This window comes from Anabas testudineus, chromosome 10 (assembly GCF_900324465.2).
Source record: "Anabas testudineus chromosome 10, fAnaTes1.2, whole genome shotgun sequence".
NCBI classification, from domain to species: Eukaryota; Metazoa; Chordata; class Actinopteri; order Anabantiformes; family Anabantidae; genus Anabas; species Anabas testudineus.
In genome coordinates, this window is record NC_046619.1 from 9,297,111 (window position 1) to 9,367,096 (window position 69,986).

General features: G+C 41.5%; 7 protein-coding genes across 9 annotated transcripts; all 7 read right to left on the reverse strand.

The window, feature by feature from the left end:
• Nucleotides 1-291: 291 nt before the first annotated feature.
• kctd12b (potassium channel tetramerisation domain containing 12b) lies at nt 292-3,609 on the reverse strand. The gene has a single exon (XM_026358205.1). The coding sequence runs from the start codon at nt 2,891-2,893 to the stop codon at nt 2,042-2,044; it is 852 nt and encodes a 283-aa protein (XP_026213990.1). The 5' UTR covers nt 2,894-3,609; the 3' UTR covers nt 292-2,041.
• A 3,343-nt stretch (nt 3,610-6,952) lies between these two features.
• Nucleotides 6,953-13,566, reverse strand: znf711 (zinc finger protein 711). 2 transcript variants are annotated; one of them, XM_026358064.1, is made up of 8 exons: nt 13,313-13,566; nt 12,181-12,262; nt 11,950-12,046; nt 10,853-11,704; nt 10,606-10,749; nt 10,307-10,486; nt 9,947-10,081; nt 6,953-9,810 (listed from the first exon to the last, which is right to left on the reverse strand). In XM_026358064.1, exons 3-8 carry the CDS (start codon nt 12,026-12,028, stop codon nt 8,630-8,632), a joined length of 2,571 nt encoding a protein of 856 aa, XP_026213849.1. In that variant the 5' UTR covers nt 12,029-12,046; nt 12,181-12,262; nt 13,313-13,566; the 3' UTR covers nt 6,953-8,629. The 2 variants fall into 2 exon arrangements, with proteins under 2 accessions (XP_026213849.1, XP_026213848.1); XM_026358063.1 differs by having other exon boundaries at nt 10,606-10,752; nt 13,313-13,562.
• Nucleotides 13,567-13,909: 343 nt separating this feature from the next.
• Nucleotides 13,910-23,964, reverse strand: zgc:66447 (SLAIN motif-containing protein-like). Its single transcript, XM_026357998.1, has 9 exons — nt 23,703-23,964; nt 22,542-23,221; nt 19,873-20,009; nt 18,632-18,754; nt 16,882-17,022; nt 16,379-16,705; nt 16,124-16,267; nt 15,108-15,405; nt 13,910-14,954 (listed from the first exon to the last, which is right to left on the reverse strand). The coding sequence occupies exons 2-9, from the start codon at nt 23,210-23,212 to the stop codon at nt 14,900-14,902; spliced, it is 1,896 nt and encodes a 631-aa protein (XP_026213783.1). The 5' UTR covers nt 23,213-23,221; nt 23,703-23,964; the 3' UTR covers nt 13,910-14,899.
• Nucleotides 23,965-26,207: 2,243 nt separating this feature from the next.
• tmsb1 (thymosin beta 1) lies at nt 26,208-28,924 on the reverse strand. Its single transcript, XM_026357748.1, has 3 exons — nt 28,791-28,924; nt 27,695-27,809; nt 26,208-26,695 (listed from the first exon to the last, which is right to left on the reverse strand). The coding sequence occupies exons 2-3, from the start codon at nt 27,795-27,797 to the stop codon at nt 26,655-26,657; spliced, it is 144 nt and encodes a 47-aa protein (XP_026213533.1). The 5' UTR covers nt 27,798-27,809; nt 28,791-28,924; the 3' UTR covers nt 26,208-26,654.
• Nucleotides 28,925-29,336: 412 nt separating this feature from the next.
• On the reverse strand, nt 29,337-31,331 carry LOC113160470 (solute carrier family 25 member 53). The gene is made up of 2 exons (XM_026357747.1): nt 31,079-31,331; nt 29,337-30,935 (listed from the first exon to the last, which is right to left on the reverse strand). The coding sequence occupies exons 1-2, from the start codon at nt 31,177-31,179 to the stop codon at nt 30,047-30,049; spliced, it is 990 nt and encodes a 329-aa protein (XP_026213532.1). The 5' UTR covers nt 31,180-31,331; the 3' UTR covers nt 29,337-30,046.
• A 547-nt stretch (nt 31,332-31,878) lies between these two features.
• On the reverse strand, nt 31,879-35,875 carry prps1b (phosphoribosyl pyrophosphate synthetase 1B). 2 transcript variants are annotated; one of them, XM_026357750.1, is made up of 7 exons: nt 35,546-35,875; nt 34,932-35,121; nt 34,127-34,225; nt 33,878-34,002; nt 33,502-33,675; nt 33,241-33,400; nt 31,879-32,982 (listed from the first exon to the last, which is right to left on the reverse strand). In XM_026357750.1, exons 1-7 carry the CDS (start codon nt 35,665-35,667, stop codon nt 32,890-32,892), a joined length of 963 nt encoding a protein of 320 aa, XP_026213535.1. In that variant the 5' UTR covers nt 35,668-35,875; the 3' UTR covers nt 31,879-32,889. The 2 variants fall into 2 exon arrangements, with proteins under 2 accessions (XP_026213535.1, XP_026213536.1); XM_026357751.1 differs by having other exon boundaries at nt 34,938-35,121; nt 35,546-35,874.
• Nucleotides 35,876-41,461: 5,586 nt separating this feature from the next.
• On the reverse strand, nt 41,462-55,146 carry frmpd3 (FERM and PDZ domain containing 3). The gene is made up of 15 exons (XM_026357243.1): nt 55,091-55,146; nt 54,832-54,983; nt 54,581-54,683; nt 54,244-54,289; nt 53,534-53,638; nt 51,566-51,673; nt 49,685-49,816; nt 49,192-49,311; nt 48,699-48,835; nt 48,028-48,154; nt 47,539-47,628; nt 47,278-47,457; nt 46,926-47,061; nt 45,344-46,234; nt 41,462-44,578 (listed from the first exon to the last, which is right to left on the reverse strand). The coding sequence occupies exons 1-15, from the start codon at nt 55,129-55,131 to the stop codon at nt 41,766-41,768; spliced, it is 5,181 nt and encodes a 1,726-aa protein (XP_026213028.1). The 5' UTR covers nt 55,132-55,146; the 3' UTR covers nt 41,462-41,765.
• Nucleotides 55,147-69,986: the final 14,840 nt, after the last annotated feature.

Sequence of the window (69,986 nt, forward strand, 5' to 3'; positions counted from 1 at the left end):
TGGCTCTGTTGTCTGGTCAACCGCCTGATACAGGACCAGGCTGAGGAAAAAAAAAAGTGTGTAAAAGCAGATGGGAAGATGGGGGGAAATTGTGCCTGAAGGTATAGTGATGCACATTTAAAAAGGACATTTCTTTGAATGAGAAATGCTGAGCTGAAAATCTGCAGTGGTTTCAGTCGTGTCCCTGAAAATTAAAAAGCTTTACACTGTGGTAACATACCATTCCCCTCACAGTTTGTCTCATTCAGGACTGAGAAAACACTTTGCTTTGAATGGAAAATACAACCCAAATAGAAAGAAAATCTTTTATTTGACAAATCAGTTTTGCTTTTTGTTGAACACTTAGTTTCAGTGTAGCCTACTCCTGCAGCGACACACTGCAGCAGGTCTAACAGATTGACTCTGATGTCAACAGCACTCCGTCACACTGAAACACAACATTGTGGTTTCTAGACATTTCGGAATACATTTGTTGTCACTGTGAGACGTGCTGTCGAAACGACATCCTAACACCTCTTAGCTCAGGTGAAATCCTGCACTACACCGCCTTGCTGACTGTTCCTAGACTCGTACTACTTTTTGGTCGTCTAATTACAGCAGTTACGTTTTCTCTATTGTGCCTGAATTTTCTTCATCGTTAGCTGGATCATTCACTGGATTTAGGTGCCTTCTGTTTTTTTTTTGTGTTAGTCTGAGGTATATGATGTGCAGACCTGTCCTGAGGCTGTATCTGGAAACAACCCTCTTTTCTTAACTCCCTCCTTTATAACTTTAAGTTATACCTGCTCAGCTTTAAACTGCCCTCACAATGCCCTTGCTACAGTGGTGAGAAAACATCAGGCTGAGACTGACTACAGCACAGTCCTACACCGTTTCTCATGGGTATTCACTTACAATAAGTGGGAGCTATTATCAACATACGCAACAGCTTCAACTAATACTGAACTGAGTATTAAGAATAACAGGACACTCAAGACGTGACCCCCCTAAGGTGACTACAACAACTTTTTTTTTTTTTCTGACACAACATGTAGTCATGGTGTACAACCTGTCCCAAGAAGTGCTTTACTGTAAAAGTGCTCTTACACATCTAATTCAGCATAGAAATGTCAAAGAAGCACGGTGTGCGAAAAAAAAAAAAAAAATAGAGCAGTGGGCTGCGAGTGATGTAACACCTTCCTTCTCCTCTGCCCTCCCAGCGTGGGTGATTAAAATACTGAACAATCAATACACACACTTCATCTGGCAACCCTTTTTTTTGTCTTTCTGTCTATGAGGCTTATTATTTGAGCTTTTTGAAACTGCTGTATGGCACGTTTTCAAAACACACGGTACTGGTAACCTTTGATAGAAACTGAAGGAAATGAGATTTTTGTGTTACACATCTTCTTTGTGCCGGGTGCTTCTCATTTCCATCAAGATGTCCAATTATTTGGTAATTTAGTTCAGAGGAGCAGGAGAGAGTCCAATCTGCTCAAGTAAGCAGGCAAAGTATAGCACTGTACATCACGGCCACTCTTTGAAGCCCTTTCCCTTTTGCCCTTATGACTGGTTCAGTAGTCATACGGGGACGCCAGGGCGCTTATTTAACAAAATTAGCTCTTGGATACAGTATTGTGCTTCACCAAGGCAGATGCAATACATGGAGTACAAAAGGGAAACAGTACATAGAAGGTATCAGTCTCTGCGGGAAAAGGCTGTAGGGTTGCTGCGGTTGATGAGTGGGGGACTACAACTAGATGGAACGACGGCTTAAGCAGGGGCAAAAGGCTGAACCTGAGGATGAGGGGTGATGGATTTGGGGAGGAAGGGGGAGGGCTGCAGATTCAAACTGCAGAGAAGGTATGAAGAGTCAGAGCAGCTGCTGGATACTGTTCATAGGATAAAAGCTGGAGGCTGCAGAGAGATATGGAGGGGCACAACATCTATGGTATATCTACTGGTGCAGGAGCCATCAGAGAGAGAGAGACAGGATGGCTAGAGGCCGGAAGGGGGGCACTTGGAGACAGGGTGGGGGACCAGGGGAACAAAGCCGATAGTCTCACTCACGGTAGAACACATATTCAGTGTAGCTGGTCCAGATCTTGTCGTCTGTCTGCTCATGGGCAAAGGCGCAGGTTCCTGTGGAGTTACAGGCCACCATGTGGAAGCCCGCATCAGCCAGCTTGTCAAAAGCCTGCTCCAGAAAGGTGAACTTGAGATAGTAGCGGGATGTGTAGCGCTCAGGGGGGCGGTCGGGGTCGCGGCTCTCGTTCAGTGTCTCCCCAAACACCTCCTTCGCCAGGGAGATCTTCCCACACACCATGATCCGTGCCACCCGGCGGAATTTGGCGTCAGTGTGGCTGTCACGGCCCAGGGTGTACGAGCCACGGTAGCCGATTGTGATGAAGCCAGAGCGTTTGCCATCCATTGCACCAGGCACTAGGCTGGCACAGGCTGCAGCAGCAGCACCCAGGGAGCCGAGGTTACGGCCAGAGTCAATTCCAGGTGATGAGTCCTCCGGGTCGCTCTGACATCCCTCATCACCCAGGGAGTTCTGCTTACTGATTTTGGGTGCCAGCAGCTTGACAAGCTCCGGCAAGTTGAAGAACTCGGCCTCCCTCTGGAGACGGCCACGCTCTGGGAAGTGATCCGGAAGAACCAGCTGCTGGTCCCGCATGTAGTCCAGGATGTAACGGAACAGGAAACCATCACGGTCCACAAAGAAGCGCCCCTTGGTGTCCCTGGCCAGTCCTTTAGCTGACTTTCGACTGAACATTTCCCACAGCAGTGAGTCTGGCACACTTGTGAGGGTAGAGTAGCGGGTTATGTACACCTGGCCACCAACATTAAGCTCTATAATCTCTGGGAAGGGTACCTCCTCCCCAGATATGCCACCATCTGGTAAAGCCATGGCTTGGATACAGCTTTAAAAACACCAAGTTGTAGAGGAAGTTCAGATGGGAGATTGTAACACAATATTTTCAGTTAAAGCAGTCCCTGGTTGCTGGGGCCTGTTGCCTGTCACAGATTGCAGGTTGTGCTGCAGCAGATCTCCCGTGGGAACAAGCGGCTCAACCGTAGCGCACAACTGGTTCGCGCGTAATAATAATAATAATAATAATAATAATAAAAAGAAGCAGTCTGTCAAACTCACTTTAAAGCCCGCATAAGCAAAGCAGGCACAAGCAAACTCTCTATTCTAACTACAGCTCTGTCCCAAACTTGCTAAAACATAGCTCAGAGTGTTTCAGGCTGCGTTGAATCTAACCGTCGTGTCCAGGTCCTTTACGCGCACACAGACGCGGCATCCGACGAGCGTAACTCTGCTTTTCGCGGCAGCTCTCTGCGCAGGAAATGAACCGCTTGCACAACTGTCCATCACGGCTTCTCTCGCTCTAATTTCGGTCGGTTGTCCGGGCGCAAAGAGGATCAGGTGGCCCAACTTCAATTAAGCGATCCATAGTTGTTCAGCGCGGTAGGTTCCCAGCTGAAAAGCCACGAGACGAAGACGATGTTCCAGATGTAGTGAGAGATGATGAAGGTGTATAGAAAGACCTCGGTGTTTTCCATCCCTCTGCTGCTCCGTGCTTCTCCTCCTCTCTCGTGTCTCACTCTTCTCCGCTGCGACGTAACGGAGGATACGGCAGTGTTCAGCCCGGCTGGCCACGCCCACCCGCGGTGACGCGTCCCTGCTGCGCTCGGTCGGTTGTAGTTTTTATTGACATCCCCTGTTTCCCCCCGTCAAAAGCAACGCACAGGGACGCAGAACCCATTAAAAGCGGCCTCGTTTGAGCAGTGCTCCTCTTTTATTCATATAAACAGCTTCACCTTAAACTGAAAGGTAACTAAATGAATCCAGTCTTTTAGTGTTTTTCATTAAATGCGCTCACTTGCCAAAGTCATTCTTCGTTACTGGAGTCTCATTAAAATCTCAACCGCTGACTTGGAAACGAAATGAGCCCGCATTCAATTTGGATGCATTTATTTTTGGGAGCACTCTCTCAGACGTCAGTGAACTCAGGGACTCCTGCGAACATGTGATCACAGCGCCGCCTAGTGGAGGCTCGAGAGGTAGGCGTTTGCTCCTGTAGCACATCAACAACCTGTGATTGTGATCAGACACTCCGTGCTCACCTTACAGCTCACAACACAGGGATCTGGATCTGAAGTAAATCTGGATTCTGTATGCAGCTGACTCGTGCACGGCTCCTGTGCACAATGGACTTTGTAGTGAAAGAGGCAACTTGTGTGTAACACGTCAACTTTAGATGTATTAATAGTGCAGGTCCAGAACAAGGCATGACAATACACACATATAATAATAATAAAGCATGTGCTATAATAAACTGAGCATCAACAAACACTTCAGGTCATTTGAATCCACTTACTGGTTTTCTCCCGAGCTTTCAACTTCAGCACAGAGCTCCACACTCAACAGGCTGCCTTGTATTTATGTTCTGTGTCCCTCGTTGCCTTTTTTACCCCCCCCCCCCCCCTCTCAGTCATTCGTTGTCCACCATACAGCCCTTTCTCCGATTAATCAGCAGGCCAATTTTCCCAGTCTCCAAGCAATCTGGCGCTGATTTCCCAGAGGGCCCTGCAGTCTCCAGCTGGCGTGCAGCACCTCAGAGCCTTGTCACCCACAATCTGGAGCAGGACGACTCCGGTTATGTGGGCAACCGCACGATGTGGAGGTAATGTGGCAGCGCTTTCTGCCAGTGAGACGAGTTGATGACACGGTCCCAGCTCCATTTGCTGTTCCCCCTCACTGAAATATGCAAGAGCAATATGCTGCCTAAAAAATGTCCAAAATAATATGTTCTGGTGCAGAACCATGTCTGAATAGTTAGGATTATGGTCAACTTTTAACCCGTGCCAGATTTAAAATGATTAAATTACTGTCATTTTAGTCCATGAATCATCAATCTGCACATCAGCATTTGACCCTGGATGTTTACCGGCAGATCCATCATTCTAATCACATCCACACCACAGCCCATTGATCCTCCCCACATTTCTCATATGGAGAAATATGGACAAAGTGACTACATCAAATAAATTGGTTTGACCTTCTGCAACAGCTGGATTATCTGTGTACATCTGTCAGTTCTCATCACAGTGATGGCCTTCGCAGGCTGTTAGGTGTTCCGAGTGCGTTTGATGCTCCGCTGACTCAAAATCAGCAAAGAGGCTTGCAACCCATGGGAACGACAGCGGTGCAGCATCCTCACATAATGAGCAGAAAATGGGGAAACGTACCCACTGCTGCGTTTATTCAGAGACGAAACCAGACGTGTTGTTCAGACTGAATTCTACGGGTAAAGAAGGGCTCCGTTAGGGAGGATTTTATGGGTACGTCTGCATATTGATCTCTGTGTTCGCAGCACTTTCTGCTGACAGCTGCACCAGCAAGTGATTTATGAGTTGTTCCATGGGATCAACAAAAACGAACAGGTTGTTGCATCTATTTTCTCAGGTGTTTGCGGTACCCGCGTGAACCCATCCGCACAGCCTCATCTCCCTCACTATGAGTCATCATTCATATTTCATGACAGGGGACAAAGACGTGCAACTAGAGTTGTCTGCAACATGTCTCAGTGAGGCTGTCAGAAAAGAGTCCTGGATGTCATTAGGAAACTTTTTTTTTTTATATTATATATAATAGTTAGACTGGGTCATAGTGGGCAGGAGCCACTCTAATAGATATACAACACAGTGAACAGAGAAGAATAAAAAAGGAAACCAAGCTGCAGCAGCCTTCACACTTCACTGCTACTACTGCAAACCTCTTAATCAAAGCGCTTGACTGCACTTTCTTCCTGACTCAGTCACTGCTCTACCCCTTTCTTTCTATGGTTACACCCAAACTATTGAATCAATCCACCTGCTTCCTCCTTCTGTCTGGCCACTCCCAAACCAATCACATCCTCCCTTTCGTGTTAATCTTTGACAAATGTGCTTTCACTGTTATCGTCATCTCTTTCACTGATCTTTCCCCTCTCAAATGCTCCCAGTTAGGAAGTTTATGTTCTGAATTTGGTTAGGTACATTGCTGAAACTGGGAAAATGACTATTTACTACTACTATAGGTGTGATTTGTGTAAAAAACCCTTTTTCATAGAAGACATGTATAGTGACCACTGCGATGGTTTTCCCTGGGAAAGATCTCCTTCAGACCCAGAGCAATTGAGATCTGTACATATGTCTCAGCTGGAATTCTGTTATTTCCAACATGAAAGATTATGGCAGGTTGTTTCACTATGACTATTGTTTGAACTTTTTGCAAAGCCGGCCAGGCTCCGGTTCTCTCTGAAGCACTTGAAAGACGTTAGTCTGTACAGGATATATAGAAAAGAATCTCTAATCAACCAGCAAGCCCACAAGACATTTAACTCCAAGTGAAAAACTTTGGAAGGCTTTAGTGTCTCTGGATTTCAAATCTGGAGCTTTGAGATTATTGTATCAATTTCACTCTTTACTAGCTCAAGTGCAAAACCAGTGTCTGCACCAATAATGCCTGCAGCTCAGCTGTCTCATATACTAAATCCTACATCTATGCACAGATGTGTGGGAGGATGAGCTGGTGATCAAGTCAAACTTTGAATTCCTTTTGACTAAGCTATAAATGGCTCGCTAGACGCAGGAGCTGCAGTTACTGGAGCTTACTGACATTTCATCACTTCTCAGCACTTGTTGGTGGTTGACTAAAGTTGTACAATCACAATAAATCCCAGAACTCTTCTTCAAAAGGTCACAGTGACCACAGATCTAATACAAAATAAACAGACAATACATGGATTAGGAACCATTTAAGATGTAAGAAAGAGAGGACTGCTTTTTTTTTTTTTTATCCGAGTCAAAACTATAATCCTGCATAACATCATCGTTTAATCAGGTTCACGTATAAACCTGCAAAATTAAAGGTGCACAGATTTGATGATTTTCGCTGGACATAAAAGGACAAAAAGCATAAAAAGATAATTGTTTATTTTGGTTCTTCCCCACCAGTAGTTTATCCACAATCTGACTGAAAGAAAATATAGACTAAGTTACACGAAATGCAGGGATTTTAATATATACCACAATTAATTTTATGGAGACAGTATATGTGCATACTTTAAAGACTAATGCCAATATGATGATCACTGACTTGAGGGAGAATAATCCCATGTTTGGGATTGGGTTGGGTTATTTAGGACTGTAGGACGCAGGTCTGGGAAAGTTGTTAGTGAGCACAAACAAAACACAAAACCCAATCACTTATCCATAGAACAAAACAATAAATGGTTTCACCCACCACTTTGAATGACAGTTCAGTTTTGATGCAGCAATGGATGGTGCCCACTTGCTAGAGATAACACTCAAAACAAACTTTAACTTTACCCACTCACAAAGTTATTTTTTTGTCAAGTGTGTGTGTGTGCGCGTGCGCGTGCGCCTGTGTGTGTGGATATACACACACCCATACATGTAATTATTTAAAATACAAAAAAATAAAATAAAAATAAAAAATATTAAAGTGCTTTCTACTGACTCAAACACACAATCTCTGAGAGAAGGGTATTGATACAGCATGTTTGAGAGTTAAAAATCACTTATTTTTTTGATTAGCTGTGTTCATCAGTGCTTAAGGGAAAAAGACCAACAGATGTAAGGCATGATTGCAATCAAATAGTTAGCTGAGAGAACACATTTGTGTCACCGATATCACACATGCGCATTTTACAGTGGCAGTCAGATACGACCACTTCAGGGTTATCAAATGTGAAGTCAACCACCTGTTATGTTCATATAATAATATACCAATTCATTATCGGCACCATTATAGCAGATATAATAGATTTCTGTGTCATAAATGAGTTGTGTACACTAAAGGGATATTCTAATACACCAATTGCATCCTTCTCCTCCTTGCTATACACTGGTAATCAGGCCGGAAATTAGTTTAATCAACTTTTAAGATGTCATTAACAGCATATAGGCTATACTATGCATGATTCATTTAATGGAACTTCACGTGTTCTGGCTTGGGAGGAAAATCCAAAATATTAATTTTTAGATTTAATGAATTATCTGTTCAAGGTGCGTAATGTGTGTCTACATCACTCAAAACCATTTATGAACTCATGAATGGCCCTGCCCCTTTAAGTCCAGATGATTTGGAAAACAAATGTCAGGGTAAAAGCTGGAGGAAATAGATACTACTTGGTACAATGGAGGCTTCTCCTGTACTCATTCCAGATCATCTCAAGCATTGACATGACGTTCACAAAGCACTGCTTTCTGTTTTACAGGACACAGTCATCATCTTGCAGCATTTTAGCTGAGTGGGTATAAAAATATAGACATTTGAAACCCTGAATATATGTTCATATGTGATTTTCTGCAACAAAACAAAACAATTTACACCTGTCCCACTCAGTGTGCACACTGACTTTTTCAGACTCAACCCCCATCTAAGATGTGTTCTCTTATTACTCCTACGGGAGGAGGTTTACACCCATTACAACACAGAACGGCAAATATAAAGTCGCCTTCATCAACAGCCTAAATCCGTCAATTCTTTGTTAATACACTAAAATTACCTCTGGGTGTGTGAAACAGATTTACTCAGGAAAGAGGAGTGTGTTTGTGTGCGCGCAATCAATTACATCAACATGTCTTTGTGATGCCTGGCTATGTGCTGGCTCTTCTCCGAAGGCCGCCTAAAGCCCTTGGTGCAGTAGTCGCAGCGGTGGGGGTAGTCCTTGGTGTGAATGGAGATCACGTGACGTTTGAAGCCAGAAGCGTCCGTACTGTTATACTCACAAAACTGGCACTGATAGACTTTTCGACCACTGTGTGTCTTCATGTGCTTCTTCAGCTCAGCGGGCTGCCTGAAGCCACGCCGGCATCGCTTGCACTTGAAGGGGAGGTCCTTCGTATGTAACGACAGGATATGGCGACTCAGGGTGAAGGTGTCAGGAGCATTGAAATTACAGTGCCGACACTGATGCACTTTGTTGCCCTTGTGTGTCTCCGCATGTTTCTTCAACTCTGAGGGCCTGTGAAAGCCTTTCTCACACACATCACACTGATGGGGAAAATCCTTAGTATGAACAGAAATAATGTGTCGTTTCAGGTCACTGGAGTTGGTGCTCTTGTGCTCACAGTGCGGGCACTGGTGCGTCTTGTGGCCTTGCACCATTTCTATATGACGCTGGAGTTCCCGTGCATCTGCGTAAGCTTGGGGACAGTGGCTGCACTTGAAAGGCAGATCGGCGCCATGCTTGCTCTTGATGTGAGTCTTTAAGTTGGACTGATCTGCACAACGGAACTCGCAGTGTGGGCAGTGGTAGGGCTTCTCACCTGTGTGGGTCCGCATGTGTTTCTTCAGCTCTGACGGATGGCGGAAGCCTTTAGCGCACTCAACACACACATGTGCAAAGTTCTTACTGTGCACAGCCAACAGGTGACGGTTGAGCAAGCCCTGTTCAGCTGTCTCGTAATCACAGTACTTGCAGTGATGCAGTTTGGGCTCCCGGTCCTTGACAATCAGCTTGTCAGAGCCCAGGGGGCTGGACTCGTGGTAGCGCCGTGTGTACTCAGTGTACTCTGGAGACCGCTCACTGTTGTGGCTCAGCAGCTTGTGACTCTCTAAATGGTTGTGGAAACTGATCTTTTTGTTGGTGGTAAAGTCACAGTCTGTACACTGGTATTTCTTCTTTAACAGGTGATCAGGGTGGTTCTTCATATGGCATTTAAGGAAGCCTCTTGAACGAAACTTTTTTCCACAGATGTGACAGGGGTAGACAGTTAAGGGCATGCCATCTGGTCCAATTATAACAGCTGAAAGAGAGGATTGAAAAATGATGTGCAACTCACAAAATTATGACCAATTTTTTGTGTGACATTATGTCAGTATGAAATATCAAATTATATTATCATCTCATGGTCCAGATGAATGTATATCTGCTGATCATACCAGTCTGACACTGCCGTGTCTCTCCTTTCTTCTTTTTCTTGGCTTTGGGTTTTAGAGCACGGTTGGCACCAACCCCCTCTCGGATTTGCAGAAATTGTGAGGCTGCTCCATTTTTCACTTGATCAATGGCATTACCTGCACCAACATGACAGATAATGTTGCATTATCAATAGGACAAGCATTATTGCAACTTATCTTTTATTATGACACCTACTACTTTTTTTCCCTTTTCTTGACAGCATTGTTATGTTTTAAACATGTTATTAACTCAAGCTTTGACAGTTGCTGTACAGACTGGGAGCAACCACACTTATCTGACAACTTGTACTGAGAGCTATTTAAAAAAGAAGAAGAACATACTGATGTCATCATCGTCATCATCATCACTTTCATCATCATCATCGTCTTCTTCTTTAGGATGGTTCTTGACTGCCATGTAGACCATCTTGTCACGGCCAACTCCCAGTCTACCTGATGATGCTGCTTCCAGATCAGGATGGCCATTCTGGTAGTCATCCTCTGTTATTACCTCTGTTCCACCTGAAAATGGAAATAAACAAGCAATTTTTATCTGCTACAATCCTCAGATAAAAATCTTTGTTCTAAAAAGCAAGTGTTATAGGAAAACTAGGAAACTGATAAATCTGTAAGTCACTTGCCTAAATCGTCATCTGCTTCAGCTTTAAAGATGTACACTTTGATGACCTCTGAACCATCCTCTTCTTTGGACTCCTTGTCCTCCATTACCTCAGTGCTGATCTCAAGAGGAGTGTCTCCTATGTCCAACTTCTCTCCCACATCATCTACTTTAATAATATTAACATCACTCGTTATGCAAAAATATTCACTACATTACATAACAATTTATCAATTTAAGTTGAGTTATCATATGGGGAGAGGTCTTACAGGAGATCATGAGGTAATCCTCAGAGCTGCTCCTTGCATCATCATCCTCATCAGTCTGGAGGGGAACAGCCTCAGTTGGCAACTGTTCATGGATTATGGTCTCTGAGCTGGCTTCTGTCACCATCAAGCCTTCTGACACAAGCTGGTGATCCAGAGTGTTGTCCTGGTGCTCAGAAAGTAGCTCTGCCACAAATACCTGGTCTGGCATGTCATCGTGGTGGTGATTGGGGTCCTGGATGAGGTCTGACGTTAGGACATGGTGATGATGGGGGTCTAAAGCTTCCTCAATTGCAACCTCTGTCCCCAGGATGTTTTCAGGCATGATCACACTGTGTTCCGAGGACACCATGTGTTCGGTACTAATTTCCTGGGCTTCAACGCCTTGAGACTGCAGACTTTCCACATCTACCTCTAAACCTTCAACAACCTCAGCTTCTAAACCCTCCACTTCCACCTCTTCCTCAAGGCCCTCAACAACATGAGCTTCCAGGTCCTCGACATCTACCTCAGTTTCCAAGCCTTCTACCACTTGTGCCTCCAGACCCTCCACTTCTACCTCACCCTCCAGGCCCTCTACAACCTGAGCCTCCAGCTCTACGACCTGTGTCTGTAGCCCTTCAACCTCCAAGCCATCTACTTCTGCATGCAAGCTCTCCACCACTTCAGTCTCCAGGCCTTCAACTACCTCTGTCTCCAGCCCATGAACTACCTGGGTCTCTAAGCCTTCCACCTCAAGCCCATGCTCCAAGAGGATGCCCTCATCCGTCATCACATCAGAAAGAAGCATACCCTCAGGCACAGACACTACAATGTGCTCCCCATCAATGTGAGCCAGACCCCCCATGCCTGCAACTGTAAACACAAAAAAACACATAGGGAGAATAAGAAAGAGCTTCAAACAAGAAAATACAATTATAGCTACAACCTACAATTTTCTGTATATTCAACTACTGTGAATGTCAGTCTGTCCACATAGTATTACTTATGGATTTTGACAATTGTGGTAAATATTGGATTTATGTTTGTATTTGATTACATGATGCATGTTAAAATTAAGAGATATTTACAATAGAATTGATGTTACTTTGACCACCTACCAAAATCTTGCATGATCATAGCGTGGGGCATCTTCAGCTCCTGAGTGTGGAGCTCCAACACCCCTCCTCCTTGATCCATGTCTTTACTCAGAAAACACTGAAAATTACAGTGTGCACTTAATGTTAATTAATGTTTATTACTAAAATGTAGTACCTCACTTTAAGTCGCTTTGGATACAAGCATCTGCGGTAAAATATATGTATAAATAAAAACCTTTGTTCAATACATACCTTTACATTTGATGACAAATCTCTTAGAATAAAACCAACAGAGTATGTGAAGGGCTTCCTTCCATCAAGGCAATCAATCCCACTGAAAGTGAAACAAAAAATTGTCTTTCATAAGCAATATGTTGACAATACAAAGAGAAACAGAAAGAGGCAGTGAATTAGTCATAGTTGTTCTGTAAAATTGCTTGTAAAATAAACTTCCCCATGGGTTTAAGTTGATAGTAACGGCACAGATTACATTGCAAATACAGAAGTTAGAAACCCTCAGCTGTTACTGAACAGTAAAGGGGTTGTGTTGTTGCCCATTGGCTCCATCCATTGCCTGTTCAGAGTACTACAAGCAGCTTCAAGCTGAAGACATAACATATAGACATACACCTGAAGCCTGACACAAAAGGCTGTCCCGTTCAGTGTGCAGGGGGACGAGCCCACAGACAGAGCTCTTGGACTCTGAAGCCTGTTGGTTCTGTGAGAGGAAATGCATTTTTGTCACATGATAATTTAAGATAAGCCAAACTGTCTGCAATGGTCAGTAGTGACGCTATGGGTAGTTGGTTTCCATGGATATATCTTATGGGGGATAACATTGTCATTAGCATTATAGCTGTGATGCCACATTTTTCATTTTAAAAGAACTCTCATACGCTGGATTATTTACACAAAACTACACATGCTCAGAGTTTATGGCCGCCAATGAAAGTACTGCAGACGTTATGCAATGCATACTTGGGCGGCTACCGCCCTCCACCCACCGGAGCTAACTAGCAAACAAGCTAGGGCTGTTCCTCTGAGCGCCATTTTGTTTTAGCATAATGGCTAATTCAAGCGATTCAATAACCGATCTATGTTGACCACGGAAGCACCGGCTACACACGGCATAGCTACACTAACGAAGTCATTAACACAATGAACAATATAAGACGCCTCATGAAATGATTTTCATCACGTCGCCCTAATCTGCGCGACAACCGCCGCCCGTTCAGCTAGCTAGCTTGCTAAGCTAGGTGGACCAGCTTGTGCCGCATTATCTTCCATGTTGTTTCTCGAAAAGGCTGGAAGAGGCCCGCTACGGCCGACTGGGCCCTTGCGTCTTATTCCACGTGCCTCTCTAATCAATGCGGAATAATTTTACCTGATAGCGTCGTCTTCTGTCTCTATCGGTGTTTCTCCCCCTTCTCAGTTTTGTCTGTTATTGTTTTGGTTTATTTTTGACGGTAAGCTAAGTGCGGCCTGCAGTTTTGGATCCCCGGGCACTCTTTGCTAGGCCTCGGCCAATCAGCTTGCTTCCTGACAAGCAGAGGGAGGGCGGGGGGCAGACAATGCGTGGCCTCGTTTACCGCTGATCCCTTACTATTTGCGTCATGCATAAGAGAGCAGAGTTATACTAACACAGTCATTCGCTCGACGGGGACATATTTATGCTCAGCCTTTCAGACATGATGTCAAAACGTTTTCACACCACGAAATATATTGTTTTATGCGAATGCATATTGTGCGCTCACACCGTATGCGCAGATGAGGCCTGTAGGCCATTTTATCACAAGGGGTGGGGAGCGCGTTGACTATTCGTTTGGGAAGCATTTGGTCACGCACCCTGCAGATATCCGGGAGATGACGGCTGTGCTGCCGCTTGTGTTTGTACTGCGGACAGCCCTTAGTGTGACTGATTAGCCTATGATGCAAAGACCTTGACTTTGCATGTGTGGATTAAAAATAACCAGGAACACAATTAGAGGTTCAGGGTAGACTTTATTGTTCAGTTTCATTACAGCTCCTAATTTTCAGAGGCACTCTGCATGAGGGTGCATAGCTGTTTAAGGCACTAGGCCTTCGTGCATAAGCATTTTTTCATTTCTTACAGTGGTATCCAAAAGTAGACACTTAAATCCACATCTAATATGCAGTAAAATGTCTGGAAACACAGTACCTAAACAGTACCTTTAATAACTCAAACAGCACTTTTAGAATTAAAGAGTGTTGCAGCTGAAATGCACCTTGGCACAAACCATTTTTTTCCAATATATTATTTGTAAGGGCAGTGTGGTTTAAAGGAGTTGCATTGCTATCTAAGCAATGAGCAAAACACAACTGCAACACAAATCTAAGGATAATTTCAATATGAACCACTCAAACATTCATTAAATCACACATCTTTGTGGGACAAATTGAATTTGTCATATTGCAGTTACATAATGATGAACAAGAGATGTAGAACTGTAGGAATAGGAAACAACAAAACCAAGCATGCAACACTCTGCACCTTCATCTAGTAGGAATTCACACAGAAAATGAACAATCCACCAATATCTTCATTTAAATTGTCTTCATAGGAATTACATCAACAAAATAGTAATTACAACCCTTAATATTGCAGCAGTTTCTCACAATTACCATAGAAAAATAAGTAAAACTGACACAAACTTCCTGGAAGCTCAGAGTGGGTCCATATAACAAATGTGCATGTGTGCCTTCTTGTCTGCCTACACATCCTGTGTGTGTGTGTGTGGGTTGACAATGTTTCATGCAAGGTATAGAGATAAGTCCTATCTACTGTATGAATCCAGTGTAGCCCAGCGATCCAGTTTGAAATAGGGGACCAAAAGGTTGTTTAATACATTTGTGGACAAAGTGATTGTGGTTTTTTTTTGTACTCTGAGAGGTAATGGGGAGGTGTCAGGTGAAGGCTGCAGCAGTAAACATCCTTCATGACCGGTCAGACTTAGTAACAGCCATCTTTCCAGGACTCATCTGAGATTTTAGTCATGCCCAAACACCTGTCAATAAAATACAAAGTTACAAACAAAATACACTGAAATACTCTGGACACTGCAATAATCTCTGTTCAATATAACAGCACATTTCTAACCATAAGAACAAATGACTCAGTTTCTCTGCATTGTTAAATAGTTTTACATTAAAACCTTCACCTTCTGGAAGGCTGTGAAAGTTTACTCCTGGTGGATGGTGAGGGAACACCTTGCTCTCGACCCACACCAGGCCTCCCTGTCCCAGCTGAGGCTCTACCAGGTATGTAGGTTGCACCATTGGCAGAACTTGGACACTGGACTCTGCGGCTCCCTCCTGCTGGTGGTGCTTGGATGACAGGTAGACCTCTGGCAGGCTGACGACCAGCTGCCATGCAGCCCGCTGGAGTGACTGCTTTAACTGGAGTCCGCAGGGAAAGAGGGGACTGGCCACTGCTACGCATCCGACTACAAGCTGTACCTTAAGCGGAAGAAAGGCACAGTAATATAAATGAATCTCACATAGGCATTTTTAAAGAGAAAAATAATTTTGCTAATATATATACAAAATGAACATATATAAATATATGCTGTAGTTGAAGGCCATTTGTGGCACGTAGAAGCTGTCAGCAAGCCTGGGGGGAGCAGTACAAGATTATCATGGAGGAGTTTTGAACAAACTGGTTGAATAATCATGTAGCCAGTAAGATGAAGAGTGGGTTACGTGTACGTTGGGTATGTCAGGGAAGATAAAGAGTCAGGAAAGGAGTAGGGCAAAATCTTAAAGGTTTTATGGAACTTAGCCACAGCCATCATACGAGTTGGATATATGTGATGACTTGTGTGGTTGTCACTGTCACCTTTACCTTCATACACGTTTTTTGGGAGTGAGGGTGAGTATGTCAATATCCTTCAAAGACATACAAGTTAATAAACATAAAAGCATGCAAAATGATAAAAATAGCTTTTCACACAAACACTTTCCTTAAACAACTTTGCTCCAGTAGAAAAGTATTAGACTGTTGCCAAGAATGTGCATCTTGACAGTGACGTGGATGTACAATCTGGGCAAAGTGACGTTTACAGGAGTTAAGGTGGGAGGATAAAAGTGACAGTATACAGAGGGCTATGTGCAAGACCAGTGCAGGTTTAATTAGTTCAGAAGAGTGGTGCGGACAAGGTGAGAAGGGGAGGGTTACCTGTGGAGGGGGAGTGTGTCAGGTGGGACATGCGGTTGCCAGAGCTCTGGAGGTTAGCCTCCATGCTGCGGCTGTTTCTGACTGCCTCCAGGGAACGTAGGCTGGTGCGGGGAGCCAGATTAGGCATGCTATGCCTCAACTCCTCTGGAACCACATATATACAGAATATTTACCAAAAATACAGCATCTGTGATGATCACTCTGATCTTCTTGACCTAGGGCACAAATGCTCAGTTGTTATTGGTTATTACCTACCCTCACTCTTTGCAAATTTGAGCAACTCTGTACTGGGGCCCTGGAGAGATCGTCTGGGTGTTCTTGTACGTGGAGCCCCTAGTCTGCTGTATTCCTGACTTTGGTTGGGAGTTGAGGGAGACAGGCACCGGGGTGAGCCTGAAGGCGATGGGGTAAAGCGATGCCGTCGCTGAGGCACAGAGCAGGACTCATCCTCTTCATCTTCCAAGCTGTAGCTGTCAAATTCCTGGTCACTATACGTGCCACCACGGCGCAGGGACTGCAGAGATGCTGTGGAGCTGCGCCGTGATGCAGACGCTGAGCTGGAAGCATAATCCTGCCTCAGACCTGACACCAAAAATAAAAAGTGAAAGATTAAACTACACATACAGGGAGGTATGCAAATGCACACAGAACCATCCACTTATCTGCTTAGTTACAAGAAAATGTTTGTACTAAGGTTATCATCGTTATCATAAACAGTGTTGCATCTCTCTTCAGGATTTTGAAGTACAGTTACTCACTCTCTTCTTGTAGGCGAGCCATGATCTGGACATCAGTGAGGTCTTGAAGTTTATAGCCCATTGAGATGGAGTCATCTGATGTGCTGAGCTCACTGTCTATGGAGGACTGCGAACTTAGGGCTGATTGCATGCTTGTGACACCTGTAAGCAAAATTATATTTTCACACAAATATCAAAAGGCACAGAATCTGCCATTTACTCCTTCATTGGTAAAAAAAAGAATTGACATAAATTTATTACAAAGGATTAGATGCTAGCAGCATTTCACACTCATCTCAGCAAAAAACAGTGACTGATAGATCAGCTGTATACGGTTATATGACTGCCTCAAGGAAATTAAGACGAGTGGGGGGTTGGGTAGCACATATTTTCATATAGCTCACTAAGCCTTCAACTCACCCTCTGCACTGTTCTACACAGCCTGTATGAGGACACATTTAGATTACAGTTTAATAATCACTAAGTGAATATGCATTTTATTTAAAGGCAACAATTCGACCTGATCAGCGTTTCAGAATATGAGGTTGAATTTAGACACATTTTTTAATGTCATATTTGGTATATACTCTATAGTCTCTTCACTGCAACATCTAAAAGCCTAGTCCTGCAGCATTAGTCCAGAAAGGACTTTCTGCTGATGATACCCTGGAAAACTGTATGCAACGCTTTCCTGCCAGGCATGTCTGTCTGACACAGGCCGGACACTCAGACTGAAACAAATGGGAACTGACATCGTCATCCGGGGCATGGTTATGTAAAAGTCTGGGATTAGACAGGTCCACTGCCCCCAAGCCAAGCATTTACAAGAACATGCAAAGATTTGTTATTTACAGGATTTCCACAACAACATCAGCATTGATGGTCTCTGCATAGTGAAGTACCAGTTATTATAAGACAATGTGAGGAATAAAAAGAGTGCAGAGTAACTGTAACAATGACCACCACAAAGTCAAGTCCACAAACATCGTATAGTATATTTCATACAGGTTAGCATGTCAAACCAATTCATATACCAGTGTTTTAAACCCCTGAAGTATAAACCACATACACATGACATCATTCTGACCATCTTCCAAAGTATTTGCCTGGTACATGCACAGTTTCCACTCATTTTAGTACAATACAAAGATCAGATTAAGGGAAAAGGAAAAGAACGCTGGAGATAGCATTTTATCGTAGCAACTATGAATGTTTTTATTCCTAAATAATCTATGTGATTGTTGTGCAGCTGTGTAGTTCAAAGTCTAAGGTGATGGGCAAGATATGCTTGTAATGTGTTTTTGTTGGTGTTGAAGAGAACCTCCAACATCTGTCACTAAGTGCTGACTGACTAACAGCAATTGCTGTTTTGCAGGAAACCACCAAATACACATTTGCCTCTTCACTGCTGTTCTACAGATAAGAAATTAGTATGTGATACCAAAACATTCCACAAAAATGAGGCCTTGTGGTGACTTTCTTAAACAAGTTTAAATTCTCTGTTGATTATAAAACAGTAGAAGGTAAATGAAATCAATCCAGAAAACCTCACAACCTTTGGAACATGGTCTGTGGTAATGTGCAGTATATGTGATAAACACTACGCAGTATAACATGCAAAATTTCTTAAACACTACCAATGACATCTCAAAAGGCACACATTGTTGATGCATTAGTGTACACACACAACTAACCTACATTGTTACAATTACTGATCCCACTGTTGTGTTTAGCAGAAAATAAGGAGCAGTGTGTTAATGTCATGCCATACCTGAGCTGCCACAGGTTAGTAGGGATTTGTTAGTTGATTTGTGGTACCCAGGAGAGATCAGGCCTGAGCCTGCCAAGCCTGCCTCTGCTGATGGGCTGCTGTACATGTTTCTCCATCGAGACGCTGTAGGAGACAGGAGAGAGGATATACAGTACACACTTTAGAAGGATTTGACATAAAGATGTAAAGAATAGCTAAAATAAGTTTAGTGGGATTTGTCAAAGTGATATGAAAGTTTGGTGTAACAGCAGGTTCAAGTTTTTTCATACAGAAGTTCAGAGATCAAACTGTCACAATTCTTGCATAACTAATGTATATCACACAAATAAGCTTGTTTATTAATTTGTTACGCTTGCCACTGCTAATATGGTGTCTATATTTTGGCTAAAAGGTGATGAAGCACAATGCAGTTTCATGGCCTAGCGCTGTCGTTTAGGATTGCTGACCCCTCAGGGGAAGGAGGTAATCCAACCCAGGCCAAGATTTTATGTAGTCATTCACCCCTGGTGTGAATAGCTTTGTTGTTAAGATTCTGCAGTGTGCAGGAAGTAAGAGCTGTGAGCAGGATAAATAATACATGAGTCTGCTGGATCAGACACTTGTGCCTTATGTACACATGCACTTTGAGTGCTTAGGCATTATCATGTGACTAAAACACACAATGCGTTTACATGCACTCAACTAACCAGGTTACATTGGAGTAAGCTGATTTCTTAACCGTCATGTAAATGAGAAACCTTGTTTCCGTCATCAGTGTGGGGGATTGGAGAAACCTGATTTCCCAAGGTAAATTTCTCCCAGACAACTCAGATTACTTGGTGAACTAGGTTGCTAATCAGTTCCTTACGAGAGTGCATGTGCATAACAAAGACTGCTGACACTCACAAGAGTGCTGGATGAAAGGGGAGATGATTACATGGAGTGAGAGTTTTTAAATCAAGTCAGCACAAACTAAAGCCAACACAAAGTGTCCCATAGTCTATACAAGTCACCCATCACCGTATATTTCTTTAATTCAGACAGTTGCTTTTAGTGAGGTACACACATCACAAAAAAAGCTGCCAGGAAGCTAAATTTTTTGTCTCCATACAGTTAAAATCTTTGAAACATGGTTTCAAAGTCAGCCCAATGGTGGTTTGCATTTGGAAAGAATACATAAAGACGCATATTACATAACATATTTTGGGCATTTTAAAGAGTTTAATGCAGAAACTGTTTGTATGTGTTTGTTAAAGACATACTCTGGTCCAAGCGACTCATCAGGGTTCGACAAGCCAACTCCGTCTCAGGGCTGCGGTGGTCGAGAACCTGCCGACACCACTTCAATGGAGACTCTGGGCCCAGATCTGCCAGTTGCTTTTTAGGAGATACATACAACCTGGAAAGTAAGATGAGTCAGGAAGAAAACAAATGATTACCACTTCCTCCCAAAAGGACACTGTATAGCTGTGAACACCACACATCAAGCAGACTGTTTCCTATAAAGTTAATGATATATTAGACCAAACAATGCCTTAGCAAATACTATAAATAAAGCCTCATCTAGTCCTACTTAACACATAAAGCACATCCTAGTGTACAATATGTTGCGAGTCCAAATGTAATGGCTTTGCATGTTTGTGGCTAGATGCTCTAAAAGTAAAAGTGATGCCTTTTATTCTCGACTATCGGACTGCATTAGATTCCACTGCATGAAAAACCTTCAATCACATCTACTGTATAAAAGGACCAATGTGCCAGCCAGCTGGGTTTTCATAAAGCCACAATGTCACCATCTGAAACCAACACTTGACTTTGCGCTTCCTTCGCAATGTGTGTCCAAAGTTGCCCCAGTGACAGCAAACAGACATTAGTTCACCACAAGCTTTGAAGTGGCAGTCACATGGGCTGATCCTTTGAGTTAGACACACAAAAGGCCTGGACCGACTGGTTCTGTACCAATCAACTACAAATCATCTTCCCATTGGGCAAACACAAAAAGGACTCATTTCCCACTGGAATAAGCAACAATACACACAGCTATATTCAGGTCACACATTCTGCCAGAGAGCACGGCTTCTCTGCATGGCAGAGTGCGTGCAACTTCTTCTCAAACACAAACCCTGTGTTTGATGACAAACATCCTGCTTGAATTTAATTGTTTCATCCATTCACATGGGTTTTTTTGTCATGCTTTTCGAAAAAAGCCACAGCTCTGCAACTGTAGTTCCACAAGCATTATTGTTACACCACAAGATCACAGCAGATCTTCTACATCTATACCACATTGCGGTTGCCAAGTTTGATTCGTTAATCGTCACTACAGAGATCCAGTGTGAAAAATCTCAATCTTCTTTTTCAATTTTTAAATATGCACCTAATTATCCTGTACAACTTAAATTCCCCCCATTCAAAAGCTCATTAGGAAATCTTGCAGTTGCTGCCAGTGCTTCTGTCCCAGCTGCAGTCTGGTCACACAGGGGGGGCCTTAGATCACATGCTGTGCAATCCCACCTAAAGCAGTTTAGCCATGCAGCAGTGTCCAGCCTCAGAGCAGATCAGATTATGTTGCTCGAAGGATTACTGGATGTTTTGGCTATGATAACCTCACAAAGCACATATGGTATGATGTGAAACTAAACTGAGAAATAAGTCATGAATGGTCTGGATCTTAAGCTCCGTGGCTGAGCTGCTAAAGTAGCCTCCAGGAACATAATGTGGTACGTGTCTCAGGCCTTGCACAGCGTAAACAAAAACAACTAAACTGATCTATGGCATTAAATTAATGTGAATTATTAATAATTGGGGTTAGTTCAGCTATTCTCTCTGGGATTTTTGAGCTTAAACCTGTTTAAATCTGTTTTCAGAAAAGAACTAATACAGATACACCTTTGTTGAGCTGTAGTACATTGTGTAACAAGGATTAGGAAAAAATTATATCAAGTTGATTTAACAACAATTATTATTATTTCTAATATTGGTATTATTATTATTATGATGATTTTATAAAACTGCATTTCTGCATCTACATAGAGTACTGTCTTATTCATGCTTTCATCTTGTATAGTAATTACTTTGCGTGTTTTAGTGATTATATGTAGCACATGTACAGAATTTATTGTGGGACCTTTTTTCTAGGTTATTTATAACACATGTGCACTGTTATTTTAGTTTTTATATCTACTTTGTAGAAGTAGTGGATTAAATGAATGATAAAAGAATCTGAACCTGAACAGGCAGTTGTGAATAAAAAACTAACAAATGTTTTCATGTTCGTCATAACCTGCCAAACAGGTAGAAAAAAGATCACATGTTGTTTACCGAAGCCACAGAGCTCCGAGTCAAGTTTAAGAGAGAAAATGCAGCTTCCTACTAGTTTTTTAGTATCCTATTCACGATTATTACGTTCATTATGACAGCCTGAGATTGATGTTTTTGTTGTGCTTCTTTTCGTAGTGGACCACACTAAAGTCTTTGTAACTGCTACTTAGCAAAAGAATTTAATTAAGTGTTCACACATTAAATGCTTCTGAAATTAAAATTCCACAGAGGCTGCACTTTCTTTTGTCTCCACGTCCCTCCCATGTAAGTAATTCTCCAATTCCTTGTTACACTAAACAGAGACAATGACCAAAGTGTCAAGTGGAGCTTAAAAGCACAACAAAATACGCCTTATTTCATATTTATAAATCAATATAACCTACAGTATGTTGTCAGTGCCCTTTGGGGAAATAGCACACTTTAAAAACAAAAGGTTAAAATGAAAAAGCACGAGTGACTCATCTGGTTGAAGGGCATACACACAAACGTGGTATCCTGTAACTATGTTTAGATATTAACCTTCACTGATGCTATTATTACTAACTCTACATGTTAATGCCAAATACCACAAAATGTCAAAAGGGAACGTAAAAGAGCTGCTGAAACATACCAGCTGTCCTCATCCTCTACATCTGCACACTGTTCCTCCAGATCTAGGACATCCACCTCATCCAGCGCTGTTTGGTCCACCCCCGAGTCGCTCTCGGCAAGTGTCTCTGACTCATAACTTTCTTGTGAGGGGCTCTCTGGTGTCTGGCTTTCCCCCTGGGCCTGTCCTGTTCCGTTGCTGCAGGTCAAGGTGAGAAAGCCCCCACACGGACCACGATCCTCGTCTTCTAACTCCCCATCGTCATCATCTTCCACCAGTCTGTTGGCCGCGGGCAGAGGGGACATCTCTTCGCCACTGCTGCTGTACTGCTGGGGTGACAGCTCAAAGTCTGTGCTGCCCGGCTCACCGCTGTCCTCCAGCCTGGGGCAGGAGTTGGTCACCTCTCCACATGCGAGTCTCTCGTTGATATAGCCAGAAGCTGGGAGGTTGCTGTTGGAGCTGGTCCCTCTGCAGATGACAGCCTTGCTCCCCCTATTGCGCAGGGTCTCATTCTGGACCTCCAACCGACGAACAAGCTCCTGCAACTTCCGGACCTCCTCCAGCTCCACCCCTGCCAGGTCCTGACCTCCCTCCTCTTCCTTGTGGCACCCGGGACTGGAGCTTTCCATGAGGCCAGTGGGACTGCCATTGTCTGGCTGGGGGACCTCACTGGCACTGTCCGGGACCACCATGCTCCTACTCTGTTGGGAGGAAGACTGTTATTAATGTGATGACAAGAAAAACAATGAGACTCGATGTGATTACGTGCCCGCGTCGCCTCACTTCACTTCACTTCACTTCACTCCTTCACCTATTGAATGGGGACTCTCTCACAAGCAATACAGCTCAACAAAAGCAAACACTGAGGTTCAACCCACACTCAAAATGTTTAGTTGTAATTAGAACTACAGCAAGTACGTGCAGTTTCAGCGCCACACTGGGGCGTTCATTGACCGGTTTCGACGAACAATCCCCAGTATTTACATGACGCCGCTGCTTCGCTGCTAACTCTGAAACTGTAATTAGCGCGGCAAGAAGCTAGCTGCAGCTTTTAAAACTCCCTCCGAGCCGGACGACCGCGGCGGCTCTCCTGTAAAACACCGCATCACACATGTACACACATTTGAACACCGCGGTGGTTGATGTTAGCCCGGCTAGCATGCTATCAACAAACAGTGGTACCTGTGAGTGAGCCGTGTCGTCCCACCGAGCTGAACACGGAGCTTTCCTGCGACCAGAGCTCAAACTCCTCCGAGCAGCAGCGGCCACATGAATGAAGCCGCTCACTGTGACCACCTGAGACGCTCCACGGCTCGATAGTGATTGTCGAGACACCCGAATAACCCCCAGCTAGCTACGCCATGCTCTCTTGTTGCCAGAGCATCACCGATAGCCTTGATTACTGTGCTAACTAGCCTGTTGATGGACTAGTTAGCCCCGTGGACAGACCCGCATCAGCGCTCGCCCCGCCCCCCGTGGAGTTTCACTGTTATGTGCCGCCCCCTATGGAGACACCGTGGTACTGCAACAACGTACACAGCGCTGTGTGTATGTATTGTGGGCATTGGGTGTCGCTGTTTACATTATGATACAGCTTGAGATTATTCTAACGATGTTAGAAAAAGGTTTCTCACAAGCCTTGAGATTCAAAATCGACAATGAATATAAAACCCCATCCCTCTAGCTGACTAGAGGCAGCTATTTCGGCAGCAAATATTTCAGATTTTATACAGATCAAACTTTTAAATACTACTTAAGTGAACTCCCACAAAGAAAAGAAAGTTACAAACAGAACATACTTAATGTTCTATTTATGTTAAATCTCTGTAAAATCTATGTTTCTGATCATTTCATTTAAAAGTCAAGTATTAGAGGGTGAAGATCATTTCAGGTGATCACAGCTGGATTTGAGCTCACCTGATAGTCCCAGAAACTTAACCTCCTGTGCTAAATGTGAAGTAAGCTGGTCATGCAGACGGACTTACTTTCTCTCTTTACATATGTAAATGCAGGAGAGATAGACTGCTGGTGGAGACAAACCCCACAAGTTATGGTATGAATAAATGCAACAATGTGGTTTTGCAGAGGATGTTAAATTTGTGTTGACTGCAATCCTTCTGCACAGTAGGTGGACAGCTGCACAAAGCCTGTCTATTTTTGTTGGACAAGGTGAATTTAAGGAGGAACAAATGCTGCTAAAAAACCTGTAGAACTAGTTTTTTAGAAGCCACACTCATTATGTGCATGGTCATGGTTTCAACACAGACATAACAAATACATTGAACACATCAGGCAAAAACAAGCGGGTGGGACAGTCGCTAAGCGGCACTCTTTTTGGTTTGTTTTTTCAACAAATAGCTGCACAGTGATTTTAAGGACACTGAGAGATATCTGTATGTACTTCCTAGCATTGGTTTCTAAAGGGATTTGTCTCTTCTTGTGCTGCAATCTTTATTGTCAGAGTGCACAGACATGCCTGGTCCTGAAAGTCTCCTGTAATAGAAAGCTACAAATGCCAAAAGTATTTTAAAAATCTGTTTGTTTTAATGAGCTCCTCCTTGCAACTACTGTACCGTACAGGATGCTGTGAATTTAAATTAATTCTTAATTAATTCTTAATTAATTTAAGTTTATTTAGTAAATACATTCCACACAAGCCAGCTAGTTGGTAAACATATGTATGTGCTCACAAGTACGTGCATGCTGATATGTGAGCATGTTTCAACAGGCATGTGGCAGAGAACGGCAGCCTGCACCGTCTTAAGCAATACGTGCAGTCTGAGGAAAATAACATGCTCAGTCACTGATCCATGAGATGCATTCTCCTTCCTCAACATGGACTTTCCAGAAATCATTTAAACTGCACACATATAAGACTTGTTGTTATTCATTACCTGTGGTAACACTACACCAATAACAATTAATATTGGAGCCCTGTACAGAAAATTCAGACATCAAGACTCATCTTTCCAACATAACCCACACTACGTGCTGACAGTTTGGAATTTACACCACCTGTAGCTGATCCACTCCTCTTCCTCGACAAGCTTAGACCTGTTTAAAATCTCAGTGGGGGAGGTTTTCACTGAGTGAATAAAATAATTCAGCCATTAACATTGAAGTGAAACCCTAACCCTACAACGCTTGGATATTGTAATGGCTTTAAGACACTATACTATCAAGAAGATTTTAATAACATCATAAACTTTTTATCAGTTCTAGGATATAAGAGTGAGAATGTCCATCACTGGTTTGGTTCTGTCCATGACAATAGTTGACCTTTGCTTATATAACAATGACCTTTCCTTATACAACCTTTGCTTAATAACACTGACTAAACACTGAGAACTACATATGGAGCACAGATTTTCCCTGTAACATGTCGTCCTACTTTGAAACTGTGTAAAATGAATAAAGGACTTAAGATTACAGCATCATTTATTTCACTTTTATTATGATATAATTGCATATTTCTAGCATCAGATTTCTGATCAGAGAAGCAGCAATGTTACAACTAGATTAATGTAGGAATAGTGTCAAAAGTATTATAACATCTGAGCTCAATGGTGTAATTTATTTTGTATCTCACTATCATGCACAATAGTGTGCAAAATCATAACATCCTGATAAAATGTGTTTAAACAAGAAGGTTGATGAAGGTTCCACAAATTCCACTCAGACCAAAAAAATTGTCACATTGATTTTTATTAAAGCAAAAATACCATCTTATGTGTTAAAGAAAAATTATTGTTACTGTTAGCACATTTCCTGAATGGCACTGTTTACAGGCATACTTTTGGTATTGTTACCAATGCAATATCTTAGAATTTCCTTTTAATACAATACATGATTTTTTTCTCCATGATTAAAAAAACCCTGACCCTGTCAAATCTTTATTCCGCCCCAATCTAAATTGCATGGAAAAAGCGCAATATATACATCCATCGCATTCCTTTAATTGGTATTACACACAGGTTATTCTCCATAGCATTAACCCAAATGCCATTTCTCAAACATGTCAAACATGACAGCATGGAAAGCAGAGGCAGAGATGATGGACAGGATTCCTAGCTGGAAAGAAATCGGGTAACAGGGCAAGACCGAGGGAGAAGAATCATGGCAGGCGCACCTCCGTTACTTCCCATCATTCAGGGCTTTCTTCTCTTGTTCAATTTCTGTGTGATACAAAGACAGTGACACAAATAAAGTGACTAATCAGAGAACTCAAATACCCAGGTGTAAACACTATCCTCCTATTATTGATTTATATAGGAGGATATGGTTGGAGACTCCGGTGTGGACAGGGCAATTACATTCTAAAGCACTGGTGTCAAATATTATACATGATGAAAAGAAATGTGACCATGCAGCAGCTGGTGTGACAGATGGCTCCACTCATAAGTTTGGCTCTGTTACTAATAAGCTCACAGAGTCTCTTTCTCAGTTTCTCTCTAAATTGTCTGTGAGTGCAAATAGTGCAAATAGTTAGATACTCCAGGGACCCATCATTCCACAAAGTTGGGAATCTCACAACAGACACAATAAAAACAAACAGTTTGAGAGGTAGAGTTACCGGAATTCTTATTCTCATTATTATTAACCGAATAATTAATTAATCAATTACACACGTAGCACTAATATTAGCCACTCGGAGCTACTGGTCATACTAGACCAAGTAAGAAACTGTTTTAATGCTGTGTTAAAACGTCCGCATTACACATTACCTCTCCTTTCATTGCAACAGATCTCCTTTGAGAAAACCTTTGATACATCTCAGCCCCCTCTCTGTCCCACTTTAACCTAAACGCTGCTCTTTCTGAGAGCATATTTAAAGCAGTGATTCTCTACACACTGTACATCAACCTATCAACTGGATCTCGTCACTCGTTTCTCTACCAAGCAGCTGTAATTATGCAGAACTTCTAACTAAATGGGGTGGGGTCATGTGTTCCTTTCAAACACGTTGGCTTTAAGCAGAACAAGGACGTCTTCTCAGGTAGCTGGGTGTGTACCTGCTGTTAATGAATAACACAATGTTTGCAGCAGCAGTTCACAATAGCAGGCAGGGAGGGGTTAAACGCTGCAGAACAAGGCGCTAAGGAAAAGGTGAAACCTGACTGGGGGTGGCTGAGATGGACTTTAGTTATGAGCACACTTTTTTAATGAAGACCTACCTTCTTTGGTTGGAAGATGGTTCTTTTCCTCTGTGTTAGTCTTCTTTAGCGTTCGCTTGTTGAAGCTCTCCACCTCCTTACTGACTGGATTGACATCACTCATTTTGGAAGATTTCTAACAAGAAGAGAGAGAGAGAGAGAGAGAGAGAGAGAGAGAGAGAGAGAGAGAGAGAGAGAGAGAGAGAGAGAGCAAACATAATTCTTAATTCCTAACATTTGACAATTAACTATTAAAGTTAAAGCCATGCATTACAAACTATGATCAAATGACCACGCTTCCAGTGTTATCTGCAGTGCATGTCTGTACAGGTATCAGTTCAAGCCCCACCTCAGTGGAGAAACACATTACAGGGCTGAACTAGTTGAATTGACGTCATCTGCCCACAAGAAGCTGCATGCAACTACTTAACAACTTCCCACAAGGAACTAACTGCTCTTTATACCCCTCTGTTATTAACAGGTAGTCTATTCAGTTCCACGTTCACAGAAACACACTGTTCTTGTCCACTGATTTGCATTGATCATATGAGAGATAAGGGGAAAAAAACTATGAATGCACACTGGACTGACACAGCACGCGAATAGGAATATAGCTGGAAAATGAAATGCTTCCGTTTTGCTGGGAAGTTGGATTTGTTCCTGAGAATCAGACCAAAGTTAAACGATGTGCGCAATCTCCGGAGCGCCAGGTGTGACCACATGATCCCGTGCCAGCAGATTGCGCCGCTGCCATCGCGCGGGAGGGTGCGTTTTCTGTCCCACATCATATTCAGGGTGTGACAAGGTACGGATACACGCCGCGGGCCTGTTTACCACGCGTTAGAAAGGAAAGGTGATGATCAAGTGCCGACATAAGGTGAAACGGGTGGCGTGCACAGGAATGCAGCGCTGTCAGGTACCCACAGTGTAACGGAGCGACCGGTGTGACACTGTGTGGCCTGAAGCAGAGCTGTTGCATAACACCTACACGCTTTTTTCTTACATGGAAAAAAATGGATTGTAATGTTTGCATGACACTGATCCTGAAATTATTAAGTTGCCTATCTGATTTGAATGCATGAGGAGATGAGACAAGACAACGCAGAAGAATATTTACCTGGTGCAGTGCTGCGCAGTGACAGTGTCCTTAGCAGGTGAGACGTGTCTGTGTAATCTGTGCAAAGCCAACGGTTTAAATAGACACAACACGCCCTTGTGCACGCCAACATGGACACCGTGCACTGGCTCTCATTGGCTCCCAAATCTCACAGGAAGAATTTTAATTGGCCACGCTCGCTGCTTGACTTCCCCGAAATGTTACAAAAGGCTTCTTGGTATTTGTTGTCCATTCTTGTCCAAATGTTATAATCACAACATCCCTGGGCCTTCGTTTAAGAAAGAATTTGCTGATGATCAGCGCATTTGCTCCCAGTATTTACTTGAACCGCATAGTTTTCATGCTTATCATGTAAACACGGCGCCATCTGGTGGAGCAATCGTGACAGGACACGGTTGGACAGAAATCCATTAAGACAGCACTGTGTTCTGCGAGGACAGCAGCTGCATGGGTGGGTTGGGGTTATTACTCTAATTTTATGCTGTATTATTTTACAGTTATATGCTGAGGTCAAACATATGCAACATGCAATAGACATTCTTTCAATCACATTCACATATGATTTTATTTACAGAGGCTACATTGTGAAAAGTAGGCTACACGCCTTCATTTCAAGTCAGTGCTGTACTCTGATTGCAGGGCAGATGGAGTCTCTCCCACACCTGGCAGTGTATCACAGTGCTATACAGCAATTTAATTCCCAACTAACATTTGGATGGTTACCCATGCAGGACATAGGCACAACATGCAAACTTCAGAAAAAGGCCTCAGATCCCAAAAGGTTTTTTCCCCAGGCCCTTCACTGATCCCTGAGTCACTGAGTAGGGACTTATTTGTTCCAGTCCTTCAAGTCATATGCAATACCGATATCATAAAGATTATTAAATACCAATATTAAATCTTAGACGGTAAAATCAAGGCAGCAGAGGCTGAGATATCCTGACTTTCAGAGCCCTGTGTGGATCCAATGCTGAAATTATTATAATTATAATTATAATGTTGCCATAGAGCAACTAATAGTTAAAGGCAGATATTATTTTTTTAGTGCACAAGCAACTTGCCCTCAAGTCCCGGCAGTGCCTTTAACTTGCTTTGGCATTGTGAACCACAGAAATCACAGTGTTTGTTGGTTGGAACCAGATGATGGATCGTGTCTGTGTGGTTGCTGTTGATTGGCCATGGCAGTTGCACTAGGAGGGGGTCGGGTCTGTCTCTATTTGGAGTTGAATTTCAAGGGGATTTTCCACCGTTTGTTCTCAGCTCGAACGTTTTTCCTGCCTGTCATAGATTGCAGTAGTGATTCCCCAGGTGATGCATGATCTCAGAATAACCAGGGATCCTCCTCTGTAAAGCAGAACAACACTCTTCTGCCGTGATTTCCACAGCATCCTACAACACGCCATGAGCCCTTTCACTTCCCCTCCAACCTGTGCCTGCATGTTCGACACTAGCACAGACAGCGGGTAGAGAGTCAAGCTGATTGCCATGGAGGTCAGCGTCCCTGAGACAAAGGAGGAAGCCACTGGAGAGAGCCCCTGTCCTGACACAGCATCACACACAGGCCCCTTTAGGCCAAAGTAGAGGGAGCTGCCTAGAGTGTTGCGAGCTGTGATGGGCAGGAAGGCTCTGTAGTACCCTAAGGCCAGCCCTTGTGACTTCAGCCTGACCAGGACACTCTTCAGGGTGGGCAGGTGACGGTCATTCTGCCCATTCTGCAGCACATTCTGGACACGCTCGAAGGGGGTAAACACTACAGCTTCTACCATACCTGCACCACATCCGGCTAGAGCAGATAGGGCTGAGCCGGGGACGACGTGCTGGAATGACGGGGAAAGCTGGCAGTGAAGGGTGTCCTGCAGGCCAAAGAGCAGCGTGCCGTTCAGCGTCCTCATTAGTAATGGTGGGGCCACACCCCTGTAGAGCTTCACGGGTCCCTCTTTGTAGAGCTGTCCCACTGCCCGGTGAAGGGCCGTGTTGTGGATTTGTTGACGGAAAACAGTCTTGTAAACAGGGAACGCAATAAGTGTGGGGAGGGTGGAAAGCAAGCTGGAGGTCCCCCCATGCAAATAGCTCTGGAAACGAACCACCGGATACCTAAGGTCCTCTTCATCTTGTGTAAGCTCAGGACTTCCTGTCATCCTTGATCTGAGTAAAAGAAACAATCATAAAGCACATCAGACACAGGCAGATTATAATGATATAATTGAAATCAAGAAAATGAATGAAAGAATGATGAGCTAGTGGAATATCACAACAAAAGGAAATGAACTGAAAGGACATTTACTTACCCAGAGGGCTGATGTCTGGCAGTACAAGCAGAAAATGGAAATCGTGAGTCTGTTATAATTTCCCACCGTTCATTGTTGATAATAGAAAGGAGCAGGGACATCCATTTAGACGAGGAGAGCGCTCATTTCTAATTATTCATCCAGATGCGAAGACAGCACGTTTTCTAGTCGTTTTTGCGGCAATACTGTTATATCTCGTCAGAACAATATGAGGAAATCAAGATGCACTCATCATCTTCGGTGGGGTCCCTGATTCGCCCGCCTCCTCTAATTGTCGATGACGGACTACGTCACATGCTCGACGATTGGCTGTTTCTCCTTTCAATCCAACTCGTTTTTTTCGCGGATGTGTTTAGCGTAAATGTCAGATGATATAACATGACACATCCAGGGATTCATGTAAAAGCAGCAGTAATACCACTTTATTACCGTGAATTCCCCGCAAACCTTCTTTAAACTTTATTCACACCGTCATCAAGATCAGGACCAGGATTTTAGAGAGGGTGGGATCATGTATCCATAAACAGACAAGATACACTACTTATTTCTGATCAAGTCGTCTTCAGCAATACAAAAATGAAGCTTTAAATGCCTACTTAAAGTCTTATCCATACTGTCAAGAAATAATCTTTTATTTATTGCTTATCAAAGAGAGTACTGTGTAAAGGGACTTGAATTGTTTTCCCTCAAATGTATCTAGTGTACTGTGTTTAACTTTTCAAGAATCAGTTTTTATAATTGCATTCATAAAATAAATTATGCATTATCCATTCACATCATCAATAAAAGCAAATGTCATGTTTAAGATTTTATGAATATTTAGTTTTATTAAGAATGCATCCTCATTCCTCAGAAAACAGACGCATTCATCCTACTGAAAAAAGGAAACACAAAGATTTAGAATATGCACATAATGACAAATCCTTCCTCCAGACATAAAAATAGAAAAAAAGAGCAGGTGAATATTTCTGAAGGAAGCTCCAGCCTGCAGAGACCCCAAGCTAAAAACCCAACATCTTTTCTATAGAAATATCTTGAACGTAGAACTTTGAAGGGTAGCCCCTGAACACTGGGCGAACTCCACTCAATGAGTGCACCTCAAAAGTTGAAAGAAACATCCTAAAATATCTTCTGCAGTCTGATAAGACACGCTGACAGCTCTCCTTTCGGTGAATAAAAGTAAACAGAAACATAACGGGGGGCAGGGGGACTGGAGGAAAAAATAATTCTAATTTAATTTCAGACTGTTGAGGCACTCTTGGTTGAGTGGAGCTGCAGTGGCACTGTAAACTAGTTCAATACACATTCACATCATTAATTCAAATAGCAGAGGATACATAAGCAACATGGAAAACTACACTCGTTCACTGGAACAAAAAGCAGTGTAACAGCTTTATATGCCAGATGCTTCTCCTGATCACTGGATTCCTGCCATGGATTTTTTTCTTAGTTCTTTGACAACAGATTGAAATGACTCCTGTAGCGGTGAAACGGTCGAGAGACACTCTGTATCGAAATGTGATGAAATAAGACATTTACAGTGGATAAACACTTATTTATCCATGTACAATAAATACACTGGCCTAAACTGGTAGCTTGCAAATGCTTAAATGTCCCAGAAATGAAGAGACACTGCTCACGAGGGGAGGAACTTGGTGAGTGGGTTCAGCATTAGTAACAGACATGACAGTTTTTTTTCTCCTCCATGGTTAGTTAGCCAAACATCTTTGCTAATGGTTGTGTTTGGGTTGGGGAATTCCCTCTTCTGTTATTTGGTGTAAAAGCACACAGTTGATGGTAGACACCATTTGTTACAAAGGGACATGGCTGAACAAATACGACACAGACTCTCCGTTGTGAGTTCTACGGATGGCCTCTGCAAGGATCATGGAGATGTCAATAACCTGGAGGCAGAGAGACAATGTGAAGGTAACTTGACTGGATGATTTGTTTACTAACACACCTTTAAAGCATATAAAGCATAAGACATTCCAGCTTCCCAAAAACACTAGCTTCTCAAACTGAGGATGTGTCCTTATTTCTTATTATTCTAAACAGCTACTTTTTACATAGTTTTTTGCACACAGACAAAAAACAAACAAACAAACAAACAAACACATTTGGAAGCTTAGGTAAGTCCAAAGTAATTGCTGTATCCTTACCTGTATTTTGGGACAATGTTTCATCTTCTCCTCCTGAGGGATTGTATTAGTGACCACCACAGCCTCAAAGCAGGCATTGTTGATGCGTGAGATAGCTGGGCCAGAGAAGATGCCGTGAGTCAGGATGGCATACACCTTGGTGGCACCAGCAGAAATTAATCTGAGTGAGAGAAAAAGTATAATGCATGACAATTCTCCAGATGAATGGATATATCCTGGAAAGTCGACATTTATGTGACAAAGGTAAATGAAGGGGCTTACTTGTCAGCTGCATGACAGATTGTACCACAAGTGTCAGCCATGTCATCTACTAGAATTGCAACCCGATCAGTTACATCGCCAACGAGAACCATGCGGTCCACCTCGTTTGCCTTTTTCCTCTCCTTGTGGATTAGAGCAAAGTCCACATTCAACCTGTCAGCTATTGAGGTGACCCTGCAAAGGGAAAGCTTAATATCACTGTGTTGTAGTGTGTGCATGTGCTACAGCGTATAAAACTGTAACGTGTCAAATCAGAGCGCCGACAAAGATAAGGAAAATCAACAAATGTCTAATCTAGAGTAAATTCTAAAAGAGATATGGTGGAAGTAAGCTATGACCAAGGTTAGAGCACCTATGACAAGTGGCCCTAGCATACCTCTTGGCTCCTCCTGCGTCAGGAGAGACAATAATACAATTTTTCCATTCAGCGATGTTCTCTTTGATCCATTTCAGCACAGCTGGCTCTGCATACAAGTTATCAACGGGAATATCAAAGAATCCCTAAAAAAAAAAATTGAAAGGTTTATGCACTTGGGTCATATAGGATGAATACCTGGAGAAATTATACGCAGAAAGCTCATGTTACCCTTTGTTAACTGTATCGGGATGCTTTTGTGTTGCTTACCTGTATCTGCGAGGCGTGCAAGTCCATAGTGATGATGTGGTCAGCACCTGACACAGACAACATGTTGGCCACCAACTTGGCAGAGATAGGAGCGCGGCTCTGCAATGAAAATAGATCCCCTCAGTCACATGGAGTAAGTGAACAGACAGGCATGGCTTGTTTCTAAATATAACACTTAAGATAGAGCTTAATATAGAGCTTAGCAATTCAGTAAAGTTATAACCCAATTACATAGATATTACAATATTTTTGGTTCTAGTTTTTCTAAAGTGAGACCATTTTGATGAGATCATTGATACATTGATGACCCCAAATATGAAAACACCAGTTTTCATATTTGATTGCTACATACACAACTAGTTAGAAAGATATGTCTATGAAAACTCTCAGTCATTCAGGTGAAATTATCTGGAAACTGACTAATGGCAACTGCACCTCTTTCTTATCAGATGAAGCTACTTGCATGAGTAGTGAAACCTTTTGATCTAACTAGAAAGAAGTGAAGTTGCTATGACTTCATACTTTCCAGATATGATAACGGTTTTGGTTTTATCACCAAAACCGTGTAAATATGATTCTAATATTAAATTGAAAGTAAAAAACACAGAAACACATTTCTACACATAGAAATATGAGATGGGAAATGCAGGTGATGCATCAGCATAAAGAACCAGGGAGAGAAAAACAAACAAACAAAGCAAATATGCCTTGTCAAGTGGCTGTTGATGTACATGGCTGCAGGCTTCTTGTCATGATGCTGGATGGCACATGGCATGACAGAAGTAGTTAGACAGTTATCCCTCACCCCCACCTTGTCCTTCTTGTCTTGTCGGGCATAAGGAAAGCAGGGGATGACAGCCGTAACCCTGGAGGCCGAGGCAATCTTGCAGGCGTTGATCATGATCAGGAGCTCCATCAAATTGTCATTGATCTCCCCACAGCCACTCTGCACAATGTAGACATCTTCCCCACGTACGCTCTCTCCTATCTCCACGCTGCCAGAGGACAGAGGTGACAAGACAAACAGCACTTAGCACCACAGAGCGAACACACCGTGGCAGCCAGGTGATAGATTAGACGGAGTAAACAATGGCTTGTGTCTAACTTGGTGCTTTGTGATCTGAGCAGAAATGAAGTGGGTGAAAGAGACGCATGCAGGGTCAGAAAATGACACACTGAACGTGTCACATGATCATTTTAACTAATTAAGATCTAAAAGGTGGATTTGTTGTTCTGAATCTGCAGGTTGTTAGCATGTGTTGCTAGTCATGCGTGGACTACAAGTTCCTAACAACACTGCGCGGCAATTTCACCATGACACCACGTTTCTAATTAAATACATGTCGCTAGGCTACAATATTTGCGTACAGCTACACCTCTGTGTGGCAGCTTCTTTACATGTGCAGCTACACCACTCACCATGTTTCCTGGTTGCTAAATTTCTTTGTAACAACCTTTCCCAGCTCCAGACCCAGGCGATCTGCTATTTTCTGAGACAGGTCCGGATGTGAGCTACCGCTGAATATTTTAATATTAGGCATTTTGTTGCGATCCAGGGCGTTGTTCAGTCCGAGTGGGTGGCGGTAGTGAGTAGCTGTCGAGTCAGGGGGGACGGAAAAGTCCAGAAGAATGACTGAAAACCGCTCAACAGTTGAGGAGCTACTCTCGCCGAGCTAAAGCGCCTTCCTACCTATCCACCATTATGTCCCCCACATCACGCGTGCTGCTCTTCCTTGCGAAGCTGCGCGTACGCTTTGACGTACGTCGTCGCCGCGATTACGTCATCACCGGCAGACGCGGATCTGAGGCACGTGACAGGGATGTGTGTGTGTATGTATATATATATATATATATATAGGATATAAATAAAGTAAATGTAGTTGTTCTAACAAATCTGTGGCTGTATAGAAATAAACAAACAATTTTACAAATAACTGTTTTAATAAAATGGGTTATTACGCGTGTAATACGTATTTTACATTTGGTTATTACCAAATACACGTTGTGTGTCCATTAACGTTACATGATGAGAAATTCACAGTCCTTGATTTGTACGTTTTAGAATTTATCTAAAGAAATTTGAACAACCTGACATCATCGAGCAAGTACATCTGTTTGAAAGTTAGGTTCTTACTACTACAACAAAGCAATAACTTTCAGGCGCTTTCGACTGCAACTCAGAAGAGAAGCTGTTTCCCTGAAAGCACAAAGAGAGAATTCCCCCTAAAAGAGGTGCAGTCACTTTGGAAGATGAATTGATTAAATGAGTGAGTTAGAGTGTTAAAGATACATATTAGCTTAATATGAACTTTTTTTGTCCCCTTTTACTCCCTTTACTTCCATTAAATGTGCATTAATAAGACATATTTTATAGACAACTGAATCGGCAGCATTGACATTGAGGGATATTGACAGCAATGAAAAACCGTTTTTGCATTTCTAGGCAATCCGTGCATCTGGGCTGTCCAAATATTGATCAAGAAATAATTAATTAACAAAACATAGTTTGTTAATTTGTTTACAGTTGTTGTTAAGCCAATATGCGAAAGAGTGGGCCCTAGTTTCCTCCCGTAGGCCTATTTGTGTCTAGAAAGATGGAATATTTGAACCATTACCTGACAACTAACTTTACTCAATAGTGTGCTTTTGTGATAAGAAATGTTTCCAAAATTTCGCAGTTTTACTACAGAAGTAAATTAGCTGAAGCAGACCGTATTCACAGGAACATCATATTCAAACAAAACATGTCCACAGGGTTTTTTCTTGTCATCACGAGCAGCGGGCTGCTTCAATGAGTTCATTATTTTCGCCTCTTTTTGGCATGTGCTGGAAGCACTTCTCTTTTTCTGCTGTTTCATTTCTCTTGCTGTGGTTTTCTTTCCTTTTTTAGTCTTAGCACATGCAACAAACAGCCTGAGTGCTGAATACTTTGCAGTTGTGATAGTCCCAAGTGTTATTTTAGCTACTTCGCTTCATAGCCAAAAGGCAGATAAGCTGATGTTATTAGAGTCATGTCATGGCAGCTAAAATTGCTTCTTGAAATATCTTGGTTACATAAAATCTTATGTGGCTGATTGTCACAACAAGACAAAATGACAAAATGGGGACTGACAAAATTTGGGAAACAACAAACTTATGGACTATAGCAAAATGCACCTTAAAAAGTAAGAATTGCAAAACATTAAGGGACCAGCACTGCCAGTGCAGCAGTGTAGGGTTAGGGTTTATCAGAGTGGACATTTGTCATAGTGAAAAGTTGCATAGTTTGCACAGTTTGAATAGTATGTAAAGTGTTTTTCTATAGATCTCTGTAGACATGTAGAGGCAGTAGTAAGTGGATTATCTTCAGGTCAGGCTTATAACTGAACATGACCTTATTGCAATGCTTCCTCAGAGAAGCTTCCCTAGTTGATGGTTGGCTCAGTTTCGATTTGCTTTTTCAGTGTTTAGCGATAATACAGATAACACAAAAAAACACATTTGAAGTCAAACTATATCAAATGCAAGCAAAACAAAACGATTTCACTGTCAACCATTGATGCAGGTGAAGTTTGCATTGTTGAGTCAATATCAGTTTTTGCCCGAGGCAAATGACTGAAGCAGTTAAAGGAGTAAACACCTGCTGCTGGAAGCAAGAGAAACATTTTCAGTTTAGCTTTCAGATGACGTCATTTGTTTGAAGTTGTTCTGATAGACAACCTGTGGTTACCACAAGTTTAAAGTTAAGAGTTTATATAACATACTTTATTGCTTTAACATGATTTAACTTTGTACACAGACAGGAGAACACAGTGAGGACAGAATCATTGACAATAAATAAGGACAGGAATGAATAAGTGCACATAAAATAAACAAACAAACAAACAAACAATGGATTAAGCCACAGTGGGCTCATCATGTGAATGAAACACAGACAAATTCACAAAGTTTAGCAAAGCAAATGAACAATGACAACCACAGGAAATGTTTATAATAATAAACAAATGTTCAAGTGCTGATGAAGGAATACTGTCTGATATTCTTGTTTATAAAAATAAACATGTCCCATGCTTTATACTCATAATATATTCTTTAAAATATATGTTTTGCTATTAGTCTCTATGTTACATTACTACTATAAATAATTACCTTACAGACATGTTTTATATTTTCCTTTTTACAAAATAGTTAAGTTTGGATAAATCTTAATTTTACAAGTAATGTTTGAAAAGTTTTTGTTTTCTCTCAAATATTCTATCATTATTTACATTAACAGTGTAGAATAATACATTTCCATCTTGAATATCATTTGCAAAACAACATAATGCCACTACAGCCTCTCATTTTTGCCAGTTTTTCCACTGTAGAACTGGAAAAGTATCTGTACAAACAGCATCATCACCTTCAATGCTCAAAGTACCTGCCCCTAAAAGTCTAATTTGTAAGGGAAAACACGCAGTACTGTGAAAGAGAAAACATTGTATATGGTAATGGGAAATGCCACATCAACAGTGAAGGAGAACCAGTAAAAGAGAGTGCTTGTTAAGACCACAAATGTTTACTTAATGGTTTAAGTAAAGACGTGCAGATAAGCTGGTGTTAAATGAAAAGCATTGCGGATGGACAATATTTTCTACCATTGTACTCATGTACTCTCACACAAACACTAATAACTAATAATCAAACAAGGTGTAACAGGCTTGAATTTACAGCAGAACCAAAAGAAAGTATTTGGTGCAAAAAATTTGTAAAGTAGATGTATTTTGCACCGGGTATCCTAAAATGAGTTTCTTGCAATCAAAACATTAAAGTCACAACCTCAAATGCAAAAACAGTGGGACGTTGTGTCAAATGTAAGAATACATACATAATAAAATCAAAATACAATGTTTTGCTAATCCTTTAAAACCTTTATTTGATTGAAAATAGCAGAAAGATAACAAATCAGATGTTGAAACAGAGAAATGTGATTGCTTTTTGAAGGAAAGCTCATCCTGAATTTTATGCCAGCAACACATTTCAAAAAAAGTTTCAAAAAAGACAGAGATATCAAAAGACTGCGAGGATTGGGTGAGGTTTGCCACTCTGTGAATAACTGCATGGGTAGTTCAACAACCTAATAGTAACATTTCTCAATAGGTTTACTCATCTAAGGTATGTAATAAAATATTCAAAGAATTTGATGAAATGTGTTTGCAAGGTACAAGGCTGAAAACCAGTCCAGGATGTCCATGATCTTCAGGCCCTCAGGTAGCACTGTATTTAAAAACAGATACAATTTTGTAGTGGAAATCACTGCATGGGCTTAGGAATTAACTATATGGCATGCAAAATAAATAAAAAACATATAAAATTAACTTATTTTGTCTGCCAAAATATCTGATCTACAACAGTCAAGTGTTTTCCTTTCCTCCACACTACAACGTCCAGATTTTTGAGTAAAATTATTCAAGTTTCTTATGGTTGTATTCAGGCACTCATGGCACGGGGTTAAGATGAGGGTAAGACTTTAACAGTCACTTCACATTGCATGAATGCATTACACGAAACAAAAACACAGTCTTTCACTAACTAGAACCAAATTGCTTTTCTTTCTTAAACCTAACCTCAAATGGGGCTCTGAACTCAAACTGACTGCACTTTGTAAGTCCTGGACACTTTATGCCCTCCATCCACCTTAACCACTTCCTTGCAAGTCCCTTTCCATTAATAAATATAATGCTTCATTAATTTAAAAAAATACATTGCATCGCAATAAAATTTGATTTTACAACATACTTTTGTACATATGTTACAAACATGTAATCACAGTTGCAGTTAAGTTACATGGGAACAGAATGCATGTTTATATTAAGTACGAATGGGAAAAAAAATTGTTTTCAGCACAAAAAAAAAAACCTCTGCAGTCCCCAAACACAGCTTTATTAAAAGAGGTGATGCAACAGGGTGGTAAACATGCCCATGTAACAAGCCTTTAAAATGTGTTTCTGGCATCAAATTCAGAATAAGCCGGTTAAAAATAAATAAATAAATAAATCTGTTTCAACACTTGACATGCTAGCTTTGAATGATTGTCAACTAAATACAAGTTTTAAATTGCACTCTTGTTTATTTACACTTTACACAGCATCCCAGCGTTTTTGGAAACAGGGTTGTATATACATTAAAGTACCATATTACATCCCACAGCACTAACCACTATGTTATTTGAAGAAACAGCAGTATTGCATCTCTTGACTTCTTAGTTGCCACTCTTAATTTGGTTTCACAGCACTCTCTTTTAACAGTATGTCCAGGATACAGGATAGGTACATGTTAGGCCAGCACAATTACAAAGCCTCTGTGATTAATTTCCAGGAATAACAAGAGGATGAGTGATAGAGATTTCAAACAGGGAACAGATGTGTTAGTTTTATTAAAATACATAGAAAACTACTTTTTGTGTTTCTTATATATCTGCTAGATTGCACAAATGTATAACAGCACATAGAAAGCAACTTTGTTTATATTATATCTGAAAACCTGAATACAAACAAAATATCTTTTGAAACAGGTAAGCTTTAGCTTTGAGGAGATGAATTATGTAAAACTGGTTCTGCTGACGTAAGTGAGTTTTATAGCAGCAGAGTGAATAAAAAAACATAGAATCAAACATTAGAGGATACATTTCAACTTCAGCGCTTGTGCAAAATTCTAGTGATAAGCTTAGTCACTTGCAAGTGGATGGCTCTATTTAAAACTATGATTCACAACAAGTGAGATGCAAGTGAGCTATAGATCATGGTAGTGTAAAGTAGACTGTGTGCGTTAGTTAAGTACAGTGTGGGTAGATGAGTGAGGTGCCAACACTCATTACTGTACAGTGGATAAGACTATGACAGGGTCTCTGCTACATCGTCTGCCCTGAGCAGGTGTGTTTCATGCCTGCGCTGTTATAGTAAGAGAATAGAATGGGCTTCTGTCAGTCAGACTCATTTAATATGTCATACTTGTCTCTCGGTGGTTTTCATTTTCCATCACTGTAACTTTTGACTGTTGTATCAGTATGCCAGACATTGTCAACATAGCCAACAGAGATCTCCATTTTGCATTACAACAGTTAGGAATTCAACAGACAAACACATCACCATCTAATCAACCAACGCTTTGGACTACGCAATTTACAGAAGTCGCTACTTGACAAGATCTCTGAAATATTTTTGTCCAGAGCATACATTTATTTCTATTATTTCTTATAATGTATATAGTTCTCTTAATTCATACATTTCAAATATATTCTTCACCTTTATTCTTCACAAAACTTTATATTATTTGCTAAGGAGACACAACTCAAATATATATATTACATATAAAATATTATGCTATAATGAGTTATTTATATTGTGAATACTGACATGAGGTGATTAGCCCTGTATTGCCCAGTCTGTTATTGGGTTCTTATTCCATTGTGCATTAGTTTGGTGTATATTTTAAAACAAGATTCATGAGGCTACCTCAGGGCCTGTAAACATGGGATGGAACAGCTGCTTTGCAATTTTTACCGAGGATGATACTTTGCACATTTTGTAAAAAATGTAAACAACAAATAAAAAAATGAATTTGGATGGAGAAGCCACCCACATTCTGGACTGTTCTGATTACATCTCTGCCAGATTTTCTTTTACTGAGCAGGGAGAGTTTTGATGGGACGAGTGAGTGAGCTCATGTTATTGGTGTTGGAGGAAACTTGCGGGCACTCTGTCTTCGTTGGCAAGCTGCTCGAGTGTCCCATTGATTCTTCTGCCGCACGCAGAAGCAAAGTGTAGTTGATTGCTACTTCCTCAACTTTTCTCAACAGCTGCAGCCGTTGGGCTTCTGAACGAACCCCTCTGACCAATTTAATGAAGGTTTGAGTTAGTTCGCACAACACTTGAAAGCTAGCTGAGACAACAGCGAGCATACGTGTCGGGCTTTTCTCAACACTTGCCACCCGTCGACAGGATGCCCTGAATTCTTTGAAGCGCACCGCAAGCTCTTGTTTGTATTCTGCGATCCGTGAGGGCTGAAGACGAGTCTCGCCGTCAGCTTGTGGGCTGTTAGCACACTGACGCAGGATAGCTAGCAGCTCGTTAGCATCCAACTGGGCATTTAGGAAACCATCAGGCAAGCTGAATGTTTTCCCCTGTAGAGCCTGTACCCGTGCCAGGCTCCCCTCCAATGATCCACAGGCCCTTAGGTCAATCTCCTGTGTCTGTGGCTCCTCCTCTTCCACCTCATCCTCCTCCCCACTGCAGTCCTCTGCATTAAGAACCTGGAGTGTTTTGCTCACTACAGGAAAGGTATGCGAGTCCAGCTCCATGCCTGGAAGGACCTGAAGGGGTATAGAATATGAGAGCTCATCCTTCTCACTGCTTTCATCCGCTGCCTCACACTTTCTGTAGCAGAAACAGAATGAGCAGCATTTATCCTTGTCATCGCTGTCTTCACTAGGCAGGGCGAGCAGCATCTCACTAGTCCCTTCTTTACTTTCACGCAATAGCTCTTCTCCCTGAATGAAAAACACACCCTTTTTCCCTTTTCCTTCCCCCTGGTGAGAGTGAGTATGGACTGGCTCTACTGGGGTGGGGAGCCTCAGCCCTGTGGCCCTTACTCTCTCCATCTCCTTCTCTAGACTCTTAGCTTTGGGCTTTACCTCAGCATACACAGGTGTGCTAGTGCTGTTATCCAGTTCTCCTATGCTATATCGCCTTTGGAGCTTCTTATATTGTGGAGCCCCCATGCAATCTGTTCGAGAAGTACAGGTGGGCAAACATGAGCCCTGCTCTCCCCTTGGTTCTCTTGACTCAAGGCTGGTAGAACGTATTCGAGTGGTCTTGATTTCTAAGGTCTGAGGTCTCCTTGTAGCACATTGGGTATGAGGGGCTTTCGAAACAGATGGAGGAGTCTTCGAGATAGTTCTCTCTCTGCCTCTGTGTTGTGTCTCTGTTATGGAGCCAACTGGTGTGTCAGGTAGTCTCATGCCCCTGCACATACGCTTACAGTCACAACTGCGTCGCTGCTCCCTGGAGATGCCTGGTGCCTTTAGTACAGGGCTAGTGCGGAGCTGGCAGGCACAAGGAGTGCCTGAGGGCACAGGCGAGGATCCCTGGGGCAAAAAATCTCCCTGGGATGATTTGGGTTTCAGCAGCTCCTCCAAGAACTCTAGCTCATACTGGCGAACCTTCTGCAACTGAGCCCTTCGCTCATCCGTTTCTCTTCGCATTCTTGCTGGGAACGTAGCTGAAAGAAGGTTTCTAAAGCTCAAGAAAGGGGCACTGCGTTGGGACTTTCCCTTACTGCTGCCTTGTTTCTTTGAGTCTCTACTTGGAAGAGTAGAGACCTTATCTACAGAGGGACTTGGTGTTGTTGGGTCATCTAAAATAGGTAAGGATTTTATAGGGCATTTCTGTGACTCAGGGTGGGATTTGACCTGGGCAGCCTCAGTCTTACTTTCAGATGCTTCTTTTTTCTCTGTTTTTACAGGCAGAAGAGGGGAGTACTTCGTTTGTATTTGAGGGCTGGGGTTTGCCAAACAAGGATCTGCTCCTACTCTAACTCCATTTTCTTTATCGCTAGCCAACTGGAGGCCTTTCGCCCGAAGACGCTCATCATCTGTGGGGGAGGAGGATTGAAATATCACCACCTTCTGAACTTGTGGATCTTTTAGTCTTAGTTGAGGTGCAGGTTCCTGTTGCACTGGACATGTGCAGAAAAGATCATCAACTGGCAGAAGTTCTGCAGAGCTTGAAGGCTTCATGGTCTCGCTAGAGGCAGTCTTGGCATCTTGGCACATATTAGTGGGTGAAATTTTGGCAGAGGCAGTTCTGTCCACAGGCAAGAGGATTGATAAGGCTTTGCTGCTAGGATCTGTATTACAAGGTGCTGCTGTTTTGTCCTTTATACCATCAGGAAGATTTTGGCACAGTGTCTCCCCAGAAGAATTTGATAACTTCTGGTCTTTATTGACTTGACCTATCATTGAAGCATCAGACACTTTAAGTTCTTCAGGTGACTTAGAAGGGGGATCAGTGGTGTTTGCTTTGGTGGACTCAGAGTTTGCCTTTATTTCTACTTTCTGTTCATTCTGAGCAGTGTCTTGACTGACCCCCTGCTCTGCAACAACACTGAGTATTGCAGAGTCTTGACTGGGACTGACTTTAAAGGGAACAGTCTTACTGAGGATTACTTGCTTGGGTGGACAGCCAGCACGGATCTGACCTACAGAGAAGGCCCCAGTCCCTATGGTTTTTGCAGTGCAACCAGGGATAGCCAGGGGAAAGTCACGTCGGCAGAGGATACGATCTTTGTTGATATGGTGAGCTAGCAGGTAGGCCTGGTTCTGATTCTGCTTCATAGCTGACACCATCTCAGAAACATCTGTCAATTCGGAGGAGTTCGTCTCATGGCCTGAGTCCAGGGATGACTCAGGTGTAATGGCAGCTAAGACAATCAGCCCTGAAGAAGAAGGCAATGAAGCACACTGTTAGTATAATCATGAAATAAATATTAAGTTACACAGATATATCAAAATATAATCATAGTGTTTTACTGTGGTTTCTATATAGTATTATATTGAAAATATACATTTTCAATAAGTGGATTAACTGGATCACAAAACAGCAAAAGTAATTAAACAGTACTTTTAAAATCAGTCCTTCATGATCAGATTTCAAACATTTTTCAGACTTATCTATGCAATGGTTTTACTTGCCTTAGCCAACCCGAAATAACGTTAACATTTCAATGCCTATTATTTCGTATGACATTACACATCTTGTTGTGTAATAGTGTTGCTTACATTAAGGTAATGCGGTCCTTAATATTTTCATCTTGGCTTTCTCATTATTCTAGTTCAAGTTATTGAGTATTTTGTATTATATACATTAACCCATAACTCCACTTGAAAAAGCTAAACTGTGCAGCACAACAAGGCATCCAGTACTACATGTTGCATACTATGCTGCCGGACAGGACACAGTTTAAATAAATAAATAAATGAAAATAAAACAAACAACCAAAAAAAACTTTTTTATAGGTTAATTGTGCAATGTTTTTGTAATTATTACACATTAAGCATTGGCACTACAAAATTAAGAAATTAGAGAAGTATTTTGCCATATGACCCCATGATATTTACTAAAGGATATTATTTACTTTGTAATATTAATTAATCAAATTATTTGAGTGAGTGTGGGTTGTGGTATGACTGAGGTTGTTGACCTGCAGTCTGTGTTGGCTGTTGAGGGTGATGGGGGTAGTCCTCAGAAGCTGCCAAAGCCTCTAGCGCCTGTAAGGTGGACACCAGAGCATCATCAAGTTCCTGGGCATGATCTCGGACTGTTCTTGTGGAGACATTATCAATCAGTGTCACAGGAACATCTTCCTTGGCTTGGGCTAGCTTCCCAGTGGCGACACTTGCACTGGCACTTGTTCGAGCCTTCCTCCCTCTCTTTGGGTCATCCTCATCTGAACTATTGTCCCTAAAACCCGGTGGTGGGGCAGCAATAGCAGGGGGTGGTGGTTGCAGCTTCTCTCCTCCACCATCTACCTCCTCTTCGTCCTCCTCTTCATTCCCTGGAGGTGGAAGAGCCATAAGGTCAACAGCACCTGCATCTCGGGAGGCACAAGCACCAGAGCAGTGTCTTCCAGAGCTCCCACTACCATTTACTTCTGGTGAGAGACCCTCTGCTTTAAGCCTTGCTTTGCATGAGTCACAGAAGTATCGTGAGGTTTTCTGGGATTGCCCCATTGTTTGAGCTCGGACTCTAAATCCTGCATTGTCCACTGCTGAGCTCTCTAAAGCTCCAGCTACTTCCTCTGTACTCTGCTGAATGGGGTCTGACTTAGTGCGGGGCCTCCCAGGGGTCTCTTGAGAGATAAAATTTTCATTGATGTCAAGTTCAGCTTCGGTGTGGGTTTGTAACTCTTGAAATTGTTGCTGTTCTCGAAGATGGACATGACAGAGGCCTAGATGTTGAGGCTCTGCTGGAACTAGGGCCCTTGATGATCCTGACTCCCTGTGCAAGCTCTCCCTCTCGTCCCCACGCCGACCTCCACTTGGCAAGCTGGTTGCCCCAGAACGTGGGTGGACATGGTGGGAGCTTCTGTAATCTGAGGATAGAATTATCAGAGCAGTGGAGAGTTTCAGGTGTTAAGAACTAGTGTCCATAGAGAAGATCCAGATGGGATAGCAGAGGAAACAGCTGGTGGTCACATGGGAATTATTTGTTATTTCAGAGATGGAAGTTCATTTGAGGTTGGAGGTTTAGATTCTGGTGAAATGTGATGGCATGATGATTCTTCTTTTATGTGCAATACAGGTTGAGACAGCAGATGGCTAAGGATCTGTTCATGTTTGAACAGCAAATGTTTATGATTACTGCAAAAAGTACTATTCATTGCAAAATCCTTTGATGTTATTCTATCTTGCCATGAAGCAATATGGAGAACCCCCCTCCAATGAATCAAAATGGAGATGATAGGAGAGGAGTGACAGCAGAGGGCACCATGGGATGGTAGCTCCAGGTTAGCCTGGTTACTACAGGTAATGGTTTCAGTCAATGAAGAAGCAGGTTGATGTCCATGTGGATTGAACATGTAATGAAGTCTGTCAGATATTGGCTAAATAATATAATGCTAAAATAACATGAATGACATTTTCTCTTTGACAACTCTCTATCGCTGATGAGAATATTTCATCAGTTAAATGATCAGTATTGCTTTCAGTGTTTTTATGTTTTTTAACGGATTTTGATATATATTGCCTAATTGTCCCTGGAAGTCAAAAAGGCTTCAAACATACCTGCCTTGGTCAGCTGAGACTGACCAGAGGTCCGGAAGTAGATGGTCCTTTTAGGATCTACAAACAGCTTGTAGTAACCAGAGATGAGGCACGCAAAGTTACTGGCATCGGGCCATTCCATGAGAAGGACCAGGGGCTGCAGGGGGTGGGAGGGAGGGGAATTAGAAGACTATTTAGCAGACAGGCAATGAGCATTGCCTGCTCACTTTGACTCAATGAAAGAAAATGTAAAAAACAGTTTTGTAAAATAAAAGAGTAGAATAAACAAATGTTCCCTGCTGTAGTATGATGTTTCTTGTCTCTACCTGATTTCATTGCAGCATGCATTTTTAGAGAATGTGTGTTGTTATACCTTGGCCTCATGGATTGTCACCTCCACTCGAGCCACTCCTTGGCTCTCACGGTACAGTTGGATTTTTGCAACCCTACTGAACTCTGCCAGAACCGTTGTGAGGTTGTTTTTCAGGTCAATCACATGGCTAATGCCATGTCGAGGACCCACTAGTAGTGTAGTAGCTGATTGTTTCTCATCCTGCAAAGAAAACAGGAGGTTTACCACTATTTGCATTCACTTATTATTCTAGAACATTGCATTAGATAAAATATGTATTACCAGTCCAACAGTGTGAAACAGTATTCCTCCAAATGGTGGAAGGTCGTTGAGTACTCGCATGTATTGCAGCTTTCCTTGGAGAGGAGGGACCTGTCAACAGGATAATATTAATATCATCTTTGAAAGAGGAGTCCTCCTCCAACACTTCCTACATCCATGTGGAGGCACTGTTGAGCCAAATATGTTCCTGAAGTCTTACACAACAGTTGCATTTATAGAGATGAAGGGCTTATCCTAAGATAACAGACTGGTTATCAAGCAGACATAGACATAGAATTAAATTGATTATAATCTCCTTTAAAGAATCAGAGAAATGTTGAGATTTTAATGTTGATGGTTATCAAGAGTGCGGCAATTTGGTTAATAAATTTGCAATTGGTGAAAATGTGATATAATGGCCTTGTAACTAAAAGCTGTAAAATCATCCTTAACATGGTTTGAATAATAAATAATGAAAATGGTTACAATTAACAATTAGTTCTGAAACACCTTGTTGCCTGATGGTGGTGGATGCTGGTAGGTCTTCAGCAGCTGTGACAGGGTCTTACACACATTCTTCTCCTTCACTGTTGGAAGCAAAGTGAGGGGAAGGAAAGGCTCTAGTCCCCACTCCTTCCTGTTATAAAGAACATTGGAAAGGATGGTACAAGTAAACACAAAGAAAATAAAAACAACAGTGGGGATGTTCAATGACGATGCTGCAGCTGAGGAGAAAAGGGGATTTCTTTTCATCCCAAGGAAAGAAATCCTTACTTCCTTTGTGACTTCTAACTTGACATGGCCACCCTAAGTCTATTACAGGAACAGTGGATCTGTTCAGCTTCTTTTCTTGTGATGGCAGAAGCTAATTACTTGCTGGGCTAAGGTTTTGAAGAATAAATGAGTAAATTGAGGGAGAGATGTAATTTCACAAAGCAGTGGGTCTGTATGTCTCATAAAGACACAGGAAAAATTATCCAGGATTAATTGGAGTTTTTAATAGGCTACTATAGGGATTAATTATTAATCATTTAGATGTTACTGAGTGAACAAACTGCACAGTGATACTCAGACTACAGACTATACAGAATTGTTAATGAGGTGAAAATACAATATACCAGTGTAATCTGTAATTTCTCAAGATCATTTGAAAGCTAATTCAATTGTTTTTTATTACTTACTCAACATGCTTCAGAGAGATCTTCTGATTGGGTCGTGCAGAGGACACAGTGATGTAGATATGGAGCGCAGCCAGTCGTAACGTGATGTCAGATTTCCAGTCCATGCCAAAGCGTTCCTTGATGACATCATTGCGACTCTGTGACAAACGATGAACGTTTGTTTTGCACGCTGGTCATTGCTAACAACATTGATTATAAACATCACTCCTAAAAACTGTGACTTCTGTAAGTTATATCATTAGTTTAATTGCCCGGGACAGTTTCCAGATTCATAAGAGTGTTTGATATCTGCACTTAATCTGAAAGCATTTTTGGAGATGTTGCAAAAAAAGCCTCTGGTATATACAAGTCAGTTAGAGAAGGAAAAGGTAAATGTTTCTAATTCAAACAATAAAATAAAAATAGCTTGTGGCATTCCTTTATCTTTTATCTTCAACACTGTAGTGGGAATGAATGACATCCTTTTAAGTTCCCCTTTAATACACAGTTTCACCTGTATATAGAGGTACTCAAATGCAGCGGGGTCTCTTCTCAGAAGGTCCGCAGGGTCCTTGGGGAAGAAGCAGATGCGGAACAGACACTTCATCCCTTGGAAATACGTTCTATGCACCACCTGAGGGAATACAATGGTTACAGATAGATAACAACCACATCACATATATCATACATCACTGTATCATTTTCCATGACACAAAAGGGTACACAACATTTTTGATGCATTATATATGTTTATGTGTGCCACAGTGATTTATGTGCATTGAGTTGCTGGAGTCAAGGTGAAGAAATGCAAAGAAGATGTGGAACAGGTTGCAATTCATGACTTGACAACAAAAAAACACAAGCTCAAAATCACAGATACATACATAAATCAGGAAGCTAATATGATAGTCCATGTTTTAATTTGAAGACTTTGAAACTAAAAATCACTTAAGCATAACCATAACTTAAAACGCTTTTAGACTCATCCCTGTTTTTTGTTTCCTTACATGTGTCAGAGGCTGGTTCTCCTGCAGCAGATGCAGCTTCTGATTCTGGTCCAGGCCACCTGCCTCCAGCACCAAGGCAAAGTGCTCAATGTAGCGCAGTGAGAGGCGGTCCTGTAGGGAGGAGATCACATCCTGGAAGGAGAGAGATGGAAAGCCATTAGAGCTTGAAACATTTCTCCAGTAAGAGTACACTCTACTACAACAATATCGGTATGTATGGAGGCTATTTTTTAGTGAGCACATTGAATTTAATAAAATATTGTCTGTGAAGCAAGGTATGCAGGGCAAATTTTTGCTCTTGTGTAGATCAGTATCTATGAATGATGAAGAAAAGAGCACAGTCTGAGGGGAAATTCGAAGTTTATTACATTTTACCTGATGTTAGTCGTTTTTGGTCTTCCCTAGGCATGCACATTTAAACTCATTCTACTGTAGTGATGCGCTCCTGCAGTTTAGATGTAAGCATCAGTGTGGAGGCTCATTAGGAGCTGTAAAATACTGTACGTGCACTAATGGTTTGTTCTCCGACAACAATTTAATTGACACTCACTGATGTAACCCAAGCAACATCTGTCTCCGAAAAACACGAATAAGCAGTTTTAACAGTATTGACCTCTGTGGTTTACATTAAATGATGCCTGGGGAAGCCACACAATCAACAGAAGGACCGATTGAATGCTTTAGCTTAAAATACTGTGGGACGAGTTCTTTACCGAACAGACAGTCTAACGAGCATACAACTGGGCATCCTATTGCCATTGATTTAATCTGTGGCATTGTTTTATTGATCTGCGCCTTCTTATGCTGAAATTCCATTTAATTAGGCTGACAGGAGAGACTTTCCTCTATCTCTCCTTCAAAGTGCTGTTCTGTTTCTCCTTTCTCCCTTCACTCTTCTACTGTGAGCGGAGAACAGATTTCTGAAATCTAATAGAGTCCATTTAATGAGTCTGTTTGGAGATGTAAGACTCATCTTATGGGCAGACACAGAGACAGCAATGACCTCTGTCTGACTGAATAAGTTTGTTGCTTTACAACCTTAATGACATTAATGAGATTTTAAAAATCGAGAAAAAAAAAGAGAGAAAAAAAAAACTGATAGGAAAACATTGCACAAAATTAGAAGAGTTTTCTTTTCTTTCCTCAAAATACTTGAACATGAGGATGCTTGAAATTTCAATTTAATTATTCATTCATGTATTGCAGACCTTATTGGTGTGTAGAACATCGTATCTGTGAATGTATTGTATTGGTGAAGCTCTTGAACATTCAGTGCATTCAGACCCTTGTTTTGTTATGGTGCAGCCTTCTATTAAGATAATTTAAATTAATTATTTCTCTCATTAATCTACACTCAGTAGCACATTATGACAAAGTGAGAACAGAATTTTAGAAATGTTTGCAAATGCATGAAAAACTGAAATCACCCCGGCATACTGTAAAACTCAAAATTCAGGTGAACCTCTTATGAAACTTTGACAGCCTCACTAGTTAAAGCCTAAAACCTAAAAACGACTAAGCTGGTGCCTTTTCAATTTACAGTGTTATTTAAGACAGAGTGAGTTCCCTCTTTTTTTTCCCCTTTTGGAGTTACAAAACAGTCAATGTAAAACTGAAATTATCCACTTCTAGAGTAATAACTCCTTAGCAGCAGTGGTGTTTCTGGCCACTTGATGACTAGAATTAAATGCCACTATGAAGCTATGTTGAGCAGAACTGCAGAGTTTGGTGACCTGTTATTTGTTTCAGCATGTAGTCATGTGAGCTATTGTTAAAAAAAATATATTATTTATAGCTTATTCAAGTCAAAATTATAATTTAGAAGCATTAACACTGAACACATGGACATAGAGACTTGTGCTGTGTGTTATGGATACATACCCTGACGGTTGTACGGCTATCAAATGTGAAAGACTTAATCTGTCCATTCTCCAAGAACACCTTTAACACATTTGGTATGAGTAGCAAGGAGTCGTCCTTGAGCATTGTCTGAAAGAGATCGACAAGAGAAAACAACTTTGTTTTAGGAACAAAAATTGATGGTCCCAAAAAATAGTAAATAATTATTTACGCAATACAAACACACATCACTTAAATGGTGTGTTTGTGTTTTGCTATTGAGTGAGCAGCATTACAACCTAGTGAGGAGGAGAGTTATACAAAGGTGCTTTCTGTGAACAATAGAGAGATACTTTAGCTGAACTCTGGGCAGTCTGAGGAGCAAAACTCTGCCTCAGGATGCCCACCTTATTCATTGAACCAGGATCAAAGAAGGGCTTATTCAATTTCTCCAGTCTATCCAGTCAATATGTTCGCCATGCAAAGAAAATTGGATGGTGGGACTGAAAGCATTCACCACAGTGCTGCGTGAGTGGAGGCACAAGAGGAGAGACCTGATTCAAGGTCATTGAATCTTTTAGTCAAAGCACTCTTTAAAAGAAAAGTTATGATGTGCAGTTCATTTCATTCTTGTTGAAATGTGACGGCCGCTCTCCCCACCCTGTTGTTGTCTTTATCTTGCTGGGGGCTTTTTAAGAAAATGGCTCAGTTCTCAATATGTTGTTTCAAAGAAACCACAGCTGTGATCAGAGGAAGAGATTGTAATTTAATGTAACAAGACAAACTTGAGGGGTTTAGTGTGGCATGTGGCAAGGACGCTGCAGGATACAGCCTCGCAGCCCAAATAAAATCCTCCATAACTGTGAATCAAAACAAAATCAATCCCTATATTTCTTCTCTGTTTATCAGATGATGATGATGATGATGATGATGATGATGATGATGATGATGATGATATTTGTAAGTAGTAGTAGACAGACATTACTTCTCAAAGTAAAGGGGATGCAGATTTATTGCAACAATATATCTTCGAAAATGCCTTCAGCTGATATGTAGCGCTGTGTCCACAGCAGATGCCCAGCAGTCTGTTTTTGGAGAACTTAAGTATTCAGAAGGCTCAACAAGCTGTTCTTGTGTGTGAGATTGGAAGCGACTAAAGTCTGAGTTCTTAGTTTGCAGATCTTTCTCCATACTGCAGCACTAAGTGACGAAACACACCACAAAAACAGGTCTATCATCTCCCCTTTGCACGCCATTACCTTTGTTCTTGTTTGTGAGGGTGAACTAGACTAGACTTGTAAAGTGTAATGAAAAGCAAGTCACACCTCAACACCAGGCCCTCACTACTTAATTACCAGGCTAGGTGGCCAACATTGATAAGTCATTCAGATGATCGATAGCAGTCTGTGGCTTCTGACCACTGGGAATAGAGATTAAAATGTGTCTCGCCATAGGTTAGGAATTGCTGGCTGAAACATCTGACGATTACCAATCAATGTGTCCTCCTCTCTCTCCTGTGCAACAACTGTGGCTTGTGTTCTGCACTTTGAGACCTAATCAGTCAGATTCATCATTGCAAGAGATAAAACTAGAGAAAGACTGAGGATAAATTAAAACTGAGCCTTCTTGTCATTCTATTTCATGCAATTAATGAATCTAGTGGCTTGTTCTGAATTAATTTAAGTATACTAGTTTGTGCAAACTGTCCTAAACGCAGCTGACTCTAAAAACCAAAACCCACAAATGTTTTTAAGTGATGTTGTGGCAGTTTTCAAAATGTCTGAAAGCATTTGATTATTTAATAAAAAAACAATGTGGCCTATTTGAAACCAAACCGCAAATGCAAAAACACACAGTATAGAAGCTCAGACTGACATAAGAGAGGATGGAGAGAGGATACTTGACGCTTTTATGACTGCTGAATAAGTGTGTGATGGGAGAGGGAGGGACAGGGCAACAGCATATGTTTTCATGCATGTCTCACAGCGAGTCATACCAAGCTGAACTTACTGAGTCTGGGTCACTGATGGACACTTGTTCTGAAAATCGCACTTTAGGCGGGTTAGTTCGCAGGCGGGCCTTTTTGGCTGCACTTATGAAGGCAGACTTGGGTGACTGAGGAAAAGAAGAGAGAGAAGGAACTCTTGAATCAGCTTGAAAGAAGAGATGTAAATGAGAGAAAAGCCCATGTGATTTCCAGCGCCACAGAGATGTGTGTTGAGCAGGCTAATGCTGCTGCAATGCGCTGGCTGAAAATTAGCTTTTAACATTAATCGTGCCTAATAACATTTTTTTAATATACAGAATATCTGCATCACTAAATACAAAAAAATGTCAAATCTATTTTCACATTTGTATTTGTATTATTTTCTAAATTTATCTAGTTCTGGATCAGTACATTTCAAATTTCTATTTTCTCTACGTGGATGAATGCACACACAATCTTGATAAAAGTTTCATGTGGGTGTTTATGTGCCCACATGGTGCTGTTCTGAACGGGTTTACCAGGAAAATAAATTACTCTAATGTGTAGGTGTGAGCGTGAATAGCAATTTACTGTACTGTATGTCTGCACTGCATTAGTGTGCACTGCTGGAACAGAATACAGTGCAGTGCCTTTGTACGATTCAGAGTGAAAGAAAAGTGGTAAGACTGATGAAGAGTACGAGGAATCCTCAGGGAGGGGAACATGAAAGAGAGCGAGTGTCCCATTATACTACCTGATGGGGCTGCAGCACAGTGAGAACTATAGTGTCTTTGCAGCGTCTATGGAGAGACAACAGAGAGTGGAGTGGGTTAGGTAATGCCACGGACGACAATATATTCAGAGAGCTTCTCCAGTTTCTATCTGCCATTTCCACGACGTCCTTCAGCTGCAAAAGGACTGACTCATCCACAGGTCTGTGTTGATGTACAACATCAACGGCAATAAGAAACAGTTTGTTCCCTTTGATTTACCCATATCCTCTTTAGTCCTGCTTGCCCCATGTTGCTGGTCCCTTGGCCCAAGCCCTCCCCCCCCTCCTCCCTCCCTCCTGGTACAGTAAAGGATGTTACCTTACAAGGTCTATGACTCTCTCTCGAGGCGCGTCGCTCACCGTCTCCTCGTTAATGGCCAAGATCTGGTCTCCAGGGAGAAGCTTTCCAAAAGAGGGGCCGTCTGCAGATGTGATGCGACACAAAGTCAGTGTACAGGGCAGAACATATATATACAGTTGAAAGGAACATTACTTTTAATTCATCATAAGATCCATTGCTCTCCCTGTATCCTCTATCTCGCTCTCTTACACACACACACACAGACTAACCAGCAGAGACGGAGCGTACAATGACAGGCCTCTGGCTGCCCGCAATGAAGCCGAAGCCTTGAGTCGGGTGGCGCTGGATGGTGACCTGTCGAGCTGAGGCAGGACTCAGGGTACCACTGTCCATACCATCTTGGCTCTCTAACATTGCAGAGCTGCAGATTGCAGAGACACGAATGCTTAAACAAACACACATGCTTATATGGACAAAAAAAATTCACATGCATTTATTAAAACTGGAGACTGAGAAATGTGTCTCAACCTGTCACATTCGTTTGTGTGTCCATCCTGGACCTTGGCCATCCCCTGAGAGGAGGGAGCAGCATGGGAGGGGGACGCACTGCAAAGGTCTCTCTCTGTTTTGCAATCATTCACCTGCACAGTAGAATAGAGGGATGCAGGCAAAGAAATAAGATACTCTGTCTGCTTCACAGTGAAAATAATGGTTTGCACTTTAAAGTTTTTGTGTTGAAACCACAGCTTGTCTGGAATACTGCCACGCTGAAAAATACAATTCTGAACGCAAGCTGCAGACGTTCTATTCAACCGCACATGTTGAACATCCTATATTGCATTGCACTAAAAAATGCAAAGGATGAAAGTGAAAAATATAGACATTTGTTAAAAGCGTCTGACATTTGAGGCCCGCTTTGGAAAAACTGCAATTATCAAGGACGTATAACACACGCAGGGTATCTAACACATTAAGGTTCCTGGATCTGCCAGTCTCTGCCAGTGTGGACCAAGCTACTGCTGTGAACCACACATGCTCTTTTACGGATGCATGTGTGGGAGGCAGTGAAAGCAAGTCTACTGAAAGACTGTGTGTGTGTGAGTGTGTATGTGGCACGTGGGTTTCTGTGTTTGTGGCAGAAAAATGACTGCAAAGTAAAAAAAAAAAAAAAAAAAGGGTTGGAAATAATGTGTGAGCGAAAGAGAGCCAGATATTTATGCTCATATCTGTGATCTAGGACTCTGATGATTGCTGACTAAAGATGAGACACTGATTGTAATGTTAATGGCACAGATGGGCTAAAACAGAAAGAGACATATAAAGAGCACGGCAGCACTGCTCGGGATTATTATGCAGGGATACGCTGTTGAGAGCAAATACCTTTCTGAGTGCCACAGGCAGAGAACAAACTCAGTAACAGGAGGCTGAGTCACATTAGTCAATACTTCAGATTTATATTCTTGTCACTTGTTGTTTCTGATAACAGTGGCTTATGAGGGAGTGTGGCTCATTTACAATTCCAGTGATGCATTACTGATCTCTACCTAGTGTCATGCTATCAGATGAGGGTTGATGCATTGGAGATAGACTTCCCATTGAGCTCAGGCCATGACTACAAATCCATTACCTCACGTACGCTTTAAATTTCAATTATACTATCATTTTAAAAAAGAACATTTAATATTCAATATTCTGTTGACTACGAAGGATAATCTGTCTTTATCAAAGGTGCACGGCAGTGAGGAATGATGCTGCAGCAGCTGTTTCTGCCTCTTAAAAGGGATTACATATTTTTGATTGTGAAGGATTATTTTTCTCAGTGATTCTCCTGATGGATTTTGACAGTGCACCTCATTCATTCTCCTTGTGTCTGTACCTCTAATGTCTCCCTTTTTCTTTTTTTTTTTACCATCTGTTTCCCTCCCTCCCTCAGTTTCTCGAAGGACACGCATTCTGTTGGATCTTCAAGGAGGTGCCAGTGTCTGTCTATTCATCAGGTGCGTTTGTTTGCCGTGTGTCATTATGAATGTCACTAACTGTGCGACATGTCGTCGTCAGTGCACACGAGCCAAGATTTGTGACCTTAATATAAATATCCACAAATTGTCTGCACTCACACCTTTTCCATTGCTCACATAGCCCTCATTGTAGTCTCACAGATGCCTAGGTCTTTTTATGCATATCAAGATCTACTCAGAAAACTGTGCAGTGTTGTTTTATACACATACCTACCTGTTACATCCTCCTCTGTCTGTTTTTTGTTTTTTAGAATACCACACAGAATTTACCAATTTAAATTCCCCACTTCTTTAGAGATGGGTTTTGGCATTCAAAATAAGTGGTGACGAAGAACTGAACCGAAGGGAGAGCAATGAAGGTAGCCAGGGGACACTAAACCTTACATGTCTGCGAAGATAAACAACCATTCAGCAGAGGGGCCGACCTTTTACTGGGAGAGGACACAGAGGAATTCTGTCAAGAAATGATCCCCAAGGGCACGAGCAGGCCTGCCCGTTGCTAGGACTACAGCTCTCAGTACCTTGTCGAAGCTCAGGGTGGACGGAGGGAGAGTGGGTGGATGAGAATAGTGATATGGCCGCTATGAGGGAGAAAGGACGAGCCAGACGTTCTCCGATCGCCCTGCGGCCACTGTGGCCAGATGCCAACATTTCCTCTGGCACTGGAGGTCAGGGCAGCAAATACCTGCTCTGCTCCCAGTCCCATCCTGCAGCAGCTGACCAGGCCTCAAGGTCTGGGATGGATGACCTTTTACGTTGTGTCCTTAGAGTCCTGCATTCTAACAGGTTTATCACTGACTTGTAGGGACACTGCATTTCATACAGCAGCAGTGATGAATAGTTTCAGCACCAGCCAAGAGACAGCCACAAGTTGATCAATTGATGATCATTCGAATGTCAAATAATCATCTTTTTTTCATTTTTCGCGTTATCAGAGGGGTGTTGGTGTAAGTCTTTGGTCTTGTTGGAGGCTGTGGAATTTGTGCTGAATGTGACTTGTTAATGTTTCACAAATATGAAAAAATAAGAATGCGATGCTACACAAATGCATGCTATATAAAGGGGCTTATTAATGGGTTTGCACTGGATTAAAGTGACATATATACATAAATATCTGACAACTCAGCATGTAACATAAAGCTAAGCCTTCCAGAGACACAAGATGGCATACATGTGCAGTGTTAGCATAAATACATTTGGCCAGAAATGTGTTGTTGACATTTTAGGCTAAATTCAAATAAAACAAGTAAAAAGACTATATACAATTACTTTAGGTCATAATTAAGGCTAAAATATGCAACTTTAGGGACTCACATTAGCAGTAGCATGAGACTCGTAATCCGTGCACCCAGCCCTCCATCTCTGTGCTTCACACACTGCTACACTCTGCCCAATCCTCCAGGTATTAGTTGTTAAGAAGCTACAAAACCTACCAGTCAAGCAGAAACAATTGACTGGTTCCGACTTTAGAAAAAAAAAAAAAACCTTTAGAAAGGAATTTCTCTGCACTGCTGCCGGGTTGTTCAATAAGCCTGATTTACAGAGGCCTTTGACAGCTACTCTCCACATTAAGAGCATATTTCTACAAAAATACATAGGTTACTGTGGATTCAAGCTAAGATGTTCTTTCTTTCTTTTTTTTACCTCAGTTTTAGGTTAAAGCTACAGTATAGTATACAGTATTTTTTTTATTGGTTAGATCAGACTACAGCATCCCATCACTGCTGTGGAAGCTGAAGAAGTGTCGCAAGAAATTTGCCATGAAAGAGAGCAAATGAGTTTATTCTAAAGCAAAGTTAGAGGACAACCTAGCCATTGTGAATACAACACACGGCTGAAAGCAGCAGTCCTGTTCCTTTGAGGAAAGAGTAAGAAAGCAAATTGTCTCTCCTGTGGCTGTCCATGGAAACCATGGGAGAGACGTCAGTGTTTGACTTCTGAACGTGTCAAATGTGGACTAGACTTACATACATGCATACAATTATCCTATCAACAAATAAGTTATTACTTAATAATCTTACTTAGTATCAACATGAGTAAAGAATTTGAAGTAGTACTACTTCTGATTTGTCTTTATTCATTTTTCTCAATGCAAAAGAACATAATCTCATAATTTGCTGAACTTGAATTGCTTGGTGAGCATTTAAACATTCTGCGTAGCAGCAAATATTGAAGAAAAATGTGCAGAACTAATAATGTGGTCTCTGCTATTTAATAAATTAACCAATGTGTCCGCAGGCGTGCTAATATGGAGCATACAAGCATGGAGCTTAACAACACTGATTTATGCATTGAGTGTAAATTAATGAAACATTGTTCAAACATAATTATTTTAAGTTATTCCCACACACATCAAATGCGACCTAGCCTTTTGGATTATTCTGTGTCTCAAATGTAGATTCGTGTTTATGGTTTAATATGAATTAAAGAGCCCATTTTAGTGGCAATTAGTAAGGCACTTCTGCATGGCACTATGAATTATCTGGCTACTTAGTCTGTTTATGCTTGAGGAATTCTAACTTTTTTTTATTGGAATAATTGCTAATTTCATTGATTAATTTGGTCTGATAAACGCCTGAATCCTAAATTATAATTTGAAACTGAGATGGAATAAACTGCAGAAAGTTGGGAGTTGTGAAGCAGTGATTATTTATGGCTCAATATGTCTGACTAAATAATTAATGAACAAAAGAATGGTCAGCATCACGGATGGCATTTTGTTAATTCAATTTATTTTTGGTTTTCCCCAGAGGAGTTTAAAGCGTTTAGTTGTGCACTGCTCTGCTTGTGGTGATAATGAAAACTTTAAATGAACTTCACTTTGATTAAGTAAACTGAAATATGAAGTGCAGGAACATCATATTAATCCTCAAAGTCATCTAAGGTACTAGGTACCAGCCAGCAGGTCTGTAGCCACATGCTATGTGAGTGGATCTACTTGTCTACATGGCAGTGTTAAATGATCCACTGCTTTTGTCCTAACTGAAACCTACTTCAGCAACATGCTAAACTAAGATGGTGAACATGGTAAATATTTAATTAAGTGGATCAAGTTGTAGTTGAAGTTGAAGTGAATAGATAGAACAAAAGTTACCTTTACTGAAATTACACATTTTGGAGTGTATGGTCTGTACGACCATCGCTGCATATGAGTTCATGAACCATGGTTGGTGCGGTCTGGATTGCTGTGATGTGTAGCTACATATGTGTCTTGTTAGGGGACTCATTCTTGTCAACATAATTGACAGTGGTTACTGTTTAATAAGAGTCACTGTCTTACACACACACACAAACTGCAATCACTTTTTTCCTCTATCATTATAAAAATAAAATATGTAATCCAATAAAGACATTTTTATTCAAAAAAAAATGTGCCTTGAGCTAAGATATGGTCAAAGTCACTTGGGTAATGTAAAGAAGCGAAGTAGTATTTTGTCAAGAGCTTAGGGATGAGTTACTTTAGACTTTTTACCAACTCAGAAAATCCCAGGGGATTCTATTTCAGCATGTGTTTTATTTTAGCATTGACTGTAAATGACACAACAGGCATAATGTCTATTTGTGTCATGTCATACTATCACAATACACAGATAACATAGTTGTCAACAGTAACGTTTTCCAGCATCAAACAAGACTGATTTAGTATCTGTCCAAGGTAAATCTTTTTTCCTCCTCAGTCAATTTGTGGAGCACTAGCTAAGATGAAGAAACAAGCTCTTATTTGAATGATACTGTATCTGATTTTCTTTACATATGTCTTAAGCACTACGTTACATACTTATAGGCCCCGTTTAATTACTGAGAAATCCTGTCAGCCTAAAGCAAATGGCTGCCAACATTTTGTATCAAATGTAGCAAATCCCTGAATCTGCAAAAATCCTGTTAGGATTATGAAAACGGCGACAATAATCTCCCCAGTGTACTGTGAAACAAGCCGTCCTGGACAATGATACTCTGCCTGTCACATTTCTAGTTTCTGTGAAGCCACAAACATGAGAGTTATTCTGGCAGCAGGGTAGCCACTGTCTTCAATCGGTTTTCAATTGGTGGCTGTGATAAAACCTCCACTAAATATTTATGATGTTTTTGAAAGGATTCGAGATTTGCGACTTGTGGTGAAAGACAGGCCTTTGCACTGAGAGAGCCAATCAAATGAAGCCATCGGCACTGGGCCTAATCCTTTCTGTCACTGCAGGCTGCCCTGGCCAGTTCACAGAAATCCTGCAGGACATAACAGCCATTTCATTCTGTGGGGAAAATAGAGGTTGATATATGAAAGTCAGTTCTGGACTTCTTTGCTGATAAACTTTTCTTTGTGCATTTTATCTGCGGGATTGGATCATTTAAAACCCCAGGCCATCTTTTTGACTAAACCTTGACGCAGCTCACATTCCTTTCCCATCTTTATTTTGCAAATCCCTTCTCTCCTGTCCTTCACCATTGTAGTTTTACATCTTTCTCCCAATCATCAAACTGCGCACTGCACCCCATAAAACCAATGCATACACGAAGACATCCTTTTTTACATTAATAATGTCTTACGTCTTTCCTCACTATATTTTACTCTTAATGTGCTTTCCCCAGTTGTTCTCTCTTGTGCGGGAAGATTCTCCGGCCTAGCCCTTCTTATCCCTGCTGCCAGGTAAACTCTATCTCTGTAAGCCTCACTTGACATGCTGGCTGCTTGCAGAGTCCACACAGTTGTCATTCCTGTCCCATCAAATAAAGACTCAGACAAAAAGACTTGTGCAGCTGTAAGACTGGTCCCTCTGTCTGTCTCTGGCCTTGTTCACCTGATGGCATGCCTGCCACCATGACTGCATCTTTCCCTTTTTTTAAACAAAGCGCCTCCTTAGTGAGGCCAGATGACATTTGTTTAGCAAGTGTCTCGCTTTACTTGTTGACGTTGTTACCCACCTATACAGTGTTTTTTTTCTATTCACCTCCACTCTATCTCTAAGACTATCCATCTATTTTCACGCAGCCAAAACTGCATTTATAAAAAATGTGGGTAAAAGTAAAAGCTTGGGTTGTGAAGGATGCAGCAAGGAGAGGCAGCATCAGCTCTTTAGGCTCACTGAAAGTTTACAGGCAGTTGACTGAATTATTAACCTCTTAACCTTTCTAGCCTTGGCAAATAATTAGCCACTCTCTCTGTTTGCACGGTCCAGTATTTGATCCATAGACCTAAAATGTTGCAAAGGTTAAGTAGGTTTTGACTCAGTGGAGAAGGGCTATCACATGTGCATTTGCTATAGTCTAGTGCCACAAAAATGTGTATTCAGCCTTGTAGCCTCCTTACAATATGTACTTTTGTGAGCATAGTTGCACAGTTGTGTATCTCTAAGCATCTCTGAGCAGATGTTCCATAGTAGTGACAGACAACCAGGGGAGCCAATTTAAAAAAAAGTAAAAAATTGTAAAAATATATAGAGCATTCGCTACACTGAATGAATTTAATGCATTGGTAGGCTTAGAAATTGGCGTAGGAGTGATTATATCATATTTAGTATAATATACCAGCTATGATAAGCTGGTAAGACACATCTCCCACTAATGTGAGTTGTAATACCTTAAAACCATGTACTATGATTGACATTAGTTAGCAGGCAAGCAAAACAAAATAAACACAGCTAAAACGATTGGATTAAGGATGGAAATGTCTGGTTTCTGGCGCTTTAAGTGGTAGTAAACTCCAATGAAGATGGTGAAAATCTTGGGAATGAGACTAAAATCCCAAAAGAGATTTATATGGTTTGTTGAAATCTGGTTTTGTTTATTTGGCTGGAGCCATATTATTTCCATCTCAAAGACAATAACACATAGGCGTTATTGTGTTATTGTCTTTGGAGATGAAGACGGTAAAGAGGTTAAGAAGGATCTGAACAAGTCAATAGGGTTTGGATTGGATGCAACTTTCTCACTATAGAGTCAAGACAACCTTTAGGAGTATAAAAGCACATAGTTTTGCTTTCCTTTTCAAATTCCATTAAGCAACAATTGCGTTGCAACGTTAAAAACAACCCCCCCTCCTCTGGAAATTGACTTCAGCAGGAATAGCAGCTTTGTTATAAGAAGTCCTCCACCCTAAACAATCATAAACTTGGTATTGTTGCTGAACCGATTGATGCTGTTTCACACTGCTGCTAGATGCTGCTTAACAGTAATATATAGCTGTGTGTTGTGTAACAACCCTTTTGCACAAATGACCTACAGTATGGGGTCGTTTGCAATGGGAGGCTGGGCTCCTTTGTTAACACACTGACGTCTTATTATTCTTACCTCAACTGACCCCCCTCCTGCATCTCTCCATCCTCCTCCTCTGATTCACTCTGTTTTCGTTAGCACCTCGACCAAGACAAATGAAGAAGAATATGTGCTGCAGTGTTTTCTGAACAGCGTAAACAGATGCATGAGCTGATTAATAAACATACCTACACAGCGTGCAGGTAAGATTTGATTTTTCTGTTGTGTCACAGGCTAGACAGCTTTTCTGGTCTTGACACATGGCATGAAATTACTGTGTGTGCTTCAGTTACATCTGAATGCACAGAGCCAGCCACAAAACATGAGGCCAGACCGTCCAGGCATTGCATAACACCTTGTTATTCACACTGGGGATTCAACAAAGGGAAAAACGGCACATTCTGCTTTAAGACTATGATGAAAAGGAAGAAGATGTTTGACAACGCATTGAAAGGGTACTTTATAGGTACAACATTGTTACAAAAATGATACCCTATCAATGTCATTTAATCACACATCACAGGAACATTACCATGGGTTTTGGTTCTACAGACCTGTTGGTCTTAGCTGTTTCTGTGACTTGCTCTTACATTGTTGATACAGTCATTGCACCACATGATCTTCACCACAACATGGAAACGAAATGAATATCCCACCTTCCAAAGTCCACAGTCTGCAGATCAGCTTAACCTCACAACCTCTCTGCTAAAGAGGAGCAAAATGCTGGCACCAGCCAAGAGGTTTAGTGTGACAGGACCAAAAATTAGCACACTGCTCTGAACAGTATGTGAGTCCCTTTTCTCATTATCAATAATTGTGGTTTATTTTACTGCCAAAATAACTCTGTGTACCTTCTGATGAAGATATGAGCACCTTTATTTTGCATTTCTTTTGTTGTAATAGCTAAATAATTATGGTATACTTTTATAGTAGGTGATGAATCTATTATTTGACTTGACAGATCATGAATTCACAATTCCTCCTCTATAATCTTTAACACATATGACCAGAATATGTTGGGACGGTCTCGTCCAACTAGTTAAGAAGAAGAAGAATTTGAGCATGTGACCGTGGAATCTAGAAAATATTATTATGGGTATTCTTTACTGTTTTGACATAAATTAGCCAAATTGATTAATTGATTAAATAAAAGAACAATTTGCAGATAAAGAGATAACTGGTTAAATAATAATTGGCATGTTATTGAATAATAATATTAATCAGTGTGTGTTTCTGCACAGAAAATAGATAATTGTCCTGCATGCATCTTTTTGTTGCCATTTGTTTATGCAGTAATTCAGAGCTGCACAGCTGCACCATTGGTTGGACCCCCCACGTAAACAAAGCTGTGCCTGACAATTGGTTTCTCCGTTAAGCCAGAGCCACTTAAACATAGCTTTGCTGTAAAGACCCTGAGCCTGCTTCAATGAGTTCAGATCAATAGTTTGGCCTTCTCCCTGTTACGCAGACAGACAGACATACTGTGGAGAGGAGGGACAGTGCAATGGTTATAAGAGAGTTTGTCCTGGAAGAGCGACGGTAAACAGATGTTCAGCTCTGAGTGTCTCTGCAGGTCACTGAGCAGGATCCTGGTTGATAAAAGGTGGATGTGGTTAAGAGATGTAGCTCATCCATGTAATGGCTTGTTACAACATTCTCTCACTTCCTTGGTCATAAAGGAAATATTTATAGAGGGCATCGGGGGGGGGGGGGGGGGGGTCTTTAATACTGCTGAGAGCCTGAAGTACCCCCGCAGAGCGTCTGCAGTACTTCTTAAATATTAAGGCAAACGTGATGGTGCTGTTTGATGAAAGCCAAATTTGTGTAGCAGTGATTGCACTTTTAAATATACAACGTTCCCTGTCCAGCTCCTGGAGGCAGCATTTAAACTGAACCCATGAAAAAAATAATCTGATGCTGTGAATCTTTGCACGTATTTATTCAAAATGTAGGTTTTACATAGGTCTTTCTCTTTGCCACTTCAACTTGAAACTGAGAATTCTGTGTCTGCATGTGGTTCATTACATAGTGCCATAATCCCCATCCTCTATAAGCTTGTATCAGAATTCCAGCAGCACGGCTAGCCTTTTAAACTGAGACCGGTGGAAGCAGCCAAGTGTGGAGTTACATATCCATAGCAATGTGGTTTGGTGAATACAACTGAGGCAATCTTTTTAACCTTCCATTTGGGTCCACTTTACCCATCCATGAAACAGCACACTGGTTGGTTTGCTGAAGGCAAATTACATCCACAACATATAAGTGGTAGATGCAGAGAACCATTAGCCAGCGATGTGCTGAGTCAGATTTTACATTTTAAAATTGAACGAAAATGTCCTAAACATTGAAGTAAATGATGGTTACATACATTCATAGGCTACATACCAGCAGTTTTGGTAATTATTCAGTATGTGTGCTTATTTTTAATTAGAGTGTATTGCAGTATTGGTGGTGAGAAATAGTTTTACCATGTGAATTAGTGAATTAGTTTAAAACCTAAATTAAGCTACATGGTAGTAAAACTGAGATATATGAAATAAAGCAATGAAGTGTAGTTCCTAAGTGAAACAGCAGTGCTGGGGGAAAAAAAAATAACAAAAAAAATCTGCCGTCACAGTCCAGTAAGCTCCCTTAGATAGAGAGGAGATGCAGTTTCCCTGGCTGGTTATTTTGAATCTATGTTCTCAGGCTGGGGAGGTTCCACTTGACTACATTTGATTCATCAGTCCAGAGCTGGAAGGAGAAAGTCATGCCTGTATAGAATTATTCTCTCCTCAAAGTCCACCAAGCAGCCGGAGCTCTAATGGGAAGCTGCGCTGTAAGACTGTGTGCCTGTTTCCGCTTTCATTCCTGATCTATTTCTTGTTATTTACCCAACCTAACCTTTTGAGACATATAAATACTGTAAATAAGACAGAGGTTTTAAGTGTTGGCAGTGTGGCCGAGCTTTCACCAAAGGCTAATACACCTGACCTTTACACAATCAATCCTTGCTTTCTCCACATTTTTGGTTCAAAAGGCTGTAAATTAGACCATTAGCTAAAAGTTGGCTTTGAGTATAACTTTCACATACACAGTGGCGACGGCATGATTAGCTACTGAGGTCCAGCAGCCTGCAGCCAGTTACACCAGCCAGTTGCCCGCAGCTGAGAGAACTGAGAGGCAGAGTGGCCGTGACAGCAGCAGAGCGGCTCTGTCTCTTTGCTGTCACCCTTCAGTGAGGCACACAGCTCTCAGCAGCTCTCCTGACAGCGGAACGACACAGAGTGACACTCATTCTCTACGAAATACAGCATGGCCGCCTTCCCCTCCTCCTCCTGTTGCTGCCACCCATGAGATATCACCCACATGCCCCTCCCACCGCTACCCTTTTGTGACTACCAATAAAATGGTCTTCTCCCCACAGCCTGCAGCAAGCAGCCCATTTCAGCCTCTGTATTAATGGTTTGAATATTCAGTTACGTATTGCACACTGAATAAAAATGGATCTCATACACATTTACACTAACTGTAACATTGTGTTATGTTAATCTATGCTTTCCCCCTTTTTCATTTCCACACCTCGACAAATGAAGCTGAAGAATAATAAGCTTCGCTATGAGAGTTTGCATATATTTCATTTACTTGTAATAATGACAAGGTGTGGACACACTAATAGAACACCTCATTAACCACAATATGCAGTCTGACCGCTGTACTTCGCCATCACGCCACTACACAGCCAACAGATTTTTTTCCCCAGCACCTTTCTGTCCTAGAGTGCTTATGTTTATTGACACAAAGAGATGATTTTGATGATTATGTAGATTAGGCATGAGTGACATGTCAGCTGTGGTCCTTCAGCATATGTTATGGCTGTCAAAAGGCTCCGCACGTCAGGTGCAGACCACGGCATGGGGTTGATTTGTAACTGAGCCTCCATGCTGCCTGGCTCCTGCTGATCTGGGAGCTTCTCCCTCCCTTTCTTTCTCCCTGCTCCCTCTCCTCACTTATCTAGTGCTGGTATGTTTTAGTGGATGTGCAGAGAATACCAAGTGGCTGTTCCATCATGGTGTGTAATTATCTGGCCTGTTGAGCTGCTGTGCTCCTGCTGCCTGCCTCTTTGGGTCCAGCCAGACTCGTCTCTTCCCAGGTTCCCATCCTGTGTTACTGTGCAGCAATTGTGCAGCTTTTGCTCTATTTGAGATTGTTGTAACGTGCTGTAACAGCTGTTGTCTAATTTAGCAATGCAACTTGTTTCAAATTCCATTTGACCCATTTGGGGGTTGTTTTTTCCAAATGCTGGACTGGAGGATTTTTCAGAAAGAATGGAGCAGTGCTGCTTACATAATCTGTAACACAGTTCCGAGCAGATCAGAATTTAAAACTGCTGCACAAATGCAAAATGCAAACTAAGTAGTCCCAAATCAAAATATCTTCAAAACCAAACTTATGCTTAATATTTGCCTTTATTTACTATTAACCAATAATTTAAACCATAATCTATTTGCCATAATCATAATATTCCCCTATACCTTCATGTTATCACTTGTAAATACTGTAGAAATGGAGAACGCTAAAATATTTAGTTTTTCATCCTTGTTGTTAAAGAATAATTCACATGTTTGTTCAACAGAATCATGCCAATAAAAGATTGTGGATTTTGTTCACACACTTGAAACATGTGTTAACTTTTTCTGTATTTAATGGAAATATTTCCCTGACCTTAATTATGGGCGATTTAACACAAATAAAGTGCTGAACAGAGCGAGGCATTTCTTTAAGTGAGTGACTATACACGCTTTCTCTGGCAGCTGCACAAGTGAGAGCGACACACATTACTTATTTTACATCCGATTCTCTGTGCTGTGCGTCTCAGTATTCCTGGAAGGATATAACTCTAGATAGATTCTCCCAGGACCTTAATAAAAATTTCAAGCATATTTTAAAAGTGATATTAGAAAAGTAATATTTCCAATATAGCCCATAGAGTAGCATCCTAGTTCCATTATGTTTGTGCTGTTCTTCATTTTGCACTCGTGCTAGATATTCAGTCTTGTGTGCTTGTCCTGAAACTTCTGCAACATTAACCACACCTTGGAGAGAGGACATTATATTGATGGGAATTTTCAGAGATTGGAGAGGTCAGTGGGAGCTGCTTGATTTGATCAAATTTTGCACAATTATCACTCAAGTGTCTCTTTCATCATTGTAGTCAGACAGAACAACAAGAATCAATCACAGAAAGTAAAGCAACAATAAGCAGCCGTGCCATTACTGGTGAGAATAGATTTTTCTTAAGTTAGGAAGAAACATCAAAGACATGAGTTAAGCATCTGAGTTTCCTAGTTGAGTATCATTTTGTTGTTCTGAAGCTTATTCAGGTGTTATGTTCACAAAATAAACATGCTCTCTCACATATAACCCATAACTTTTAGGTTTATTATTTTTTAATATTATTTTCAACACTGTTTCCATTATATTTTTTATTTTAAGACATGCATACTCACATCTTTCATGTGCGCATGATACAGTAATACCTGCTTATTTGGGGGTAAAAGAGGATACAAACACAGCACAGAACATTAAACAGGCAGAGCTGTTTAATGAACACGATTGTATCTGCTCTAAAGATTTTAATCTTCCATCTTTGATCTGGAGAGATGGACCAGGGATTTTGTGACACTCCATAATATGCTGTCTGCTGCTCTCACCCTCAGTGTGGAGGAAATGAATATATGCTTGGCTGCTCTAACTGCTTTAATCCATTTAATGGACCCTGGGCAAAGGAGAAGGGAGAGGAATATGTAGCCTGCTGTGGTGCACATATCTGAACAGAGATTGACTATTGCATTGAAGCAGAACTGCTGAGTGCATGCAGTTCTTGTTGTGGATGTCATTGTCATGTATAAGTCCGTTAGTAGCATTAGTTAAGGTGTTCAGTATTTAAAGATACAGGTCCTTGAATTTTATTGAAGTGCTAATTCACTGCCTTCAATAAACATTCTACCTTCCTAACACAGCCGTGATATACTGACTACTTCACCAACTGGTTGCTCCAGCTGGTGGTGAAAAATGGTCAACGTCCAGTCGATTTTGCATTTTTAGAATTTACTAGAGCAATTAATGAAGAGATTAAACACTTTTCATAAGATATCTCTCATAAATGTCACTTTTTTGTTTATTTTGTGACAAACTGTATTGTATACAACAACTCACCCTTTTTATCTCTTGCTCTAATTACCTCACTGAATACCTCAAGGTGAATGTGCACCTGTAGACGGATGTTTATTCCAGTTCTAAGTATTGGTAGCCCACTGGGTGATGGCTTAGCTTAGAGATGTGATAAATCAGGCTGCAACCGTGCACTTTCATCCCTGTTAATGTGCTGCAATCAATAATGTAGCTCCCTATCAGCAACCACTGAGTGATAACTGAGTATGAGGGGAGAGGGAACCACATGATAATCGATGTGAATGTGGAGATAATCAACAAGATTGCAGGTAATGCTCTGGGCGGTCTGTCATAGCGAACCTTTTGCCGGACTGTTTGAAGGGATCAATCAGAAAAATCGTCTGTATTGCATAAAGACCGAGCTGCAGAACATTTTAGCCATGATGGCGAAGACGAGAATGGGAGAAATAGTGTATTATAGGCCTTGTTCTTGGAAGCTTGTAATTTTGTAGTAGTTCTTTGTATCAGCAATAAAATGTTTCCTTATCTTTTCTTGGAGTACAGATGCTAAAGTATACCTGTGATTTCATAATTAGCTGAGAATGGTGTCATGGGATGTTAATGTCATATTTAACATTAAAAATCACATCTTTGTGTGAGTGCTGGACTTGCAGACGGCTTGCGGCTGTGCTTGAAATGTGGAATGGCTGCTGATTCCTCCTCACCCTGAAGGCCCTGGCCCTGTCTCAGCTAATCGTCACAGCTCGCCTGCTCTCTTTCCTCTCTTCTCCTCTTCAGTTTGGTGTGATAGCTTGTGGTCAGCCGTGTGTGAAGTTTGAGAAAGCAAACTTGATTGCGAAGTGGTGCTGTTGTGACAGGGGCACTGAGAAGTTAGTGTAATACAGTGTGTGTTTACATGCATTTGGACAGTTTCAGGAGAAATTCAAAAATTGATTGGGTAAACCAGGCTGTTTGGAGACGTGCACCGCAACATGAAGTTATCTAGA

Bases quoted from the DNA above. Each gene is read 5' to 3' on its own strand.
- kctd12b (XM_026358205.1), bottom strand. From the start codon at position 2,893: ATGGCTTTACCAGATGGTGGCATATCTGGGGAGGAGGTACCCTTCCCA.
- znf711 (XM_026358063.1), bottom strand. From the start codon at position 12,028: ATGGATCAAGGAGGAGGGGTGTTGGAGCTCCACACTCAGGAGCTGAAG. The intron at 11,705-11,949 runs GTAGGTGGTCAA...TTGTGTTTACAG, and splicing joins TATGATCATGCAAGATTTTG to TTGCAGGCATGGGGGGTCTG. The intron at 10,753-10,852 runs GTAAGACCTCTC...ATATTATTAAAG, and splicing joins GGATTACCTCATGATCTCCT to TAGATGATGTGGGAGAGAAG.
- zgc:66447 (XM_026357998.1), bottom strand. From the start codon at position 23,212: ATGGTGGTCCCGGACAGTGCCAGTGAGGTCCCCCAGCCAGACAATGGC. The intron at 16,706-16,881 runs GTGAGTAACTGT...TTTTGGTGTCAG, and splicing joins GGCTCGCCTACAAGAAGAGA to GTCTGAGGCAGGATTATGCT. The intron at 16,268-16,378 runs GTAGGTAATAAC...ATGTGGTTCCAG, and splicing joins CAAATTTGCAAAGAGTGAGG to AGGAGTTGAGGCATAGCATG.
- tmsb1 (XM_026357748.1), bottom strand. From the start codon at position 27,797: ATGAGTGATGTCAATCCAGTCAGTAAGGAGGTGGAGAGCTTCAACAAG. The intron at 26,696-27,694 runs GTAGGTCTTCAT...TGTATCACACAG, and splicing joins CCATCTTCCAACCAAAGAAG to AAATTGAACAAGAGAAGAAA.
- LOC113160470 (XM_026357747.1), bottom strand. From the start codon at position 31,179: ATGTCCCTGCTCCTTTCTATTATCAACAATGAACGGTGGGAAATTATA. The intron at 30,936-31,078 runs GTAAGTAAATGT...TCTTTTACTCAG, and splicing joins GCCAGACATCAGCCCTCTGG to ATCAAGGATGACAGGAAGTC.
- prps1b (XM_026357750.1), bottom strand. From the start codon at position 35,667: ATGCCTAATATTAAAATATTCAGCGGTAGCTCACATCCGGACCTGTCT. The intron at 34,226-34,931 runs GTGAGGGATAAC...TTTTCATTGCAG, and splicing joins ACAAGAAGGACAAGGTGGGG to AGCCGCGCTCCTATCTCTGC. The intron at 33,401-33,501 runs GTAAGCCCCTTC...TCTCTCACTCAG, and splicing joins ATCTGTCATGCAGCTGACAA to ATTAATTTCTGCTGGTGCCA.
- frmpd3 (XM_026357243.1), bottom strand. From the start codon at position 55,131: ATGGCCAAGGTCCAGGATGGACACACAAACGAATGTGACAG. The intron at 48,155-48,698 runs GTAAGTAATAAA...TCTTTATAACAG, and splicing joins ATCTCTCTGAAGCATGTTGA to GAAGGAGTGGGGACTAGAGC. The intron at 44,579-45,343 runs GTCAACAACCTC...CTTCTTCTTCAG, and splicing joins ACAGCCAACACAGACTGCAG to GGCTGATTGTCTTAGCTGCC.